A 72089-nucleotide genomic window follows, 5' to 3' on the forward strand; every position below is an offset into this window, starting at 1 on the left:
GAGCAATAGCATGATCTCATCGGGAAACCTGAGTCAATTTCTATCCTCTCTTGCTCCTCTAAGAGATCTCCTCAAAGCCCTCATGTTCTTTTCAAACTTGAACGGGTGCAATGCTTCCCCCTCTTCGCCAGTTCAAGGATTTGTAAAAAGGAAAAGTTCTTCCAAAGTGTGGAAGGAAGGCTCCAAGTGATTTAGTCACTTTTCTCTCTCTCTCTCTCTCTCTCTCTCTCTCTCTCTCTCTCTCTCTCTCTCTCTTTGTGTGTTTTGCTTTAATTTTTTGAGTCAATCTAGTTTTTATGCATTGCTTTGCTTAACATGTTTTTGTTTAAGTGTTTTCAATTTTTTTTTGTTTTTTTTAAAGTAAAAAAAAATTGACAAATCAGAAAAATACAAAAACAATGTGTGTTTGTGTACATTGGTACTTGTGTACATTAAATGGCCATTGAAACAAAGTTTTCTAAACTTTGTATCTCTTGTAACTTAGATGAGCATCTCTATACACAACTAAGCAAGTGAGCTTTCTAGCTTGTGTTTGTGATGAGTAAGATTAAGTAATCTCTTGTACTTAACACTTGTATCACTCTTTTTGACAGGAAGGACTAAAAAATCCTAAGAGAAAGGCATAAATAACCATCTCACCACCATTGCCCACCAATCATGAGATGACATCTGTGTGCTTCGGCATAGCAAAAGTGTAATGTCAAAAGCTTAACATAATTGAGTATTTCTTTTCTCTCTCTTATATTCCCATGCATGATATGCTTAAAAGAAAATATGCAAAGAAGAATTAAAGCAAAAAGAATCAAATGCTATAAAATATGATTGCAAGCGTGTATTCTACGAGATGTGGGAGTTATAGGATGTACCTCAAAGGTGATAGTCTCCATCAAGCAGTTACGATTGTGTGTGAGTTAAATTGATTTGCTCATATCTCAAATCGTTATAACATGTAGACACTTATGCAATCTTGAGATGTTTTTCACACACAACACGCAATATTCTTTGCTACTTTTGATACATGTGCAGGTACAATGTGATTTGGCCATCACAAGGAATAATTGTGTTAATGTATACCCATTAAAATGTCTTAACTTGTTTTTAAAAAATAAAATTGGTTAGACATGTTTAGTGTGTGTGTGTGTGTGTGTGTGTTTTGGATCTAAATGCATGAAAATTTTCTTGATTAAGAGATGTTTTGAAAGCTAAAATTGTTGTTTGAATCTTTGGTTGAGTAGCTTGTTTGATTGCATTCATATCTGTGTTTTTCTCTTCCTTGAAAAACTATTTTTAAGCAATCTCACAGCTTCTTGATACCTCTCGACAGCTAGGCTATCTATTGAGCTCTTCAACTTTTTTTTATTGCAATCTCAATAGCATCGCAATCTCAATAGCTCCTCGATCTATCGAGAAAGTTTCTGTCTCCTCGATAGATGCTCATTAGCTTCTCGATCCATCAAGCCTATTTGCTATGGAATCCTCTGGATAGATCCTCGATAGCTATATTTGGCTTTTTAATTCTTGACACCTCTTGATCCATCGAGAATTATGAACTTCTATATAAAGGGACAGCGTAATTTCAACTTCACTTTTCTCAATCTCTCTCAATCCTTTCTGACCTCTCACCTTCCCAAACACCTCTCTCTCACTCTAAACTTCATTCTGAGTTTATTTTCAGCCTAGATCAAGTGTTTCTTCACTGGTAAAGGTCCTAAATCCTTCATTCTTCATGCATTTCATGCATTAGACCTAGGTTTTTGGGTTTTTGAAAACTTTTTGGGGGTTTTCAAAATTGATGAAGTTTTTGCAAAATTTTGGGATGGGTTTTGTATAATTGATTCTATATGATCATGCATTACATCAAATTTACATTTTAACTATGTTTCATGCATTTTAGATGTGTGTTTACTTTGTTGCAATCTTGTGTGCTGGTAGGTTCGGATTGGCCTGAGCCCATGACGCTTTTAAGTTTGCATGTCACATGTTCATGCATTTTTCATGCATATGTACCTTCATTTCTTTATATCCTTATATTGAATTGTTTTGGTGATCTTTTTTTTGTCTCCCTCTCTAAGTCTACATCATGGCACCCAAGCTTAAATACACTCCGTCTCGAAACCCTCTTCATTTCAGGGCATCTTCCTTTGATCCTACCCCTTCTCATCTTCGGTTCTATGATGAGAAAGCACGTAAGGACTTCTCAGAGAACTTTTCTTGACAAGGCATTCATTCGAAATGCCAAGTCATTATATCAGACTTCTTCGATACTGACCTACCCACTATCATTCACAATAGGGGTTAGGAGTCATTGTGTGGTGTCTTGGTCACTTGTCCCTCCATGATCATACAGGAGTTTTACTCCAATATGCACGGGTTTGATCATTCAATACCTCATTTTTCTACTCACGTTCAAGGTACGCGCATTACAATCACCCCGGATATTGTATCCAAGGTGCTTTATGTCCTGAGGGTGTTGCATCCTGACTACCCCAGTTATGAGTGTCTTAAGACTGTGTCTAAAGTCGAGCTCATGTCTTTGTTCTATCAGACTCTTTCCTCTTGAGGTGATAGTCAGAACACCCATTACTCAGCTTTTGCTAAAAGTCCGAGATTTCTTAATATGGTGATGACTTTTGTTTTACATCCATTGTCTCACTATAACTCTATCATAGAGCCTCGTGCTAGATTTTTGCTTTCCCTCCTAGAGCATCTTACTATAGATTCCCTTCTCACTTCATCCTCTCCCTCATAGATGTCTATAGGGATACGACAACCCGTGATAAGCTCATCTTTCCTTTAGCTATCACGAGGATTCTACGCCATTTTTCTGTCTCATTTCCTGCTTCCGATCATTTCTTTGTCATGTGTGCCATTGATGCGGCGACTGTCGGACGGAGTGAGGCCTAACTTGATCGAAGTGGCCACGGACTGAGACAGCGACACCTCTAGCTTCTAAAGCTTTATCCACCTCCACTCCTTCTTCTTCTGTGGGTGGTGTTACTTTTGATGCGATCATGGCACAGCTTCAGCACATGGATGCTCGCCTTGACACTTTTACCGATGAGTTATGTCAGGTGAACACCCGTGTCGGTCATATTGCATGAAGACAGGCTCACCTCGGTGGCTTTATTGAGTCTCCTATTCCTTCTCTAGAGACTTCTGAGGATGAGGAAGACGATGGTGGCTTTGATGGTGGTGGTGATAAGGATGATGGTGCTAGCTCCTCCAGCGATGATGAGATGACTACTTGAGATACTTGCCATTTATCATTCGTGACAAAAAGGGGAAGTAGTTTTGGGTATGAGAGTAGTCATGTATTTAGGGGGAGAGTTAGTACTTAGGAGATTTTTGTTAGGGGGAGTGTCTATATTTTGAGGGATGTAGTGAGGACTTATGTATCATTTCTTTTCTTTCTATTTTAGATATTTTGTTCAGTACCTTTAGTTTTGTGACCACTTTGTGATAGCAAACCTTGTATTTATTTTTGATGATATATATATATATAATGAGGTTGCTATTGCAGTTCTTTCTCCTATCTCTTCATGTGTTGTTTCTTTTCTCCCTTTATGCACATGTTTCTTATATGTTTGTATGCAATCTTTTATTTTTGTTTCACACTAAGATGTCTTGATGAGTTTTGTTTAAAAAGTTTCTGAAATACAGGTTATCAAAGTCTTCCATGCCATGAACTCTCTTCTTGCAATATTTTTCAAGAGTTTGTGTTAGGATAGATTTTATTGTATTCAACAAGTGAGTATGAGTCGAGTGATTTATGACTTCTCTCATATGTTCATTTGTTTGTTGTGGTTTTGTCACGGATTGCCAAAGGGGGAGATTGTTTGGACATATGTGATTCATGTTAGAAACATATGTCATCATGTATTGACTAATCTTTTGACAGAACGCACTTTACTTGTAATTGGGAAGATCTAGGATATGTTTAATGCTTCAAGGAACATGGTTTCAAGTTTAAGTGTTAAAGCCATGCAAGTCTGTCCAAGAATCAAGTAATGAAGTGCTGGTTTTTAAAACTTGACAGCTAGTATCTATCGAGATTTAAAAAGTTGTCTAAGCTCGAATCTCGATAGCTACTCGACAGATAAGGTATCTATCGAGAATTATGAAAATCAAATTTTCAGTTCTGATTTCATTCCAATTCGTGAGTATGTGTTTGGGCTATCTTTTCTCACAACCTTAAACATATATAAGAATTGTTTTAAGGGCCATCACAGTTGATGTACATCAATGCAAAAGTTCTTTACAAGCATATTGTGAACTGAAGATATATGCCCTAGTTCATCTTTATCTTGAAGAAGCTGCTGTGTTTGTACACTATAGGATTTTGTGACCAAGCAACTTTGTGATCTTCATTGTGTGATGAACTGAAGAACTTTGCAGCCAACATCCTTCTCAAGTTAGTGATCAAGTCGCATACTGGGATCCGTGCATCTATTGGTTAGTCACATACTGGAAGTCGTGCATTAAAAGGAGAGATTGTCACTATAGAAAAAGTCCAATTGGGTATTAGGGTAAAGGTTCAATTGTAGGTTGGTATAAGGTACTGGGATTCCTTTACTTATAACCGCTTGTTGTGATAATAGTGAATTTTTTGGAGTGGTGACCTTAAAATCACCCGGTGGGATTTTTGCCTTTGAGGTTTTCCCCATTCGAAAAAAAAATCACCTTGTCAAATTTATTTTCCGTTGCATTTTATTTTAGTTGGTGATTTGTTTGTACTACCACATACATTGCATGTTAATTTGATTAATTAATAAACTTGACTAATTAATCAATTAATTCATCATAAGGGGTCAATACATTTTTGGCATATCAAAATTAGTTAAAAATTACCAAGAAAAATGGTCTAATATTGGGCCTGGGTCGGAGATTGAAAAAGATTGCACCCATGGTTGTACCCTAGCACCATCCTCAAGTTTTCAAGAAATAAAAACTTACCGACAACTATGTGGAACCGGAAGATGGAGGGAAACTATGGTCTAACAATAGTGAAGAGGCCTCCCTCAAATCTCTCTCCAACTCTCTCTGCATCATATCTGATTCTCTCTCTGTGACTCACAGATGCTCCCTAATCTCTATTGATATATGTTCGCTTATATTTGTTTCTCTAGCAGTTTTTTTTATTGTATATCATGTGCCAAAAGTTTAGTAGACAGTGAAACTCAAATGTTTGTCAATTATATCTCTTTCTTTGGCAGTTTTATTTTAGTATATATCCTGTGCCAAATGGTTAGCAGACAGTGAAACACAAACATTTGCATCACATTTTGTAAAGTTGTGATTTCCAACTATGTTGTATTGGCTTTAATTCCGTGCCAAATTTGATTGTAATTTCTTCAATCATTTTCCTTATATGTATATGGGATTAATTGTAAGGGGTGAGTGTGAGAGATCGATGAAGACTCAAGCTTCAAAGGATGAACAAGTGGATTTCGCGATTGGTTCGCGACTATCTCACGAGAAGCTTACCTTCAAAAAAAGCCACGTGTAGAGCACATGACTAGAAGATGAAGAGTCGTGCAAGGCTGTATTTTTCGTGAGTGTCTCGTGGGTAAGGCCAACCTGTAGAGGACCCGTGAAACTTTCTATTTGGAAGAAAGTTATGTTTTGCTTTATCATGTCTTTACCCACACTATATATACTCTCATTACCCACATATTGTAAGGAGTGCTTTTCAGAGAGAAAATCCTAGAAAATACACTTGAGAGTTAGAGATTGTTATACCCACAATCATCTACACATTTCCTTGTGGTTTTCCTCAACTTCTACCTCTGCATATCTATATCTTTGGAGCCATTCATTGGCAGATGCAATCAAACTGAATTGTGAGATCCGGAAAGCTAGAGAAGACAAGGCTCCAAGAAGTTAGTTGGTAGCAGGAGCTTGGAGGGCTCAAGTACATGGGGTAGACTAGACTTGGAGGGTCTTTTGTTATTCATTCTCTAGTGGATCGATTTCGACTTGGACGGTCACGAAGAGGTTTTTCGCCGAGTTCTTCAATTTTCGCTTCGATAACACGTCTCGATGTTATCTTGTGTTTGCATCTCTCTTCCCTTATCCTTGTGCTTTACTTTTATTTTTGTTGTTCATGTTTATGCACTAGAGTAGTATTGATTCATTACACACATTTACTCTTGTTTCACACTTTGATTAAGTTAGAGTTAAAGCAATCTAGCTGTAATTTTTAATTGGGGGTCTGAACAAGATCTTGTGTTTTAGCACAAATCCAAGCTTTCATATAAACTCTAAAATGTTTGGAAAGAAAAAATTGAACTCCTGTATGGTTATCAATTCAAGACTTGCCTAAAACATCAATTACGGGTAATCCGAGAAATGGAAAACATAAATAATCATTTGATACTATGCTCAACAAAATAATTTCAAAAAACGATCATGCACATGCAATAGCTATGATTCCCCACTAATCACAATAGCATAAAAACCTAAAAGACCTCATCTTCCAGTTTACAAAAAGCAGTTTACAGCTCATATTCATCCAACACTATTCAACTATAACTATATACTATTAAGAACAACCAAATTCCTTCTAAAAATGATTATAAAATAGTTCATATTAACCCAACACTATTTAGCTCACGTATGATGTTGAATTTATAGAATTCCTATTATGGCATAAAATCTAAAAGGAATAAAAACTCCATCAAACATAATTTTCCTGAATAATGGTTTATTTCTCAATTGCACATAACTAAGGTTTTAGTTACTATATTGATACAGAAAAAGCAGAGATTTCCATTTATGCTAATTAATATTCCCAGCTCAAGAAGATACAGTATTACTGCATAACACAAGGACAAACTGAACTAGCTTCACAATCAACAACAAACAACTAAAATGCTATGAGATAAACATAACTTGAAGAAATGAGGAATCCCACATTAAATGAAGGATTATTTTTCTCCTCCAATGATACATTGGTTTCTTTTATACAACATAATAAATGAACAAAGAGCGCAATCATAGCAAAGCAGAAAAGCGGAGCAAGAAAGCAACACTAAAATAAACACACTAATGCAAACAAACCACCCAACAAAATATCACAATGTAGAGTACCATCACCATACAAAAAATTCTTTACATCACTACACATAGACATCAGAGAAAATATTTAATGAGTCGGTGCAATCATATCCTTCAAGTTGTACAACTGACACCAACCCGTACCAGTAGTAGACCATGGATGATTTCACCTAAAAAAACGGAAGGAGAATGATCAGGCCCAAAACATCAAAAACAAATTAAAATGAAATATTCTATTATATGAACTCATTAAAATAACATTTAGAACTATATTTACACCATCAGCCAATATATTTATGAAGTAGGAATGAAAAGAAAGTAGAAGGACCCAAAAAACGGACAAGCAGCCACCAGTATAACCCCACTGAGCTAATCTTTCTCTAATTGTCAATTTGTATTTTATTCCTAATCAACCAATAAAGGCAACCAGGGGATAGCAAGTTTAAACCACCACAGTCTCCACCATCCCATCTCATTTGCCTTAGCTTTATATTCATTGCAAATGGCTGCACAAGAGTAGCCATCTTGATCTATTCACAGACCACCTAGCTTTATCTCCATCTTTAAGCTGAACCAAACACAACAGGCATTGTATGGTGATTAATTTTTTGGACCTTGCAAGTTTCCAAACCCTTATTTTGTTCTTCAAAACTAAATCAACCTTTGCCTCAGATTTTGTTGCTGCACCATGGATAATCCTAAAGCCATGCTTCATGAAAAGGATCTTAGTAGGATCCTAATTATCATGTCATAAGAAAACCTTCTACCATCCCCAACATCAAACCTTATGAACCTCCTAACCTCACTTCTAAATTTTAGGTTAGCTTTGCGGCCCCATGTACAATGGTGTGGGACCTTTACAGTCCAAAAATATTTTCCATGAAGTAAAATCTAGCACTCTTCTTAGTGCCAATGGAGGCATAGAAAGTTCAAAAATCCGTGAGGTTGAAGTGAAGTGAAACTATGCTGAGCTATCCAAGTTATAAATTCTAAAATGTTTGTAAAGAAATAAAACTCCCATGCAGTTGTTGTAAGGTTGTGATTTACAACTATGTTTTATGTTGGCTTTATTCCATGACAAAAAAGTGTTGTATTTGCTTTATTTTGTTCCTTGTATTTTGTGGGATTTTATTGTATTAGGTTTAGTATTAAGTTGGTGAAGAATCGAGCATAAAATGAAGAATTAGTGGATTTCATGAGTGTCTCTCTAGAAACTTACCCGAAAAAGAGCCACGTGAGAAACACATGCTGGAAGCTAAAGAGTCGTGCTAGCCTGGAGGATTTCGCGAGTGTCTCGCAGGTAAAGCCTTCTCGCGAGATACCCATAATACTCTCTGCCTGGAGGATTTTAAGTATGACTTTCTTACCCTTCACCCATACTATATATACCCTTACCCACAAAAGTATGAGAGGCTATTCAGAGAGAAAAATCTTAAATAGGATTTCTACAACACACACACATCCATCTTTTAGAGAGAGAGCTTCTCATCCTTAGTGAGAAATTATTGTAGCCTCTTCTCCTTCCCTCTCCCATTGTCATACCTTGAGATGAGATTTGTACCCAAACACAACCCACACATTTTCAGAGTGTAGAGAGTGTTTTGGTGCTTGAGAAACTTTGGAGATTTTCCCAAAAAAACTGGTAAGGCTTGGCGGATGCAATCGGGCGCATTGCGGGATTTGAAAAGCTAGACAAGACACGGTTCTGAGAAGCCTTGTTGGAGTAGGAGCTTGGAGGGCTTAGGTACATTGGGTAGATTAGGCTTGGAGGGTCTCTTGCTATGCATGTATCCCAACTTATTATCTAATGGATCAATTTATTGCTTGGAGGGCAGCGGAGAGATTTTTCACTGAGTTCTTCGGTTTCCTCTTCAATAACACGTCTCAGTGTTATCTTGTGGTTGCATCTCTATTGCTAGGATGTGTGCCCTTAAATCCTATTGTATGATGCTATGTATGACATTATGTATGACATTATGTATGACTTAATGTTGTGATTAATAAAGTTGTTTTATTATTATCTAAAAATAATGGTAACATGAATATTGGGATATTATCATATGGTCCACGAGAAGTATAGTATGTGATTTATGTGATTTAGTCACAGAAGATATAAATCACAAGTTCTTTGTAAATTTAGAATTTTAGTTCGTAGTCGATGATGAAATTGGGTATTTTATCTGCGAAGACTATAACATATCAACTTAGATAATTTGTCTTGATCATGGAAATGGAGATTTCTAGTCAGTATGTTGAAATATTTTAAGAGTTAAAACATATTGAACTGGACCGCAGTGAGATTTATTATTATCTTAACAACTATCAAATGAATAATAAACTCACGACTTCTATTTACATGAACTTTTAATCCTGAAAGGATAATGAACCTAATCATGAAGTGTAGGTTGCTTTGATATATCAGGAGCGAGGTCTAAAGTTACGATCAAAATCTCAGTATGTTAGGCAACCACATTTAGTTTTAATGGAACATATATTCTCAAGATGAAATTCATAGTTTCTTAACGGAGATACAAAATATTCCCTTAAGATAAGTTTAACGGGTTTGGTTATTCAGAGTGTTAGGCCTAACCACTTTAGTGAGGAGTTACTAAAGTATACATTTATGAAATTAGATTTCATAAATATATGATGAATAACTTAAAGGATTAAACTAGGTACTCAAGGAATTAAGATATAGTAATCTTCAAAGTGGCAGTCTATATTTATGACTTTGTATTACTACGAATATTTTATGAAGAGGTTGCATGTACAATAAAGTCTCGGGATATAATTTATAAATAAGGCCTAGACTGCAACTATATTTATATAGTGGTATTAAATATAGTTAATGGTAACTTTGGACTTGTCAAGAGTTGACAAAAAAACCCAAGGCCCATTGGAGCTAGTGTCTTATTGGTCCATTTTGGTCCCACTCCAAGCCACTCACTTAAGTCCAATTGGAAAGGCCAAAAGGCCAGCCCAATTAGATAATCCATTAGATACAAAGGGAGAAACGTATAGAATTTTTAGGAAGTTGATAACACTATTGTGAAGTGGTGTGTATGTGAGTGTTAGACACTTTGAAATTCTCCCTTAGAAACTGATTGAGAGGCAACACTTCTTGGGCCTTAGTAGAATTGGAGTGAAGATTAAAAGTGTTCCCAAGTGCTTCTAATCTTTGTTTTTGAAATTCACCGCACCAAGGTACACTCTCTTGTTCTTAAATTCTAAAACTTACATAGTACATGTTATCAATTGCGAATGAAGTAGACCCATTAATTTTCTACTGCGTATGTTTTGTATGCGATACAAACAAGTATTTTCCTACAATTGATATCAGAGCCAGGTTTTCATTTTTCTATCTATATAACATGCTTTCTGAGTTTCGGAATTAGAGATGATAGTTTCATGATGTTAGAAAGTTATGTAATTAATTTTCTGCATGGTTGTTGAAAATATTGTTTGATACAAACTGTTATTGATGTTATGATATTGTTTAAATTTGAGTTAAAGTATGTTAAATTGAACTTTAAGGTTATAGCATCAATGAAATTGAGTTTTGATATCAATCTCTGTCCATTATGTTCATATGATAATTGTTTGTTCATAAAAATACTTTAAAAAAATGTCTTAGAAAAATTCTGGAAAATTCAAAATTCGTGAAGCTCGATCAATCGAGAATCTATCGAGCATCGATCGAGCAGGCAGAATTTTTCTCGATCGATCGAGGTACATTCTCAATCGATCGAGGACTGAAGGTTCAGAATTTTCTCTAAGAGCTTTTTACATGTAAAAAGAGCAAGGCTATGTGTAATTAGTTTACGCATGTTTTAAAATTAAAAACCTTTATTTTAAAATATCTAGTGGAAGAGAGATACAAGGGTTGGATCTCACAGCCTTCATTATTAATTCATAGTAGTATAGGATAAGCACCTCATCTTGGCATATATACCTCGCGATCCCAAAGGAGGGTGTTTATTTCATAGTACTACGAGATTGAACTTACCTGTTTAAAGTAGTGTGGATAAGCACCTCATCTTGGCGTATATGCTTCGCGATCCTAAAGGAGGGTGTTTTTTTTCATGGTACTACAAGTTTAAACACTATAAAGAGAGATGAAATGTGGCTACACATGATTCTAGATAATGTTATACACTAGACTAAGTATAATGTTAACCTCCCAAAGAAGCTATGTCATTATTACTTAGAGGCTAAAGGTAATATAGCATATTATTAGTGTTTGATAAGAGTTGGCAAAACAACCTACACTTCATGATTAGGTCCATTATCCTCTCAGGATTAAGAGTTCATGTAAATAGAAGTCGTGAGTTTATTATTCATTTGACAGTTGTTAAGAGAATAATAAATCTCATTGCAGTCCAGTTCAATATGTTTTAACTCTTAAAACATATCAACATACCAACTAGAAATCTCCATTTCTATGATCAAGACAAATCATCTAAGTTGATATGTTATAGTCTTCGCAGATAAAATGTCCAATTTCATCATCGACTATGAACTAAAATTTTGAGTTTACAAAGAACTTGTGATTTATATCTTCTGTGACTAAATCACATAAATCACATACTATACTTCTCGTGGACTATATGATAATGTCCCAATATTCATATTACCATTATTTTTAGATAATAATAAAACAATTTTATTAATCACAACATTAAGTCATACATAGCATCATACAATAGGATTTAAGGGCACACATCCTAACAATAGAGATGCAACCACAAGATAACACCGAGACGTGTTATCGAAGAGGAATCTGAAGAACTCAGTGAAAAACCTCTCCGCCACCCTCCAAACGATAAATTGATCCGCTAGACCCCCACGTGCCCCCCCCCCCCACCCAACCCCACTCCCCACCACTCATTTTTTCACTTATCTCTTACTCTCTTTGACCGGCTCACTTCTCCTTCTCTTTTCTTTCTTTTCTTCTTTTCCATTTTCGGTAGAAAACTCCTCTTCACTCCCTTAAACTCTCTCGCTGGTACCTCCATATCACTACTTCTATCATCATTTTCAGGCAAGATCACCAGAAAATTCTTGTGAACCCATAAGCACCTTCACATCTTTTATTTGAGGTAAAAATTTCTAATCTTTTTGGTGAGTTTTACACTTTTGCTTGAGGTTATTTTTATCTAAGCTTTAATAATGATACCCATGTGATTTATGAGCATTAGAAGTGATATTTATGTATTTTTATGTATTGGTTTTGTATTGGTAGAATTATTTGATGAGTGGGTATATAATGTGTGCTAAAATGGCTACTTAAGGTTTATGTATGGTGGAAAATTTAGGGGTTTTAAGTTATGACATGTGATGGTTGGTAAATTTAATTTTCTATTGCCATTGGGTTTATTTGGAGTTAGTTAAAGTTCTAAATTTCTTGTCTTGGAGGATATTTTGATTTTTGCTTTCATGGGCCTCTTAATGATGTGGTGTAAATTTTATGGAAGCTAGTCGTAATGTTGGAGATGATATTAAATGGGTTAACTTTATAAATTGGAGTTGATGCCTTGTGAATCAATTTGTTGAGAAACTTTGGAAGTGGTATATAGTATTATTGATGAGGTTAAATACTAGGCTTACCTAATTAAGTGTTTATTTGGCAAATCCTAAATTGTAGCTAGATATAGTTTCAAACTCTATGCTTATTGTGATAGGTTTACTTGATATTGTTTAGGTTCTAGCTAATCTCCTTGAAGCTTGGAGAGTTAGGCTTTTGTGGTTGCAAGGTAAGTAGCTTTTTAATGGGATTTTTGGAAAATAATTATATTGCATAAATATTGTTTTTGGGTTAGACACACTTTTGGAAACTACCTATGGAAACTATATTTTCCTAAAAGCTATTGTGTTGTAACCTTAATATATATATATATATATATATATATATATATATATATATATATATATATATATGAAAATGCATCATATTTGGGAAAATGCATGAATTGTTGACATGGAAAATATGAGCATCTTTTATTTAATCTTTGATAAGGAAATTATGAACTTTATGGTTTATTAGAAAATTTAAAAATGCTTCTCTTGTCTTATTATGTGGGAAATTGATAGAAAATCTTTTGACAAGAATGAAATGAAAACTTTACAAACTTTGTGAAAGTTAGATTATTTAAGGTTTTCCTGAAATTACCTAGATATAAACTATGTACTTGAAAGTAATGTAACCTGTGAGCTTCATGTGGTTTTAACACCATGCCATGTGTGATTTCCCGGTGATCACCCAATTTAGTTTTCGTAGTATTTGTGACAACAGAATCAAATCCAGGTTAGTGCCATTTCACTTTGGATGACACGTTCTTCCTTGCTGCCCATGGGGGGAAGAGGTTCCTTGATTGTATGTGGGTAAGGCTGCTATCCATGGGCCAAGAGACCACATGCAAGAGAGGTTCTATTTGACACGCTCTCTCTGCTGCCCATGGGGAGAGAGAAAACCTTAAAGGTATGGGTGAGGCCGCTGTCCATGGGGCCAAGAGTCTGCATACTAGAGAGGACAATATCATGCCAATTGTGAATAGGTGGATCCCCTGACCGATCTATGTGGTAGTATAGTATATTTGTGATAAAATTATCGTATATTTGGCTTTGAAAAGTATATTGTTAGTGTTCACAGATTATTAAATATGGTATATAGTTTCAAGGTAGTTGCCTTGAGAAATTTTGTATTTCATTATTTAATCATTCTTGTCATATTATTATTATTGAAGATGAAATTTGCATTTCCCCCACCCCCATTAATTTTGCTACTTATTGGGCCCTTTCTCATTCCATTATTTTATAAACTTTTCAAAGTAGGCAAAAATCTTTTGAGAAAGCTTTTTTTTTTTGGGCTAACAGTAGTTAGACTAACTACTGATGGAGGCTGAACTTTTGCAATGAAGTTATTTGATGATGTACATCTTAGAATAGGCTTGACTCATTCTTTTGTATATTATAGTGGTTGTGACTGTATTATGGGATAAGCTGTTGATATGTAATTGTTTATTTAGACCTCTATTCTTTTGTGGCCAATGGTGATTGTAATTAATGCTTAGAGCTCTAACTTATTTTGAGAGTATATTCAATGGAATTATTATGGTAATTCTTGATGTTGGTTCTTGATAGGATTTATATGGATTGAATTGTCAAAAAAGGAAAAATTTACAAGTACTTGAGACTTCTTTCTCATGCTTTAGACCTTTTGGGGTTTGGGGCGTGACAAAAATGACAGATGGGTCTTCTTCAGATCTTCCACCGATTGTCTTTGGAACCAATCCTGATGATAATAACTGGAGCTCGTCAATGGAGATGTCCAAGCATCTCTTCGATGATTCAAATTCTCGGGTTGTGATCGCCGTAAATAATATTTCAAAGGTCTATTTGCATCGTAGGGAATCAAAATCGTACCTTAGAGGGAAGGGGAAGCTAAAGCAAGCCAACCAGGATGATGAAGGGGGACATCAATCCTCAGATGAATTAATATCAAATCAAGAGGAGTACAAGGATCGAGATAATAGTCCAAGGTTGATGGAGATCTCTAGCTTAAGGGAAGGTGCCTTTGGTAATGGCATTAAGGTAAATGAGATGCAATTTGATGAAGGGGAAAAATCTCCAACATCTTGTTAAGGTTTGAACTACTATTTCTACTATCATTTATAATGAATTTAGTTGCTTGGAATTGTCAGGGTGCTCAAAAACCCTCCTTTCAAAACTCTATTCATGATTTGGCTTAAGCTTCCTCCCCTGCCGTGATGATCATTTCAAAAACTAAGGTTGGAGGAGCTCGTGCCAAAAGTATTTCAGATCATCTCCCCTTTAATGGAGCTATTCATGCCAACACTATTGGCCTTACTGGTGGGTTTTGGGACTCGACTCAAGTAGAAATTTCAGAGCTTGCTTCCACGAAATAGGAAATAAATGTTCTAGTCAAGGTATTGTCCTTAAATATCTCTTGGCTATTGTCTGCTATCTATGCTAGTCTTAGGTATGCTGAAAGAAAACTCATTTGGGAAAACTTATCAACCATTGCTGCTTCACATTCTCTTCCGTGGATTTTAGTTGGGAACTTCAATGAGGTTCTGACTAGAGAAGATAAGCTTGGGGGTAGGGCCGTAAACATCCATAGAGCCCTAAAATTCAAGGAATGTCTTGACAAGTGTAGAATGATTGACCTTGGGTTCTCTAGCCCTAGGTACACTTGGTCAAACAGGAGACCTTTGACCCAACTCATACAAGAACGAATTGATAAGGTGTTTGTCACACCGGATTGGAATGAGATTTACCCAGATTCTAGTGTTCAACACTTGGAGAAAATTCAATCTTATCACTGTCCAATCCTTCTATCCCTACATAATCCCCCTGTGCTAAATCGCCCTCGACCCTTTAGATTTCAATCTATCTGGCAATCGCACCCAAATTTCTTGGAGGTAGTAGTTACAAATGCTTGGGGCACTGTGTGTGCCTTTCCCGGCTGCTGTGAACTCATTTACAACCTCAGCTAAGGTGTGGAATAAAACTCATTTTTGGAATATCTTCCATAGGAAAGATAAACTTCGTGCTAGATTAAAAGGCATTCAAGTGGCACTCTCACACCACCCCACTGATTTCCTTGTTGAGCTAGAGAAGACTCTGAGGCTTGAATTTGCTGAAGTTTCCAAACTTGAAAAGGAATTCTGGGCCATGAAGTCTCGTATTAACGGGTACATTCAGGGGGATAGAAACACTACCTTTTTCCATACTTCTGCTCTAGTCTGAAGAAAAAGGAATCGCATTCTGGGGATCAAGGATAGTGTTGGGAATTGGTTAAAGGAGGAATCAAATATTGCTCAGTACATCAGGCAAGGCTTTTATGCATCTTTTCTCTACTGGTTAGAGCTTCTCCACACTTGCAGATTGGCATCCTCCCTTTTGGAAGTGTGCTTTACTAGAAACTGAGAGGGATCGTCTTGCCCTTCCTATTACTGATGAAGAAATCTCTTCGACCCTTTGGTCTCTCAAGCCTTCAAAGGCTCCCGGTCCGAATGGCCTTCATGTAGGCTTCTTCCAAAGATATTGGCTTATTGTTGGTGAATTAGTCAAAACAGAAGTAAAAAACATCTTATCTTCAAGTATGGTGCCTAATTATCTTAACAAGACTCTGATTACATTAATTCCTAAGTCTCGTATCCCTGAGTCTCTCAATAATTATCGCCCGATTGGGTTATGCAATACTGTTTATAAATTGGTCACTAAGATTATTGTAGCCAGGATGAGACCTACTCTATCAGATCTTGTGTCTCCTCTTTGTGCCGGGAAGAAAAGGGGTGGATAATGCCATCATAGTGTAAGAGCTAATCCATACCATGTCTCAGAAAAAAGGAAAAGAGGGGTTCATGGCAATCAAGATTGATTTAGAAAAAGCTTATGACCGTTTAGAGTGGAAATTCATCAAAGATACTCTCTTTCTATTTAAGTTTCCCACCAATCTTATTGCCTTGATTATGAGCTGCGTTACATCTTCATCTATTTCAGTCTTATTTAATAGAGGTACACTTGACCCTTTCCTTCCATCAAGCGGCATTCGGCAAGAAGACCCCCTATCCCTATATCTCTTTATCCTCTGTGAAAGTTCAAATAGCGTGTTAAACACTATGAATGTTTAAACCCCCAAATTACAAATTACCAATTCAAGCTTAATATCAAACAATTAATGTGCGGAATATGAACTTAAGCTTAAACTCAGAATTGATAAACAATCTAAACCAAATAAAATCACATCCACAGCAGAAATTAAATGGCAAAGATTAAGGGAAGAGAGATGCAAACTCAAGGACAACACAACGATGTGTTATCGAAGAGGAAACTGAAATCCTCGATGTAAAACCTCTCCGCCACCCTCCAAGCAGCCAATAATCCACTAAAGAATGTAGTTGGGATACATGAACAACAGAAGACCCTCCAAGCCTAATCTACCCAATGTACCTAAGCCCTTCAAGCTCCTACTCTAACGAGATTATGCCAAACCTATTTCTTCTTTAGCTTACCAGATTCTACTACAGCCCATAGCATCAACCAATGTGAAATTGGTCCCTTCTTAACTGTTTCCCAAAGCACCAAACAACCTTCTCACAAATATGGGTATGGTGAGAAAAGGTTTTGGTAATGTACCTCTCAAGGATGTAACAATGGAGAGGAAGAGAGTGGAGGAATTTGAAGAGTCTCTATGTAAAGATTGTGGATGAGTCAATCTTGTTTTTCTCTAGGGTTTTTCTTTCAAAATTCTCTCTAGAAGCTCTCTACATTTCGTGGTTATAAGGGGTATTTATACTGGGGTGAGAAAGGAATGCGAAGAGTCAGATTTTCCCAAACAGGGTTGGCTATAGAATGACCAAACTGGACTTTTTGTCCTGTGGTGCTCTAGTTGGCATGACTGTTCAACTTCTCAGCATGCTTCACTCGTGTGCATCATCTGGCGGCTTACAAGCCGCGAGTTACCCGCGAGATCCAGTCGTGAGTCCCTGTTTTACTGCACATTCTTGAGCATTTCTTTACACTCTCTTACACACTAACCTTACATGAATTTCACCTAAATACAGGGTTTCTAAGTGCTGAATTACAAGCAAATTAGCACGGAATAAAGCCAACAAAATGGTTGATAAATTTCAACCTTACACTTTGCATGGAGATTCTTGGAGCTTTTATCACAGAAAAGTGTGACGCTAAACTTTAGGACCCTATTAAAGCTTCCCAAGGAGGGATTGCCTTCTCACACCTATTTTTTGCCGATGATTTGGTCCTTTTTGCTAAAGTTGACCAAAAGAATTGCCCTGTCGTCCGGGATGCCCTCGACTCCTTCTACGACCTCTCTAGCCAAAAAATCAGCAATGAGAAGTCTCAATTTTTCTTTTCTCCCAATGTCAGCCCGCTAGAAAGAGAAAGATTTTTTGATATTTTGGGATTCAGTTCTGCCCCTTACTTGGGAAAGTACCTTGGATTCCCTATTAAGCACACATCAATACCCATGATTTCAGTTTTGTTCTTAAGAGAGTTCAAAATAAACTAGCTGGTTGGAAGGCTCACCTGCTTTCCTTTGCTGTGAGATTGGTGCTCACACAATCTGTGACATCAACGATACCGAATTATGTCATGCAATGTTCAACATTAGCATCCCTTCTTTAATGGCATTGCAGAGCTACCACTTTTTAATGCCGATTATATGTCACGTCATCTAATGCCATTGCAGCTACCACTTTTTAATGCCGGCCAAGTCATTGATTGAGTTGAGCGCGGACCCAACTGGTAACAACATGAAGCATACCCTTTCAACTGAAGCATGAGCAGCACCCCAAATTAAGAGAGAACAGAAGAGAAGACAACGCGTGTGTCCAAAGAAATATTAATGTCATCTAATGAATGCCATTGCAGCAGCTACCGTTTTTATTTCTCTCACACCATTTTGGAGGTCCACCCCACCATTAATCTCTCTCTTCTCTTCTTTTCCTTTCACCTGTATCTTCCTTCCTTGCCATCACTTTCTCAGTTTCTCTGTAACTCTTTATTTTTACTTTTCATTAGTTCTCCACCTACCGTGAACCGTCTCAGTCCTCTGTCCATATTTAATGCCTTATAAATTTCTTCACCAACCACATTGTACAATGAATGGAGTCCAAATCTTCTGTCCCACTTTTCCTACTCCACTCTATACTCCACCAATAAAAATTTGTCACATGTTCACCTAATTAATTAAATAATACTATTAATTAATAACCGTAGCATTAATAAGTCAATAATGATAGTATTTAATTAATTAGATGAACCGTGACAAGTTTTTATTGGTGGAGTATAGATTGGAGCAGGAAAAGTGGAACAGAAGATTTGGACTCCAATGAATGTGCATGGTACTGGTAGGCACAGAAATATGACTCACTAGCCATCAAAGTCTCGGTCCTTTGTCCATATACCCTTATAAATTTCTTCACCAACCACTTTTTACAATGAATGTGCATGGTACTGGTAGGCACAGAAATACGACTCACTAACCATCAAAGCCTCGAGCTCTATTTTTGTAAGTTTTCAGAGATGATAACAACGACATCGTATTGAGAGAAGAGATGTCTAACTAGCTGAAACGAGGTCGCATTACAAAAGCGGCAAAGTGTACCGTTTTATTTAAATGGAACGGTGTCGTATTGGAGATAATCTTCAGATTCCCAGTGTGCTAAATTACCGGCGTGTTTAGCACGTGATTTTCTGTAAAAACGTGTACGGCTTTGATTTGTTGTAGAGTTAGTTAGGTTTGTTATTCAGTATAGGAATTGTAACGGCTAGTAAGTTAATTAATAAGGCTATTTTCAAAGACCCTTGAACAAATTCATTAGTGTCAACAGAATCAGATTTTTTCTCATTTCTCTTTTATGATCCGTTTTGATTGAGGGGAGGAAAGGGGAACAGAGTAGAGTAGAATAGAATAGATTTAACATAAAATTAGTTTATTTTTAGCCAACTCTATTTTACTCCCATTCACTCCCCCTCCTTCCCCCTCCATCCAAATAGACCATTAAGTTCTTAGTGATTTTTGTTGTTAGGATTTGTAATATGATATTAATCTTTTATCTATACTTTGCATCAAGTTTTACCTTACGATAAAATATGACAAGACTAAAATTTTTTAAAAGAATTTTTGGCTAGTGTAGTTTACAAAGTCCTCTTGCCTTTTATATTAAGTTATGAAAAGAGATTTAAATTTTATACAACTGTCATGAGAGTAACTTATGTAGCACTCCTATTAACATAAAGAGCATTGGAGTAAAACTACTACAGAGCTCTCCTAGTATCAAGCACTTTTAAACAATGTTTCTGTATGTTAAATTTTTGGAAAGAAAATGAAACTTTCCCATAGTTTTTAACTCGATTCTTTTTTTTTTTTTTTAGAAAGTTTTAACTCGATGCTTTTAGTAATGTCAACTATAGGTATATTTAAAGATCAGAGGGGTGGGGGTGGGGGTGGGGGGGGGTGGCGGGTGTGATATCTTTAGCTCTAGTAACTATCATTAATCACTGATGCTAATAAAAAAGGTGAATTATAATTTGATACTAATCTCACTAAATATTTTGTGTTTTTGTCATTCATATGTAATGGCTAACAAGCCCCTAATAATTTCAATAGTATCAGGGCCTCATTTTTTGTCATGCTTGAAATTCTCTCACTTCACAAGCCAAATGTATTTTCAAACTCATCCAGTTCATCTTTGTCACAACAACAACGTGAGCAAGATAAACTAAAAAAGGATTTCCTGTCAATCCTATCCAAAAAAAAATAATTGATTTCCTGTCAATATGAAGCTGAAGCTAGTAATCAATTATTTGCATGTGGTTTCTCAAAAAATAAAAAATAATTGCATGTGAAGTTGAAGCATTTCAATTGAACTAAGATATTTTTCAGTAAATAGAAAATGCAATCGTGTCTTAGCAGAAAACATTTTAGAGGGAACCTATTTGGTGGACGCAAGGCAAATGGAAGATGTTCCAGGATGCAACAAATAATTAAAAGCACAAGCCCTGCATTTATCTCAACTGTAGACACAAAATTGAATTATATGATTCCAGGCATAATTTTGACAGCATTTACACAGATGTGAATTATAGTCATATATTTTAGAAGAGGTTCATAGATGAGTAAAAGAACCATAGGCGAGTAAAAGAACCATTTCAATGGATACTATCCAAGCTAATTGATATTCCATCCAAGGATATAGTCTGCTTGCACTCATAGGTGAGTAAAAGAACCATTTCAATGGATACTTAGTATGATGGTGAAAGCAACGCACATTTAGATATTAATATTAAGACCATATTTCATCATCCATTGTTGTAATTGTTATTGGTGATATTAGTGACGATATTCCCAATTCAATAAGATCAACTACAACTGCTTAGCACACAGACTAACTGAACTAGCTTCACTATAAACTATATACATCTAAAGCGATGTGAGATAAACATAACTTAAAGAAATATGAAAATCCCACATTATATGAAGAATTATTTTTCTCCTCAAATAATACATTGGTTTCTTTTATTCAAAAGAATACATGATTAAAGAGTGGAATCATAGTAAAGCATCAAAGAGGAACAAAAAAAGCAGCACTAAAACAAACAATGCAACAAAATAGTACACCATAGAGTACCATCACCAAATAAAAACTTTCAATACTACTACACATAGGCATCAAAGAATATGTTTAATGAGTATCTGGAATCAAATTCTTTAAATTGCATAACTAACACCAACTCATACAAGTTGCAGACCAATGAAAATATTTTGTTGATTTTTTTTTCAAAGCAGGTAGAAACTTCTGCACCATGGATGATTTTCACCTGCAAAGAATGAAGAGGGAGACAAGCAACTAAAACAATTCAGGCCAAAACATTTAAAACAAATTAAAATGAAATATGCTATAGACATGACCTCGTCAAAGTAAATTAAAAGGTGGGAGGGGTGGAAGAGTGGATACGACCTTCATTCTAATCAAAAGAAGTACTCTTAAATTAACAGACACAAGAAGAAAGCAATTAGATTTGGTAAAGATTATTACAGGAATTTTTTTTTTTTTTTAATTGGAGAGGAAGAGATTTGAAAGAAAAGAAGCGTTTGAGTTGCCAAAAATGCAAGTTCAAGTATTCACGGCTACACCTTGTTAGCTAATGTTGGTTATAAGATACACCATTGAAATACTAGGGAAGGCACGTGCTGGACTTTGTAAAAATCGGTTCCTCCTTTGATAAGCCTATCTTTGAATGACTTTGGCATCCATATGATCTCCAATTCCCGGAGGTTTTTGATGAATCCTAGTGCATCTGGAATCGTGTTTAAACACATGCATGCTACAATTTCCAAACGGCAGAGACCGGGCACGGCTCCTTTCTCCACCCTCCACTCCTTTAATTTGTCTAAACGACAAATGACAAGAGATTGAAGCAGAGGAAATCCTCCTTTAGAACAAACCATAGTGTCCCCTGAGAAGGTCTTATGTAAAAGGCGGAGGATTTTTAAGTTGGGCAAATTCTCAAATGTTGCCATTGGGTCAACGTTAAGCCGAGTGTTGCGCAAGGTTAACTTGGCAAGATTTGGAGAGAATTGGTGAACTTCTGGGAGCTTATTTAGCTTATGTATATGAGGACAACTTGACACTATTTGTATTGCATCTTGGGCTGGTTCCTTATAATAGCGCCACACGCCTAGAACCCGAAGACGGTTTAATCTGAAACTTGTGGCCGTTTGGATGGTTTTGGGCTGAACATTCTCCAATGTCTGCAAATAACAAAGATCAGCCAGTTCCAACTTCTCACTTACTTTGTATTTACTGGGTAAGTATAGATGCCTCAATTGTTCCATCTTCTTAAACACATTTGGCACACTCATTGCATGAGACCTCAAATCTAGTGTCTGCAAGCACCTCAAATTGCCCAAGGATGATGGCAAGCTTGTCATAGTGCTATTTTTGATAGATAAAAATTTCAAGTGGATGAGCAATCCAATGTCTTCGGGTAAGTTTCTGGTGTAATTTTCTAGATTCAAGACTCTAAGCAACTTGAAATTCTTGAAACAAAGTTCTTTTACATACACATGATTAAGATGAAGCATAGAGTAGAGAAGAGACCTAAGGTAAGGATATTTTTTTAATTTGATTCCCCGAAGGCATTCATCACTTGATTTCCAGTTGATAGCAAGTCTTCGAATTTTTCCAATATGCTCTTCACTTAGTCCCAATGAACAAATATTGGACATTAGGAGAAAATTTTCCCTTTGGGCTTTTGCTAAGCAAAAATCATGCATAAGATCATGAATTCGACAAGTTTTGATCCTTCCAAGTGAGCCAATTTTCCCCACATGAACCATACACCTCTGCACTAGCTCCTGTAAATATCGCTCTCCCTCATCCTCCATTGTATCCTCTCCATCTTCTCCATGCTGAATTTGGGGTATAAAACCTTCTGCCATCCACATTCGTATCAATTCTTTTGACCGTATCTCAAAACCCTTCAAGAAAATGCCTAAATATAGAAAACATGGTTTTAAGTTACAAGGTAAATCATTATAACTTAAAGCGAACACCTTATTAACTCCAAAGTTTTCTTTATGTGATTTAACATATCTAAGCACATTCTCCCAGTCTTCCTGTGTTTGTTTTGCAGCTAATAAGCCTCCAAGTATAGTGATGGCCAATGGTAAACCTCCACAATATCCAATCATTTCCTTCCCCAACTTCTCCATCCTAGTTTTGCTTATAGTCTGGATCTGGAAAGCCACCAACAAACAAATTAATATCATTTTTTTTTTCTACTGAGCAAGGACAAAAAGAATAATAACATCAAATTATATTTTAAAATTTAGAAAACTAACAAATAACTTCAAATTTAAATAAACCATTGAATGGTACATCCATTTGGAGAAATTTGCTCCAAGCATATGGAATATACTAATATATGGCTTTTAGCCCATATACAGGCTCTCGGCCAGTATCAATTTTCATTAAATTATTTATAGTGCAATTAAACTTAAATAAGAAGTTGTAATCTCATTTTATGTGCGGTAATATTTTATCAAATAATTTGGAAACTTTCAAAGGTTAGGCCCTTTTGTAAGTGCTAGTGTTGTTTCCCATTCTCACCTCCTTTCCCATTCCCTGTGTATTCTGTGTTACTAATAAAAAAATAAAATAAAATAAAATAAATAAAATAAAAATGATAAGTCAACCTACAAGTTTGTTTTTCTATTTTTTTTTTTTTTTTTTATGGCTCAATCACAATGTTTTTTATTTTTTTCATCATTTGACCATATTTAAAGGGTAACTTATACATACCTCTCCTAACGCTTTGAGAAATGACACTCCATCCTAAACTTTAATTGAAATAACACTATTTTCCCTTGAGGTTTAAGAAAATTAACAATCTTTCTGTTAATAACACTAACCGAAATTTCAAATTTTAAAAAGATTCCTTTGACCAAACCACTTCTATTAAAGTAACCTACCAAAAGTGCTTTTGCTTCTTTTCAAGAGACGAGAGGGCATGGATGCTTGACTGCAAAATGAGGACTATTGAAAGAGGAAATGTGTTGGGTACTCAAGTGAGAGAGAAAGGACATTGGTTTCTAACGGGAAGTGTTTTAAATTAATGTCGTTTACTAATTTCATTAAATAGCCACATAGTTGAATTTTGAGAGGGAATCCTATTGGGTACAAGATAAGGTACTATATCTAAGTATAAGTACAAGTAACATTGGGCTTTCACTCAAACACCAATTGAAAGTCACAATTGAGTGGATATATTATTATACATAATATATTCAAATTAAAGTTTGTACAATGGGTTTTAATTGGTTTATATTCATTAATTCAATTACTGTTCAAAATAATTTTTGGACCAAATGATTTTAAATTGTTAAAGTTGTTAAATGATTGATTGTTTGAAAGCAACAAAAGAGTAAAATGGAAGCAAGATTTTTTACCGCGGCAGAAAGCTCTTGATGGCCACATTTTCACTGTATGATTATAAACCCAATGTAGTTTTATATGGTAGAGAACCCTAAGTTAATCCTAGACGAACCTTGGGCCAACTAAATATATTTGGAAGCTTAAGGTGATAAATTAAGTGGAGTTTTTTATATTGAAATATCAATTAAATAAATTTATTAAAAATTAACATAACCAAGATTAATTTGATGAATTAATACTAACCGACTAAAGTTAATTTCAAATAACGATCAAATATCATGGTTCAAGCATAAAATTTAACAAAAAGAAATGAAAATTTAAAATTCTTTCATAAAGGAATTTATCTTAGACAAGGTGATGCATCGTTATAAATTTTGATTTTGGTGTTAAGAATGAGATAGAGATTGTTTGTAGTGTGATTATGTGGGAGATTATGTGGCTAATGTTGCCAATCTCTATAAAATATTGGTTTACAAAAATTAAGGCCTCAAAAAAAAAAAAAAAAAAAAAAAAAAAACTTTCCCCAAAAATTTTATAGTTTTCAATTAGGTTAAGTTTCTATTGGTCTAATATTTTGGAGACCTTTTTGAAGGTGAGAAAAACATTGTGCGGCCTTTTTTTTTTTTTAACCACTTAATACAATTTTGGAAATTGCTAAAAGTACTACAAATTTCACTACACAAATCATACAACCTAATATGACAACAAATGTAATTGGTGGGTTTCAACCAAATAATAAATGAATGATTAAATTTTTTTTTTTTTTTGATGATTGATAACACATCACTTTTTAAGCTCCATATTGTAAAATTTGTGATATTCCTAATATCACTCTACAATTTTAGCTCTTTTTATTATGCAATGGGGCCTTGAATTGCCCCTAGACTAAATTATGATTATTATGCTTGCTTTACAAGTACATGGGTCTACAATATTTTTAAGCTTCTTATACCATAATATATATCTAAGGTGTATTATGAGATTTTGAATGTCATGATCAATTTGGAAATGCGGAAGAAAATTGTCATTGGTAGTGCATGAACACATATGATGATGATGATGATGGATAACAACAATTCTTGGACAAACGGAAGCATCATGTGTGGATAGCGTTGTGAGTCCTTGCTTGACATGTGGTTTGTGAGTCGTGTCTATCCTTAAAAAAAAATGTTATATCCATAACATTTTCAAAACAAATCATAAGTGGCAGGTTTTTATTGATTGTTACTGGTGAGTAAAAAAGTAATTTCAATGGTGGGTTCAAATTAGAACCAATAACAAATTACTACCTATGAATTATTGTAAAAATGTTGTGGACGTAGAATGCTTAGAAAAGAAAAATGCTCAAAGTTTGTTTCTACCTATCACCATTGTGGTATTGCTAGACTAATTTGTCCAAATTATTTCAAATTAAAATCTAAGAATGGTGTGTCTCAATCTAGGACAAGAGATCATGTATCCCAAGTCACAAGTCCAGAAAAATTGTGTAGTCAACTTCTAAAAAATTTCAGATTGTACCCCAAGTCATTCTCAAATGAATTTTGATTTTCCCCCGAATACACTCTGTTTTTCATGATTTTGCGCCTACAATACAAAGCCAAAATTTTGTGTTGTGTAGGTGAAATAAGATTTTTCTAAGTGAGTGTGATTTAAATAGTCGGTGGATTAATTCTGTCAAATTATTGAGGATATATATATATTTTTTATTTCCTTTTTATTGTTTTATTTTTATTTTTTATACTTTTTGCTCAATTTCTGGAGAAGAATATAGAGGTTATACTCCACACCTAAAAAGGTGCTCCACATAGTTCTTCCCTAAAGCCCCTATTAACTAAGGTAAACAACATAAAATAAAATAGGTCAAAATGCAAAACACACCCTTTAAATTTTACCACTTTTTATTTTAGTCCTCTAAATTTGCATTTGGTCATTTTAGCCCTCTAAATTTCAAAACTCCTCAATTCAATCATCCGTTAAACAACAATCCATTTCTACCATTAATTATGTTAGTCATTTCACACTAAATATGTTTTATGCGTGTAACATTTTCATCTACTCTTCCTTATTCAATTTAATTACAAAAAAAAATACGAAAATTGTCTTCAAATTAACTACCAAAAAGGAAAAATTAATAAAGTAAGACTAAATATTAATTGTACCTTTTCTATGAGATATTATCTTATCAAGTAATTCCAAACTCCATTTATCATTTAAATGCTGCAATTCATAAAGGAACCCTCTAGGATCTGCATGCAAAGACACATCTTTGTTACGAGAGGTAAGCAATATTTTGCTGCCCGTATTCTTCTTTGGGAAGGCTTCACATAAACTATTCCAAGCCTCAATTGTCCAAATATCATCTAAAATCACCAAACACTTTTGCTTTTGTTGAACTTGACGGAGTTTCTCAACGAGTTCTGCATCACTCATTTTTTTAATTTCATCCCGTTGATCTTTAGATTGAAGACTAATAAGAATTTCTTCCCAAACATGTCTTCTTTGACATTGTTGAGAAACATATACCCAAGCGCGGCAATCAAAGTGCTGCTTGACTATGTGGTGACTGTAAACCATCTTGGCAAGAGTGGTCTTTCCTAGACCACCCATACCACATATGGAAGCAATTCTATTGCCTTCTTCTTCTTTCAGTATAAACTCCACCAATTTTTTTACATCATTGTCAAACCCAACAACGTCATCTTCAAGATAAGAGTAAGTTTCCCTTTGCTGTCGTTGCCTCTCATTCAAAGAACCGGACCCGCCTCCTTGTATTATAGATTCTCTTATGCCATAGTCTCGGAAACTAGTTTTCAAAATAGAAATTTTCGCCTTGATATTTACAGTCTTTGACCCAACCTTGTGCATTGTAATTCCTTCATACAAGATGCAAGCACACCTCTTGAGGACGCCTCCTTCCTCGCTGGATGCAACTTTGAGGGCATATGTCACAATGGTATCTTCTGCATCATAAGCAAGATCTCTTGTTTCAGTAACCCACTGCCTTAGAATATCTGATTCATCCTGCCTCGCATCTGCATCCTTTAATAAGCTTTGCATCAATTTGAGCTCAGTTTGTAGCAGCTCAACTTGATCACTCACCCCGTACAAGAAGTTTGATTCTTGTATGAGCAAGTCACCAATTCTTGTCAAGACATCGGAAACAATAGGCTCAGCCATTTCTTTTTTACGAAATGAGGACAAGTGAGAGATGATCTGAAAGCAGCAGATGGCTATGAAGGAGAAGATGGAGACAGAGGAAATTGTGGAGCTTATAAATTGAATATTGAAAACAACGTGAAGAAAGAAAGCAGATGGTTGTGATGGGGAGTTGGGAACGGAAGGAATAAGCGATCTCTTTCTCTCTCGCTTGAGCATCTCCCTACAAATTGTTTTCTAAACTTTACTCCTCTTTCTCCATTTTTACATTTCTTGTCTTGTTTGTTTAACGGTTGTGATACCTTACTTTGATACTCCATTATCGTGCATCTCTTTTCTTTTGCGAGTCCTTGGAGGAGAACAAATTCAAGAAATATCTAATTCTGAAATATTTCTTATTTATCATATTAATTTTTTTTAACCTTACTTTTATTTGTGGTTTTAGTCTTCTTTCTATTAACATTCAAATTTATAAATTTAATTTATGAGTCATTTATCATTAGAATTCATAATTTTTAACATATAATTCAAAAAATAATTAATTATTCTTTGTACCCATATTATTGTTAATTGTTAAATTGGGTTAAGACTTATGGTCTGTTTGGAAGTTAAAAAAAGGAGGGGAAGTAGAGTAAAGGAAGGGAGAGTAATTCAATTACATTGTTTGGAAGTTTTTTAAGAGATGAGGGAGAGGAGTTTGGAGGGGTTTCAATTACCTACAACCCCTCATTTTTAATTCCCCCAAATTGGAGAGATTTGAAGGGTGAGTAGAGTAGATAAATTATTGACCAAATAAATTCTCCAATTTACCCTTTCTAAATTAACAAAATTACAAAACAATTATATAAATAATCTTTGTTTGTTTCCTGAGAAAATTTAACACTATAAATAACAAATCTTCCCAGTACTTTCTTACAAACCAAATACAATTTCTACTAAATTTAGTATCTTTACAGTGTCTATCCAATATTTTCCTAGCACTAAACAAAAAAGAGAAACCCAAAACCGAATACTACACAAAGTCTCTAATTGCATAGATCCAACAATCCAATACCCAAATCCAAAACTAACTCTTTCTCTCTCTTCCTGACACGCACATATACCTTATCACCATCATTTCTTCAAGATTTGAGCCCCGATTCTTGGGTTTCCGATTGAGATTTAATCCGAACTTTTTGGGAAAATCTATATTTTTTTCTCAGAGATTTGCTATGGCTAACTAGAAGATCGACGGTCAAGATCGCGCGAACCAATACGACGGCGAGGAATACGAAGACTCGTCGTCGTCGTCGTCGATGTCGATGTCAATGGAGGACTCGATTTTGTTGTGCAGTGTTGGATCTGGAGCGAGTTCGAGCGGTTCGCGGGAGAACAATGAGTCAAGGAGCGAGATTGGGCTAACGGAGCTTTCACGGATATTCTCGTGGACAGAGATCTGTTGCTTCAGTAGAGCTAAAAAACTGTTGGGTTGCTCAGAAAATTATAATTTTACTTTTGGATGCCATATGATAGACTGAGGTGGAGTTGGCTTTTTGTTTGGTTGGTGAGAAATGCAAGGAAATTGTAGAAATTTATGAAGGATTTTTATTTTTATTATTTTTAGGTAATAAAAATTATTTTAGAATAATTAATAGTAGTATTTGATGGAATGAAAATGTTAATTAAATAATTATTTAATCTAACAAATTAATTATAGACCAATGTTGCAAGTTCATTTTCAAATAGGGGTAAATTTGTCTATTCAAATTATTTCCTCTCCTTTCCATTCTAATTTTTAAAACATCCAAACAAGAGATAGGGCTAATTACTCCCTTCCCCTTACTAATTTTAAAAACATCCAAATAAGGTGGAGGAAAACCACTCACCTCTACTCTCCTCCCTATCTAAACTTCCAAATAGGCCATTAAGAATGTCTATTTTTCATTCTTTGGCCTTATGCCCATTTTATATATGCGGCAACTGTGTATACTTGTTCCTTATACATCAATTTTTTGTTTACTAAAGTTTTTTTTTTACATGCATTAGTACTGTAATTATAATGTAGTAGTAAGAGTTAAGGCTTTGTTGTGTTAGGAAAGCTTTATCTGTTTAGACAATGTGCTGAGATTATTTGCAACTAAATTTAGAGTAATAACGAGTCTCCTCTTAAAAAAAAATTAAAAAAAAAAAGAAAAAAAAAAGAAAAGAAAAGTAGTAACTGAAAGAGGAAATTTGTTTCATTGAACATATCAGTCCATGGCCCATTTGATCTTTTATTAACATATTGCTTCAAATTTTACCTTATTATTATAAAATTTGTTAGAATTATGAGGTTAAATAATTAAATCTACTATTTCCTGTAAATTTAATATTTTGGGAGAATTATAATTTAACATGATATTAAGGCAACGTTTGCGTTTGGCATTAGCTTAAAAAGCCAGTTTTTTTTACTATTCAATTTATTTTTACTACTATTCATGGGTCTCATTGCACTTTTTGATACTATTTGTGAGTCTCATTCAGTGGCAGCTCTAGAAATTTTGTTCAAAGTGTCTCTTAGGAAACATAAATTACATAATCTTATTTCTTTTTAGCCTTTAGGTAATTAGGTTTGATTCAATGTTAGTAATTCCATTCTGTTCCGGTCATAACAACTAGAAAATATCGTGCCAGTAAACAAACCGAAACAGTAACCCACCCTATTCCACTTTGGAAAAAAATTTGGGTCATTCCGGTCTATTTCGGATGTTTCGGTAAATACCAGTCGAAATTCAAGATTCGGCCAGCATGAAGTTTGTACTTAAAAAAAAAATGTTCTTAAAACCAAAACAAATTTGCATTCTATAAACCAAAAAATAAATAAATAAATAAATTAAATGAACAAAGATACCTGTATAGCTAAAAAAATCGTATTGAGAAATTTGAGACTCAAAACTTGAGAAGAGGCACTACCGCACTAGTATTGGTAGAAGACACAAAAGTTACAAACAAGGAGGAAGGTAAAACATAGCTGTAAAAGTGTAGATAAAGATGTGATAAAATTTAAAAGTATGAAGTGTAAAAATCGATGAGACAAAGATGTGTCTAGTTAAGAATAAACAAGAAAAAATAATTAAAAATGAGAAGTAAGTAATATATATCTGGTGAGGAAAAATAATATTGTACTAAAAAATAATAAAAGGTTGAAAATTGTGTTGTATTGGGCAGTGTGCTTAGTTGAAAGAATCAAGCCACTGCCTACCATGTAGTAGTTTTATTATAATTTTTTTTTTTTTAAGATTTTAGTTCAATTTTTTCTGAGTTTTTTCTTTTTGCTTGAAAGACCCCAATATAATGTTAAGTTGCTCAAATTATAGACTAAAGTTTAATTTTATTAGCATAAAAAAAATTCAGGGTGGCCCCAAAAATTTTTTAAAGGTAAATAAATATAAAATTTTAAATTATTATATATAATTTTTTATTTCAACCTGACCATAAGGTAGCGCCACCACTAGTCTCACTGTACTATTTTAGCTATCTGTTAGTTTTATTTATAGTACTTTTAGCAAAAAAAATTTCAGTTTCAACTAAATAAGTCGTTGCCAAACAAAAATAGACAACTTAAACTTTTGAAAAAGTTGGTAATTTAACAAAGACTCCCTACTTTAACAAGGCTCAAATTTATATACTGAAGATTAATTGCATTTTATCAAAATGTTCTAAATAAAATGGTTTTTCTCATCTATATATATATATATATATATATATATATATATAACTGAAACTTTTGAAGCTCCCACAAATTTTCATTAGCACAATATTAAAAAAAAAGTAATAAAAGTTTTCTAAAACCCGATGCTCTGCCTTTCCCTTTCGCGATGCTCTGCCATCTCTTCCCTGCCTTCCTCTACCAACTCCTCCTCGATCAGACCCACGACAAACCAGCAGCAAAGCATCGCATCGCATCTAATGACCCACAGACACAAAAGCTTTGAAAAACCAGTGGCGGCGCCACATATAGGTCAGGGTCGTCCCAGGACCACCCTGACCTGAATTCTTTTTTTTTTAATTTTATATATATATAATAAAAAAAATTTATTTATCTACCTTTAAAAAAAATTAGGAACACCCTCAAAAAAAATTAGGAACACTCAAAAAAATTTTATGCCAATAAAATTAAATTTTGGTAGATTATTTGTTACATTTTGGCTGGTACCAGTTTTTAGAAGAAAAAATGAAAAACTCTTAAACTGACAAACTTGTCAGCATAGCATGTCATTACTTGCGTCGAATGCCTAAAAAACAAATCCAGTTATCGCAAAGGTCGCCCTTTATTCTTCTTCCTTTTCGTCTTCTTTGCTTCGTCTCAGACGTTCTGCTAGTTTACCTCTTCTTTCTTTTTTTACTCTAGTTTTTGCTTTGTCAATTTTTTTCTTTAGTTTGTTTTTTAGACTTTTAGCTTGCTAACCCCACTCACGTGACAAAACTCAAAAAGCTAACAAAATATTTTGATTTCAAACTTATTTATTGAGTCTTGCCTCTTTCCAATATGATATACATCTATACACTCTTATTGTACTATTTTTTGTTGTTGTTTTTCATTATTTAATTACATATTTATGTTTTAATATTCTAAAACAGTAATTGTTATGTAATAACTAAATGATTTGAGTGTCAAAAAAGAAAAACTAAATGATTTGTTTTATTTGAGGTTTACTTATTTGGATCAATAATTTTATGTTGTATAAGAAAATATAAATATATATTATTTTTAATTTTTTTTAGAAACTCCGAAATACCTTGAAACGGTACGTCGAAATAGATCTATACCGAAATATTCCGTTCCACTAAACAAACCGAAACATGGTCCAAAAAGGTATTCATAACATTACTTACAAGCAAAAAGAAAAAGCTAAAAAAAATTCGAACTTAAATCTAAAAAAGAAAAAATTATAACAGAGAGTTTGAAGAAAAAAAAAATTGTAACAGAACAAATCCACCGAGGAACACCCTGAGAAACAATCCTGGAGCCGCCACTGTGAAAAACCCCACTTTGAAAAACCCCACTTTTTTCTGTCCAACGTCTCTTATGCTCTTTGATAACTTCTTAACTCTTCGACAACTTCAGAAGCCAGAAATACTTCCTTAGAATTATCCCAAATCTGCCAATCTGATGCTTCTCTTTTTGTATCTTGGTCTCTTCTCTTCTTCTCCGTTGTTTCTTGTGAGCTTTGCAATACAATTTTTTCATCGTGGTCTCTGCTTGTTCCTCACTCTCGGTCTTCTTCGTTTTTTCTATCAGATCTTTCTCTGTTGGTTACCGCTTCTCTCTATTGGTTTTTGAGTTTTGCTTTGGGTTATCAAGTTATGAACGATGAAAGGTAAAAAGAGCCAACAGCCAAGACTTTTATTTTGTAAATTTTGAAATGTAAGTACATATTGGAAGAGAACATGTGGAGGAGATAATATGAAGATTATGAAAATAAATAAAACCTAAAAGCAACAGAGCATGAGTGGAGGTGAAAAAACGTTAGTTATAAAAAATGAAAAAAAATATTGTTGTCAAATGTTACGTACTTGAGTACTTGAGATGAGATGTGTAACAAAAATATTGTTAAAGATATTACAAATTGACATGATGTTAAAGTATGCTATTAGGGTATATATTAGTAAATTATTTATAAAAAAAATTGGTCAAAAATTAAGTAGCTTGAAGAAGTTGAGAAAAGAGAAGAGCCTAAGAAATGGAGGAAATACATTCTTGAAAAGCATTAGATAAAGCTTGAAGATGTATGAACAATTGTTTATTAATTCTATTTACTGGGTCTTTTGTAATACTTAATTATTAAACCAAATGTAACAGCACATTATGATTATAGAAATATATTACTTTGTAATATTTGTATTTAATTATCTCATTTTTAATATTACTTCATAATATTACATGTTCTATCTTATATTAAAGCCAATTTAGATTCCAATAATCGAAATTTGGGAAATATTTAAACTTGAACATGTTAACATTTGATTTAATTTAAAACAATTTTATACATCGCATGGGTTAGCGAGTAATTGATAAAAAATAGAAAGCATAATTACAACAAACCCATTAATCATCAATTACAATCAATCAAGATAAAACATGTGTCTAAACTAATCCTTCAATTAATTGAAGCATGTGACGAACACATGATTGACTTAACTCTTTTTTTTTTTTTAGGTAGGCGTGATCGACTTAACTTTATTACTGATCAGTTCACTACTGTTTTCAGTGGGCTCTTTAGTGTGACTACATCATTTAGTCTTAGGCATTTGGTCATTTGCAAAATACGACACCATTGTACAATAGAGATGCCCAAGCGAGAAGCGTCTTTCACCTTTTTAACATTTCTTTTCTTGTTTGTTTAACGGTTGTGATACCTTGCTTGGATACTCCATTCTTGTTCATCTCTTTTCTTTTGCGTCTGTCCTTGGATGATGAATAAATTCAAGAATTATCTTATTCTGCAATCTTTCTCATTTATCACACTAATTTAATTTTTTTTTTTTAACTTTACTTTTATTTGTGCTTTTAATCTTTGTATTTTACATTCAAATTTATAAATTTAATTTTTTATGAGTTGTTTATCATTAGAATTCACAATTTCAACATATAATTCAAAAATAATAATTAATTATTCTTCCTTTTTGTTTTATTTTTAATTGTTAAATTGGACTAAGAATATTTATTCCTCATTCTTTGCATCATGCTCATTTATGTGGAAACTGTGAGTACTTGTTCCTTATAAATCAATGTTTTGTTTAGGAAAGATTATTTAAATGCAGTAGTATGGAATCAAAGTAGCAGTAAGACCACCGCGTACTCTTGATGCAGTGGTCACTCTACAAGTATAAGTGCTTGTGGGTATGGGGGGCAAGGGCCGGGGCTCAAGTCTCCAAGAGGGAGCATCACACACATATACACTTAGATTAGGTTAAAGTAAAATTTATATCTTATATAAAAATAAATAAATAAATAAAGGAGTTAGGGCTTTTTTGTTTTGGGAAAACTTTATATTTTTAGAAAATGTGCTGAGACTATTTACAATTAAATTTTAGAGTAATATTTGTTTCATTCAACTTCAGTGCTGTCCATAGCCCATTTTGATTTTTTATTTATTTATTTATTAATACTGTGCATCAATTTTTACCTTATGATTGAATATGATAAGATTGATTTATCTAAAAAGCTCTAAATAAAATGGTTTTTCTCATATTGATAAAAAATAGAGAGCATAATTACAAATTTACCATCTGTGCTGCTCACTGCTTTGTTACAATTAACTCATTAATTAGTTAAAACCAATTAAGATAAACCATATGTCTAAACTACTCCTTACATTAACTGAAGCATGTGACAAATACGTGACTGACTGATGATTATTCCTGAATCAATATTAAAGGGTTGAGTAATATCCTTTTTGTGTCCAAAATCCAAATGGAGCCAAGCGAGCCACACCAATTGCTAAAAGCCAGTGAAAGGATATATATACAGGGGTGGAGCTACACGTATAATATTTTTTAATACTATATAGAAATATTTAACATTTTTAATTATTTGCCTACAAAACTGGGACTCAGTTCTCCCAAATATTTGAGCTAGTCAAATTATGCTCTTAAAAAAATTGTCCAATTGATCTAGTAGTTATAGAGAATTTTTTTTTTTTTCTCATATTCTTTTTTATTGTAAAATGTGTTCTTGTATATGTTAAAGTTTTAGATCATTTATGTCTTTGAATACTTCATTGGTTCAATTGAAATTCTTTACTCACTTTGGTAGACAATTTAATAATTTATATTAAAAATGAAAGCTTTAAGGATATTCACTATGAAGGATACCAAGTTATATGTGTGTATAGATTCATGTGTTTGTGCATATTTATGAAAGTTTGTATAAGCTAATAAATTAGTACCATAAGTTGGCCCCTTTGCTACGCCCTTGTGTGTGTGTGTGTATATATATATATATATATATATATATATTATCTTACCATTATGAATTAATATAATGCAACACACAAAATCCATTGAGAAATTATCATAACCGGCAATGAGGAAATTGACTCACTATTGGGGGGGAGTGTGTGATAGCGCATATAACCGGCTAGCTAGCAAGGGTACTATCATATAATATGGTCAATATTAAGATGAAATTAAGTATGGAGAGATAAATGAAAGTATTCAAGTAAATTTTGCTGTAAGGAAAGTGAGATACTTTGGAACCCATACTACTATTATCGTAAACTTTTAAAAACAGAGAGAAAGAGAGTTTTTTTAATACAAAAGGTGAGGAAAGGAGAAATGGACAGTATCAATGAATCAATCATGTGACTACACTCCGTTTGTTTCGGTATAAAATATTTTCATGAAAATATTTTTAAATTTTACGATATTTATTTTATAGTAAAATATTTTCAGTCAACCAAATCAACCTAAGCAAATTTATGTAAAATATTTTACACTTCAAACTTTGGTAAAACATTTTAGATTTCCTCACTCCCTTGCACTTGATACTTATCTCTCCTTCCCTCCCATAGTCACTTTCATGCTCAAAATCTCCCTCTCAAATTTCTCTCCAAAAAACCCAGCCACCACCAATCACCGGCTCCAAGGTCTGAGGCACCATTGGCAAGAACGAGGCACCGTTGTGTCTTAGCATTTTGCGCTTTAGCTCATTCTAGTGACATTCAATATGCCCGTGTGCTTTTTTCTCAGATTGAAAGGCCCAATACTTCTCCATAGTTGTCTTTTTCCTAAGGGTTGTATCTTGGCCGCCTAAATTCCCAAAAGGCAGTAGCCAAAATTTTCTCCAGTCTTATGGATCAGGCTATTCTCCATAGCCTCCAGAACTTGCAGCTCACTAAAGAAGAAGAGGAAGACATCCTCATTACAGTTACAAACAGTCCTGACCTTCTTAAAGAATGCTCCTTAAGTCTCTTTGGGCGTCTTCTCTCAGATCAGCAACAGAACCAGCGAGTTTTGAAGAACACACTTAGATCAGCATGGAAAATGGGTTCAGATATGAGGATAGTTGATGTTGGAAATAACATTTTTCAATTTAAGTTTAGTTCTCAGTATCAACTAGAATGGGTTGAGAAGAGTGGGCCTTGGTGTTTTGATAATAATCTCTTGTTGCTTTGCAGATGGAAAAAGGAGCTTTCATCTACAAATATCACTTTCACCCACTCGCCCTTCTGGGTCCAAATTTGGGGACTTCCATTTGAGCACATGTCACAAGAAACAGGGAAGGATATTGGAAGTAAAATAGGAAGATTTATTGAAGTTGATAAGCGCTCATGGCAATTTGATCAGGCCAAATTTATGAGAGTTAGAGTAGATTTGGAGATTGACAAGCCGCTACGAAGGGGAGGATATATTACAAGCACTGAAGGTTAACGTATCTGGCTTTCCTTCAAGTACAAAAGGCTTCCTACAGTCTATTTCATTTGTGGGAAGCTTGGGCATGATGATAAACACTGCCCAACATCCACTAACTGGCAAAATGTTGTTCGTCAGTATAGAGACTGGTTAAAAGCAGGATGGACAGTGAAAGAAGTCACTAGGGACAAGGCTGCTAGCAATGGAAGCCGAGAAGCCTCTGAAGCTTCCGAGGAACGGGAAACAGGTGGAAAATTCCGTCAGGTGATCGATGAGACGGGTGTTCATACTTCGGAAAGCAGTTGGGGTTTTGAAAACGCAGGCGGGAATCCAAGAGTTGGTAAAGGTGAAGTCTGTGGAATTGGTAACAGTACACGTGTGACAAGACTGCCATTAGCGAAAAATCGGGCAAAAGGTGACAGCTCCGAACAGGTAATGAGCACTCTAGAACCTAGTGCAAAGTCTAGTACTCAGCTGAGTGCGCCAAATGCTGATATTACAAAAGGGCCTAAAGGCTTCCTATCACAAATGGGCCCAATTAAACAAGTCAGTGTTGATATGGAAGAAGTCACCAGCCTAATGAAACAAGGAGCGGCCCATATGGCCACTGATGGAGTTGATTTGCCAGCCTAGGTCCAAGATGAAGATAAGCAAATTAAGAGCAAGGGCAGCTGGAAGAAATTAGCCCGTGGAAAAGGAAAAAATAAAGAAGAAGAAATGTCAGCCCATAAAACTGAAGTAGGAGTTAAACGTTTGATAAAGTTTGAAGCCACTAAGGAAACTGAAGTCAGGCCTCAAAAGCGAGTCTGTGTAGTACAGCCCCCAGGTAACGCTATCTCCCTCAATGAAACGGCAGCGATTGCTGGGCAGCGCCGCCGAGAGCAATGATTTGCCTAGGATGGAACTACCGGGGGCTTGGGAACCCCCGGACAGTTAATGTGGTGTGTGGTTTCGTGCAACGGTGGGATCCCAAGATCGTCTTCTTGTCGGAGACGAAACTAAAAAGAGCTGGTGTGGAAAGAATAAAAAGAAAGGTTCAGATTTTTGATGGTATGATTGTTCCAAGTGATGGGAAAAGTGGTGGGCTTGCTATGTTATGGAAGAAGGATGTAAAATTAGAGATCATGGGTTACTCAAAAAATCACATTGATGCCATAATTACAGAATCGTCGTCTGGTTTTAAGTGGAGAATTACTGGTTTTTATGGTCACCCGGAAGCTCATCTAAAACACGAATCATGGAAGCTATTGGAAAATCTCAATGGTCGATATAATTTGTCATGGATATGTTTTGGAGATTTTAATGAGGTTGTCTCCATGGATGAAAAACTTGGGGGAGTGATAAGATCCCAACAACAGATGGATGGCTTTCGTAATGCCATAAATAGTTGTGGTTTTAAGGATTTAGGCTATAGTGGCCCAGATTTTACATGGTGTAATAATAGAGAAGGAAGCCACAGAATCTACTTGAGGCTCGATCGTGCTCTGGCTACAACTGGTTGGTGTGACCATTTTCCTGAGGTAAGAGTCCATCATTTATTTGACTCCACATCAGATCATTGTGTGCTTTTAATCTCGGATTCTCTTATTGCCAGACCTCTTCAAAAACGTCGCTTTCATTTTGAAGCAATGTGGACGAAGAGGGATGATTGCAGGGAGGTTATTAAAGATGTTTGGGAAAGCAGCATTAATATGAATAGCCCCGATGGCTTGGCTGAAGGACTTAAAAGGTGTGCAGCTGATTTATCACATTGGAACAGAAATGTTTTTGGTCATGTGTCGAGACAAATCCAAGCCAAAAGGAAAGTTTTTAATTCTCTAATTCTCCGAGATAGGGATGGCTATTATGGGGCAGAAATAAACAGGTTTAGAAAGGAGATAAGTGATCTTCTGGATAGTGAGGAAATCATGTGGAGTCAACGTTCAAAGGCTCTTTGGCTAAAGGAGGGTGATCGGAACACAAAATTTTTCCACCATCGTGCCTCTAAAAGACGAAGGAAAAACACCATTAATGGAATCTGGGATGCTAATGGAATCTAGTGTGAGACAGATGAGAGTATAGCTTCAGCTGCCTTATCATATTTTGAAAACCTCTTCACCACCTCCTGTCCTAGCAGAATCCGAGAGGTAATAAGCTCTATACCCACACGAGTCACCTGGGAAATGAATCAACAGCTTATTAAGGAGTTTTCAAGGAAGGAAGTCCTAATAGCTCTTCGACAAATGAACCCCACCAAGGCCCCGGGACTAGATGGTATGCCAGCTATATTTTATCAAAAATATTGGAGTATTGTAGGAAATAATGTTACAAACATGGTTCTTAATGTTCTTAATTCAAACATGTCTATAGCTGAAATTAATAGAACCAATATCACTCTTGTGCCAAAGGTTAAGAATCCATCAAAGATGTCCATATTTAGGCCAATCAATCTTAGTAATGTGGCCTATAAGCTTGCTGCAAAAGTCTTAGCTAATAGACTAAAAACTGTCTTGCCTTGTATTATATCTGAAAATCAGAGCGCATTCCTCTCTGAAAGGCTGATTACAGACAATGTTTTGGTTGCTTTTGAAATTATGCATTATCTGAATAATAAGAGAGATGGCAAGGATAGTTTTATGTCTATAAAGCTTGATATGAGTAAAGCTTTTGATAGGATTGAGTGGCGCTTTGTTGAAGCTGTCATGGAAAAATTAGGATTTCATGAAAAATGGATTGGGCTTATTATGCATTGTATCACTACTGTTTCTTATTCTATGCTCATTAATGGTGTTGCTCATGGTTGTATTATGCCTACTAGAGGTTTGCGTCAAGGTGACCCTCTGTCCCCATATCTTTTTATCTTATGTGCAAAAGGTCTTTCAGCGCTTATTAATGAAGTTGCTAGGGATCAAGCTCTCCATGGAATCTCAATATGTCGTGGATGCCCAAGAGTAACTCATTTGCTGTTTACTGATGACAGCCTCCTATTTTGCCAAGCCAAGGAGCAAGAGTGTAGAAAACTTATTGAAATTCTTGACTTGTATGGTGCTGCTTCTGGGCAAATGATAAATACAAATAAATCTTCAGTCTTTTTTAGCAAAAACACCACTCAAGCAACTAAGGATGAGGTGATGAACATTCTTGGTCCAATGCAAGACACTAGGCACTCCAAGTATCTTGGTCTCCCCTCTCTTATTGGGAAATCAAAATCTCAAATCTTTGCAGAAATCAAGGAAAGGGTTGGAAGAAAGCTCTCGGGGTGGAAGGAAAAAATCCTCTCTATGGGGGGCAAAGAAATTCTTATCAAAGCTGTAGTCCAGGCAATTTCCATATATTCAATGAGTTGTTTCCAACTCCCCAAGGGACTTTGTGAAGAGCTAGAGGGTATCACTAGAAGATTTTGGTGGGGCCAAAAGCTGCAAGAATCTAAAATTGCTTGGATTGGATGGAGAAAATTATGTCACTCAAAGCTCAAAGGGGGCATGGGGTTTAGAAACCTCCAAGCCTTTAACTTAGCCATGCTAGCTAAGCAAGGATGGAGGCTCCTCACCAACCAAAATTCCTTAGTGGCAAAAATCTTCAAGGCTAAATATTTCCCTAATGGAGATGTTCTCAAAACCAAGCTTGGTAGCAACCCCTCCTATGCATGGAGAAGCATTTATAATAGCTTGGAGGTAATTCGAAGAGGCACGAGATGGAGAGTGGGAAATGGTAAAATGATACACATTTGGGATGACAAGTGGTTGCCTACTCCAACTACATACAAGGTAATCTCTCGCCCAAGGGACTTTGATGACTACCCTATGGTATCTTCACTCATTGATGAAGGCTCTAAGAGTTGGAAGATTAATTTGGTTAGAGAGCTTTTCCTGCCTTTTGAAGCCGAGACTATCCTAAGAATCCCATTGAGCTTCTCTCTCCCTGAGGACAAATTTATTTGGGTGGGAAACAAAAGGGGGGACTTCTCTGTAAAAAGTGCTTATCACATTGCAGCTAATATTGTTGATGCACATGAGGGTGGAAAATGATCTTTAGGTGATGTAAGAGCCCCACTTTGGAAAAAAGTTTGGCATCTAAACCTCCCTGCCAAAATCAGAATTTTTGCTTGGAGGGCTTGCAAGAATGCCCTTCCAACTATGGAAAATCTTCGCTCAAGAGGAATTTCTGTGGAAGATCTTTGCCCTCTTTGCAATCAAAGCAGCGAAAGCACTTCTCATGCCTTGATTCATTGTGTTTCCGCTGCTAAAGTTTGGAGTAATTGGACCGATTGCCCCATTAAGTTGCAAGACACTATGTATGACATCTCTGATATTGCTCTTGAACTGCTTAACATTGGTTTTGCTCAAGATCTTGAAGTGCTATTTTCTACAGTCTGGTTTATTTGGTATAACAGAAACCAAGTCATTCATGAGGCATGCTTTAGACCCCCCCTTCATATTTGGGCGTCGGCTCAAAGGCTATATCAGGACTATAATGCTGCAAATTCCAGTCGGCCTCAACTTGTTTTTCCTAGCAACCTGGGTGGACAACTCCCCCTTATGGTTTTTATAAAATCAACGTGGATGGTGCAACCTCTCAAGACCATAGACTCTCGAGTATTGGGGCACTCATAAGAAGCTCTGATGGCTCGGTCATAGCTGCCATTAGCAAGGTTCTCCCTGTGCACTACACAGTGGAAGAAGTTGAAGCAATTGCTTTGGAATGTGGAGTGCTCTTGGCTCAGGAGTTAAACCTCACGGACATCATAGTTGAGTCAGACGCTTTATCTATGCAATTTGTCCAAAAGAAGGAGCTAAATGGCAATATTGGTCATATTCTTCAGGGAGTTCTTTCTGCTCTTTCTGACTTTCGCTCTTGGAAAATTCAGCACTTGAAAAGGGAGTCCAATAGGGCAGCTCATGAGCTTGCTCAGCTGGCTAGAGCTAGTGGGGAATCTCAGATTTGGAAAGGGATGAATCCTCCATGTATTCAAAATCTACTTAGGCAGGAATGTATTTAAGTCTCTTTTCCCTTGTTTTAGCTCCCTGTTGTACTTCTTTTTCTCAGTAAATGAAATTGCAGATTTCCCATAAAAAAAAAAAAAAAAAAAAAGGCCCAATACTTATATGTGGAACACTATGATCAAGGGCTACTATAAAGCCAAAATTCCCACCATGGGGTTTTCATTTTTTCGTCAAATGGCTCAAGAATGCGTTGAAATGGACCGTCGGAGCTTCGTTTTTGAGCTCAAGGCGTGCAAGCAATTTTGTACAGTTTTAGAGGGCATATCGGTTCATTGCTGGGTTTGGAAGATGGGTTTTGAATCTTTTGATTCGGATTTGGTAGTGTGAAATGGGTTGGTCCATTTTTATGGTGAACGTGGGTGTTTGGATTTGTTTGATCAAAGTTTTGTGAGAGATGTGGTAACTTGGACCTCAATGATTGATGGATATGTGGTGCATAATTGTGCGGAGTAGGCATTGGAATTTTTTAATTTGATGCTAGTGAGTGATGTTGAGCCAGATGAGGTTATCATGATGGCTATATTATTATGGAGCAACAGTCATTGATTTATCATCTCAACTTGGTCTATAAAATAAAGCCAATTTTGGAATTTTTGAGCATCTTATTGTATGCGGGATGGTGGACGAACGTATACTTATTCTTGTGTTACAGAGTAAAGTACTTGCCCAGCTTTCTGAAGACAATCTAATTTAATATTGCTACTTGCCCAACGTTTTGAATAAGAAATTAACGTCAGCTTCACTTTAGAAAGTAAATGAATTTGTTTGTTGTAAAGTGAGCAAAAACTTTTATAGATCTTGGCAGAAAGTTTGTTCAAAATTAAGTAAAAACCCGTATTTTTTACTAGCTCTAGTGATCCCTTGTCCGTCTCTTTGTATTTTTTGGAAGTTAATAAAAACAATGTTCTAATTTTTTATTAGTTTTTTTTTTTTTTTTTTTTTTCATTTTACTTTGTGCTAACCACTAGAAAATATTTTACACAGTATTTTCATGTACATTGTCAAACACCGTAAAATGAAAATATTTTCTTGCAAATATTTTACATGTAAATAATAAAATGTGTGTATATTGTGCGTAACAAGCCGTGGGAAATTGACACTGCTAATCATAATAAGCATGTGACTAAGTGACTTTGTCGAATTTGTAGTTTTTTAAAGCATTTTTGGCCAGTGCACAACAATATCAGATTGAGTCCTAGAGAGTTCCACCATAAGTTTCTGATGCCTCAATACTTACCAAAGATCTTCTGCAGGTGAGTTTACTAGTTCTCAAGACTTACTCTTTTCGAGAGCTCTCATGTTCCAAGTTCTAACGCATGGCTACCAAATGTGTAGGTGAGACAGAACATTGGATACAATTAGCTTCCTACAATTTGGGTGAGAACAAATATTTTGGCTATTTGGCAAGATGAAGATAAACAATGACTTGAACATTTAGGCCTGAAGGTGATAAAAATTAATAAGTGGCTTACTTAGGGGTGTTTGGGAGAGTAGTTTGAGTTATGTTGTTTGGATATATTTGATATACATGTGGGTGAAAAAAATGTATTGAAATGTGTGTAATATAGTTTAAAATGTGAAAAAAGTTGCTAAAACTTATCTCCCAAACAGGGCCTAGTGACTCATATAATTCCTTCTCAGTGGATACCACCATTCAGTATAAATGAACAAACCTTAATCAGTTGATTGTTGTGGGAGGCAATCTTAAGTCTTTACTCGCTTGATCTCTCCTTGTAGACCAAATTAAGGAGGAGACATCCAAGGAGACAAAATTCTAACAAATAAATTTCAACTTATACACATAAGCAAAACCAAGTTAACACAATCTGACAAAGGGAAAGATGCAAATGAATATGGCAGACCCCAATAAGTTCACAGGACAATGATTTTAAACATAACCTGTCTTGTAATGTCAACAATTTGAGAATGTAAGCTTATAATGCAGAAATATTTAAGAATGATCAGATAATGCTGTTAATCTAAGATAAAAGAAAATGCATACCTGGATTATTTAGAAATATGAGAAACTATTAGAAGCAGAAAAGAGATTTAAATTCTATGCAACTACTGCCCTGAGAATAAAAATGTAGCACTCCTTTTAACATGAGATTCAAAAGAATTTCTACAACCTTTGGATGAAGAAGTGATGCACAGGTTGAAATACAACTACTGTAGAGTCTCCTAGTATCAAACACTGTTAAATAGTGTTTGTATGTCATATTTTTTGAAAGAAATTAAACTTCCTCATAGTTATTAATTCAATATTTCAATGCTTAAAGTAATGTCAACCATAGGTGTATATATCTAAAGATGAAAGGGGGAAGGTTGTGTGAAAGATCTTTAGTTCTAGTAACACACTCATTAATCACTGCCACTAACAGAAAAGATGAATTATCATTCGATACAATTCTCACAAAATAAATTTTTTTACATCTATCTTTCATATGTAATGGCTAATAAACCCTTACTAATTATAATGGTATCAGGGCCTCATTTTTTTGTTGCACTTGAAATTCTCTTACTTCACAGCCCAAATGTATTTTCAAACTCATCCAGTTCATCTTTATCGTTTGATACTACGCTCAAATTTTTGTTACATTCTGTAATTTGAACTAGTCCATGGTCTTTAGATTTAATAGTGTAAAGGTCCATACAAACTACCTATATTGGAGCATCTTTTCTCACTGCAAACCTTAACATTTATTCACCAGTAAACATAACAGAAGGAAGCATGGCAGCCCACTATAATCACCTTCTTTATAACCTCTCTAGGATGCAAACTTTTTCAAATTTCTCTTTTGCTGGAGTATTTTTCCTTTTTAATTGCAGATTTTTATTAATCGAATGTTGAATACAAGTGCGCCTTTGTTCCTAATTTATCAAGTATCTATGAGGGTACAAAATGTGTTATTGTCGATGTGGACTTCATGACCCATGAATCTTATGCTTAGTGGTTTATGGAAATATGAAAAGGAGATAGAAGAAAACACACATCTGTCAGGGCTGCAAAGGCAACCAAGAGAAGTCTGGGAGCAAGAAGGTTGGTTACTCAATAAGATAGAAGCAAAAGAAGATAGAAGACCCCAATAGTTCACGTCTTTAAAAGGAAGCATATGACTGCTCCAGTAATTTCAAGATGACAATATAAATTTATAATGCAAAATTTTATATTAAGAACAACTACGTAACACAGTTAATCTGAGGGTTTTTTTTTTTTTTTTTTTTTTTTGATGAGATATTAAAGAAATTATTTTCAGCAAAAAAAATTAAAGAATTTATTAAAGGAGAACAGAGAATACAAAACAAGGCCAACTACAGAAATACAGGACAGTGAAGCCCAGGCTAAAGCATACAACAGAGGCAATTTAAGCCCAAAACTCATCACAAGAGACTACATTTTCACAAATTAAAACGAGAGACATTTAAGAACAATTTACAGAAACTTTTACACCAAAATAGTACACCTCTTAATGATATTTAGAATCTTTCCCCCCAGTTATAGGCTTATAGTAGAGAATATTGTTCAATTATTACATTTGGAATTTGGTTTAGGACTCTAATCTACCTCTTAATATTCTTCTTAATTCTTCTCAAAATCTGCTCTTCACAACACAATGACCAATTATGTATAATGGCATTTCTCTGGGACTAAACATAAGACACAGTGGCCCAATGAGCAAGCCAATAAAAAAATGATCTCAGGATTTTCCCTATCAAGTTGGTAATACCCTAGCTCATTAGATCATGCCAGTTGCACTAAGCCTCTGAAACTAAGCAATACCCAATGACAGTTTCCCAGATTCTCTTGGCAAAAGAACATTCTAAGAAAATATGATCTCTGCTCTCAATGCAGTCTCTACAAAACACACACAAGCAGCCACTAGTATAGGCTGTATAGCCCCACTGAGCTAATCTTTCTCTAGTTGTCAGTTTATTTTTTTATTGCCAACCAACCTGTAAAGGTAGACAAGGGATAGCAAATTTGAACAACAACATTCTCCACCATTCCACCTCATCTGCCTCAGCTCCAAGTTCATTGCCGGTGGCTGCACAAGAGTAGCAGCCTGATCTAGTAGCAGACCACCTAGCTTTATCTTCATCTTTAATCTCTAAGCTCAACCAAACACAATACTGGCTTTGTATGATGACTGTCTTCAGACCTTGCAGGTTTCCAAACCCATGTTTTATTCTTCAAACAGAATTCACGTTAGCCTTAGGTTTACATGCTACATCATGGATAACCCTAAAGCCATATTTGCATGAAAGGATCCTAATAGGATCTCAATTATCATGTCATAAGAAAATCCTTCTACGATCCCCTCACATCAAACTTTATGGACTTCCTAGCCTCACTTCTTAGTTTTAGGATTGCTCACCAGCCCCATGTACAATCTTATGGGACCTTTATAGTCCAAAACACCTGCCTTTATACTTGGTTTTATTTATAAATATGACAAACTAAGCTGAAAAGATAACTAATGCCATGAGGTAAAATCTAGAACTCCTCCATTGCCATGGGAGGCAGAAAGTTCTACAATCCTTCAGGTTGAAGTACAACTACAGCAGAACTGCCCAAGTTATAAACTCTAAAATGTTTGGAAAGAAAAAATTGAACTCCTGTATGGTTATCAATTCAAGACTTGCCCAAAACATCAATTGCGGGTAATCTAAGAAATGGAAAACATAAATAATCATTTGATACTATGCTCAACAAAATAATTTCAAAAAACTGTCATACATATGCAATAGCTATGATTCCCCACTAATCACAATAGCATAAAAACCTAAAGACCTCATCTTCCAGTTCACAAGAAGCACTTTACAGCTCATATTCACCCAACACTATTCAACTAGAACTATTTAAATTTTTATTAAGAACAACCAAATTCCTTCTAAAAATTATTATAGAACAGCTCATATTAACCCATCACTATTCCACTCATATATGATCGATGTTGAATTTCTAGAATTCCTATTATGGCATAAAATCTAAAAGGATAAAAACTCCATCAAACATAATTTTCCTGAATAATGGTTTATTTCTCAATTGCACATAACTAACGTTTTAGTTACTATATTGATACGAAAACAGAAGTGATTTCCATCCATGCTAATTGATATTTCTAGCTCAATAAGATATAGTGCTACTGCTTAACACAAGGACAGACTGAACTAACTTCACTATAAACAAAATACATCTAAAATTCAGTGAAATAAACATAACTAAAAGAAATATGAGGAATCCCAAATTAAATGAAGAATAATTTTTCTCCTCTGATGATATATTGGTTTTGTTTATTCAACAGAATACATGAACAAAGAGCGCAATCATAGCAACGCCAGCAAAGCAGAACAAGAAAGCAACACTAAAACAAACACACAAATGCAAACAAACCACCCAACAAAATATCACAACATAGAGTACCATCACCAAACAAACCACCCAACAAAATATCACAATGCAGAGTACCATCACCAAACAAACAATTCTTTACATCACTACACATAGGCATCAAAGAATATGTTTAATGAGTAGGTGTAATCATATCCTTCAAATTGTATAACTGACACCAATCCATACCAGTAGCAAACCATGGATGATTTCACCTGCAAGAAATCCGAAGGAGAATGATTAAGCCCAAAACATCAAAAACGAATTAAAATGAAATATTTTGTAACATGAACTCATTAAAATAACATTTAGAACTATATTTACACCATCAACCAACATATTTATGCAGTAGGAATGAAAAGAAAATAGGACCCAAAAAACAGACAAGCAGCCATAGTATAACCCCACTGAGCTAATCTTTCTCTAATTGTCAGTTTGTTTTTTTATTCCTAATCAACCAACAAAGGCAACCAGGGGATAGCAAGGTTAAACCACCAGAGTCTCCACCATCCCACCTCATCTGCTTTAGCTTTATGTTCATTGCAGATGGCTGCACAAGGGCAGCCATCCTGATCTAGTCACAGACCACCTAGCTTTATCTCCATCTTTAAGCTCAACCAAACACACAGGCATTGTGTATTGATTAATTTTTGGACCTTGCAGGTTTTCAAACCCTTATTTTGTTCATCAAAACTGAATCAACCTTTGCCTCAGATTTAGTTGCTGCACCATGGACAATCCTAAAGCTATACTTCATGAAAAGGATCCTAGTAGGATCCCAATTATCATGTCATAAGAAAGCCTTCTACCATCCCCAACATCAAACACTATGAATCTCCTAACCTCACTTCTAAATTTTAGGATAGCTCTGCAGCCCCATGCACAATGTTGTGGGACCTTTACAGTCCAAAAATATTTGCCATGAGGTAAAATCTAGCACTCTTCTCAGTGCCAATGGAGGCATAGAAAGTTCAAAAATCCTTGAGGTTGAAGAGAAGTGAAACTATGTTGAGCTGTCCAAGTTATAAATTCAAAAATATTTGCAAAGAAATAAAACTCCCATACAGTTATCAACCCAAGGCTCACAAAAATATTAATTATGGGTATACTGAGAATCAAAAACATAATTAATCATTTGATACTACACTCAATAGAAAATTTTCCAAAAAATATGTCCTACATAGGCAATGGCTATGATTCCCAGTAATCACAATAGTTTAACTTCATAAGAACCTCATCTTCTAGTTTACAATAAGAATTTTACAATTCATATTTACCCAACACACTATTCAACTAGATCTATTTAAATTACCATTAAGAACAACCAATACTCTGATTATGTATGATGTTGAATTTATAGAGTTCCAACTATGGCATAAAATCTAAAAGGAATAGAAGTTCCATCTAACACTGTCTGCATAATTTTTTCTTTCTCAATTGCACATAACTAGTGTTTTAGTTAATATATTGATACGGAAAAGGATGCGATTTTTGTCCATGCTAATTGCTATTCCCAGATCAATAAGATACTGTGCTATTGCTTAACACAATGACAGACTGAACTAGCTTCGCAATAAATAATATGCATCTAAAATGCTGTGAGATAAACATAACTTAAAGAAATATGAGGAATCCCACATTAAATGAAGAATTATTTTACTCCTCCAATGATATATTGATTTCCTTTTATTCAAAAGAATGCATCAACAAAGAGTGCAATCATAGCAAAGCCAGCAAAGTGGAACAAGAAAGGAACACTAATGCAAAAACAAACTAGCCAACAAAATATCACAAGGCAAAGTACCATCACCAAACAAACAATTCTACATATGCAATGGCTATGATTCCCCACTAATCACAATAGTATAAGGACCTCATCTTCTAGTTTACAAGAAGTATTTTACAGCTCATATTCAACTAAGAATCTATTCAACTAGAACTAGATAAATTATTATCAAGAACAACCAAATTCCTGTTTAATGATTACTTTGATTATGTATGATGTTGAATTTATAGCGTTCTGATTATCTATCAACAATTTCTATCCATGCTAATTGATATTCCTAGCTCAATAAGATACAGTGCCACTCCTTAACACAAGGACAAACTGAACTAGCTTCACTATAAACTACACACATCTAAAATGCTGTAAGATAAACAATACACATCAGAGAATATGTTTAATGAGCCTGTGCAATCATATCCTTCAAATGATCTCACCTGTACTAGTTGCAGACCAGAAATGATCTCACCTGCCAAAAAACAGAAGGAGAATGATTAAGCCCAAAACATAAAAAAAGAAATAAAATGAAATACACTGTAGACATCAAATCATTAACCAATACTTATTTATGCTGTAGGAATGGAAAGAAAGTAGAAGGACCAGGAAAAAAAAAATAGAAAGACCCCAAAAAAGAGGAGAAAAGGAAAGAAGAAACTGTTAATAAAAGCAGCAAAAATTAAGATACCACCACAAGATAAAGTGGAAAAGAACTTTCTTGTAATATAATGGAGAGGTAAGTTGTGGGTTCAGAACCTAATAAATAAGTGTATAAATTGCAATTCAATTTTTACCCCTTGTAAATGATAGCGGTGAAGTTCTTTTTTCATCTATATTTTTTTAAAAATAAAAAACTGAATTTCAATCAACTTTGAGTCTTATGTCTAGAGGTTTACGGAAATATAAAAAAGATAGATGAACAAACACAAACAACCATTATGGCCATAGAGGCAACCAATAGAAGTCTAGAAGCAAGGAGTGATGACAGGTTTTTTTTGTTGCTCAATAAGATAGATGTAGAAGAAGATAGAAGAACACAATAGTTCACAGGACATTAACAGCAAACATGACTCCTACAATTTCAACAATCTGAGAATGTAAATTTATAATAATAAAAAAAATTTATATTAAGAATGACTAAATAATTTAGCTAATCTTAGTTTAATTTTTATTTTCTCGGATGAATTAGTAAAGGATACTATTAATAGAGAACAAATTAGACAAAAACTAGGCAAACTACAGGAACTGGGGACAGTGAACCCAAGGCTAAAGAATACAATAGAGGCAATTAAATCCCAAACCTTATCCCAAGAGACTAGATTCTTACAAATTAACACAACAGAAACTCGAGTAAGAACAGATTACAGAAACTTTCACGCCAAAACAAAACACCTCCTAAACATCAGTAATACACACAAATACATGGAATAACAAAACAATTTATAGCAGAGTATTGTTCAAAAATGATATTTGGTTCAAGATTCCTGTCAACCTCTAACATCCTTCTAAGTTCCTCTCAAAATCTGCTCTTCAGGCCACACTAACCCATTAAGTATAATGGCATTTCTCCGAGACCAAACCTAATACAGATTGGCCCAATTGGCAAGCTTACAAATAGATAATCTCAGGCTTCTCCCTTGGTAATGCCCTAGCTCATTAGATCATGCCAGTTGCACTTAGCCTCTGAAACAAAGCAGTGCATAATGACAGCGTCTCAGATTCTCTTGGCAAAAGAACATTCTAAGAAAAGATGATCTCTACTCTCAAAACACACACATGCAGCTACCAGTATAACCCCACTAAGCAAATCTTTCTCTAGCTGTCAATTTGTTTTTGACTCCTAATCAACTAATAAACAGAACCAGGGGATAGCAAGGTTAAACCACCAGAGTCTCCACCACACCACCTAATCTGCCTTAGCATTATGTTCATTGCAGATGGCTGCACAAGAGCAACCAACCTGATCTAGTCACAGACCACCTAGCTTTATCTTCATCTTTAATCTCAACCAAACACAACTGGCATTGTATGGTGATTAATTCTTTGGAGCTTGCAGGTTTCCAAACCCTTATTTTGTTCTTCAGAAGAGAATCCACCTTTGCCTCATATTTAGTTGCTGCACCATGGATAATCCTAAAGCAATACTTCATGAAAAGGATCCTAGCAGGATCCTAATTATCATATCATAAGAAAACCTCCTACCATCCCCAACTTCAAACATTATGAAACTCCTAACCTCACTTCTCAGTTTTAGGACAGCTTTGCAGCCCCATGTACAATCTTGTGGGATCTTTATACTCCAAAAATACCTGCCATCAGGTAAAATCTCACATTTTTCTCATTGCCAATGGAGGCAAAGAAAGTTCTACAATCCTTGAGGTTAGAGTGAAACTAAGCTGAGCTGTCCAAGTTAAAAACACTAGAATGCTTGCAAAAAAATTAAACTCCAATATTGTTATCAACTCAAGGCTCGCCTAAAACATTAATTATGGGTATACTGAGAAATGGAGAACATAAATAACATTTGATACTACTCTTGATAGAAAATTTTCAAAAACAAATATCCTACAAAATCAAAGGCTATGATTCCCCACTAATCACAATAGTATAACTATATAAGAACCTCATCTTCTAGTATACAATAAGCATTTTACAACTCATATTTACCCAACACTATTCAACTAGAACTATTTAAATTACTGTTAAGAACAACCAAATTGCTTCTTAATTACTACTCTGATTATGTAATGTTGAATTTATAGAGTTCCAATTATGGCAAAAAATCTAAAAGGAATAGAAGTTCCATCTAGCATAACTAGTGTTTTAGTTACTATATTGATACGGAGAAAGCATTGATTTTTTGTCCATGCTAATTGATATTCCCATATCAATAAGATACTGTGCTATTGCTTAACACAATGACAGACTGAACTTGCTTCATAATAAACAATATACATTTAAAATGCTGTGAGATAAACATAACTTAAAGAAATATGAGGAATCCCACATTAAATGAAGAATTATTTTACTCCTCCAATGATACATTGGTTTTCTTTATTCAACAGAATACATCAACAAAGAGTGCAATCATAGCAAAGCCAGCAAAGCGAAACAGGAAAGCAACACTGATGCAAAAACAAACCAGCCAACAAAATACCACAAGGCAGAGTACCATCACCAAACAAACAATTCTTTACATCACTACACATAGGCATCAGAGAATATGTTTAATGAGTTTGTGCAGCCATATTCTTCAAATTGTATAACTGATACCAACCAATATATATTTATGCTGTAGGAATGAAAAGAAAGTTGAAAGACCCCAAAAAAATGGGAGAAAAGAAAGAACAAACTGTTAATAACAGTGGCAAAAATCAAGAGACCACCACAAGATGAAACAGAAAAGAATTTGCTTGTAATATAATGGAGAGATTGGTTGTGGGTTCAGAAGCTAATGAATAAGTGTGTAAATTGCGGAAAATAATAGATAAGAGCTTCATTCTAATCAAAACAAGAAATACCCTTACATTACGGAAATATTTTGCTTAATATTATCGGGGAAATTTTGAATTGATTGGAGAGAGATATTTAGAAGAAAAGAAGCGCCCTAAAATTTATCAAATATGTAAGAATTCATTACTATACCTTGATTATCATTCCCTGTCACAGTTTTGAAATACAAGGGAAGGCACATGTTTGACTTTGTCAAAATCCAGTCCTCCTTCGTCAAGCCTATCTTTGAATGGCTTCGGCATGTATCTGATCTCCAATTCCCGGAGGCTTGTGACGAACCTTAATCCATCTGGAATAGTCTTCAATTCCTTGCAGTGTACAATTGTCAAATGGCAGAGACTGGGCATGGCTCCTTCCTCCACCCTCCACTCCTCTAAGAACAAGTAATCAAGGAGAAGATACTGAAGCAAAGGAAATCCTCCTTCAGAACAAACCATATCCTTCCCTATGAAACACCAACTTTCAAGGCAGAGGATTTTTAAATTGGGCAACTTCTCTAAGGTTGGCATTGGGTCTTCTCCAAGACGAGTATTCGATAAGGTCAACTTGGCAAGATTTGGAGGGAATTGGTGAGCTTCTGGAAGCTTCTCTATACGGTGAAATGGCTTCGCTATAGGGTCATATAGCTTTAGCTTTTCTACAAGTGGACATTTTGATATTAGCATTTGCATTGCATCTTGGGTATTATTCCCCACTTTAAGAACCCGCAGACGGTTGAATTCAAACCATGTGGGAATTTGAATGGTTTTGGGCTGAACATTGACTAATGTCTGCAAATAAGAAAGATTAGCCAGTTCCAACTTACCACGTACTCTATATACATGGGGTAAATAAAGATGCTTCAACTGTTTCATATACTTAAACACATTTGGCACTCTCGGGAAGGAAATGGAGTACAAACTAGTCTTTCTGACAATGAGTACTACAAAAATTAAAATGCAACATGATACTTCGAAGTCGATCCGCAAATCTAGTGTCTCCAAGCACCTCAAATTGCCAATAAATGATGGCACCTCATTTATTCTACTTCCTTTCAGAGATAAATATCTCAAGTGGATGAGACTTCCAGTGTCTTTAGGTAATTTTCTTATGTGATTATTAAAATTTTCTAAATGTAAGACTCTAACCAACTTGAATTTCTTGAAACGGGACTCTTTAAAATAAGATTCTTGATTCCAAGGCAAAAGGTGGAGAAGAGACCTAAGGTAAGGATATTCATTAAATTTAATTCCCTCGATAAAATTATCACCTGATTTTGATATTATAGCAAGTCTTCGAACTTTACCAATTTGTGCTTCATGCTGTTTCATGGAAAGAGCATTGGTGAAATGGAGAAAATTTTCGTCTTGGGCTTTTGATACGCAAAAGTCTCTCATAAGATCATGCATTCGGCAAGTTTTGATCCTTCCCAATGAGCCCTCTTTCCCCACTAAAACCATGCACCTCTGCACTAGCTCCCTTAAATATCGATCTCCAACATCATCCATTGTATCCTCTCTTCCTCCTCTGTGCTGAACTTGTGATATAAAACCTTCACCCATCCACATTCGAATCAATTCTTTTGTTGTTATCTCAAAATCCTCAGGGAAATGACCTAAATATAGAAAGCATGGTTTCAAGTGGAAAGGTAAATCATTATAACTTAAAGCTAACACCTTGTTGACTTGAAAGTTTTGTTGTTCATGAAGGTATGATTTGACATGTTTATGCACATCCTCCCATTCTTCCCTTGTTTGCTTTGTTGCTAAAAGACCTCCAAGTACAGTGATTGCCAATGGTAAACCTCCACAATATTCAATCATTTCCTTCCCTAACCTCTTCATATAAGTTTTGGCCTCAGAGTCTGGAAAGCCAACAACAAACAAAAAATTTTGTTATTCTTGAACAACGATTACCACAACATCAATAACTAAAATAATAATAAAAAAACTATATTTTAAGACTTGACAGCCTTGAGATGAACCACTTGGGGAACTTTCCTTGCATATAGACTATACTATGGCTTTTTGCTCATCAAAAACTCTTGGTCAGAATCAAATTTCATTTATTTATACAATTTTTTTTTTTTTTTTGGGAGGACTATACCATTTACATGTGATTAGAAAGTGAGAGAATGCATTTTTTTTTAAGTGAGAGGAAATGCAAATCGTTAGAATTTATATAATTAAGAATATGAATCTATTTTTTGAGTGAATTGACAAATAGTTAATTGTTTCCACTAATGCAAGCATGCAATTATTTTTGATATTCTTGATTGTGGGTTGTTAAAAACTTCTTTTTAATAATTTCTTAGATTTTGTTTCACTTATTGCGAAAGCGACTCAATTTGAGCAAGAATTTCATCATCTAAATTAATTGCTTCTGATGTAAAATCTTATAAAACTAATCATAAAAGATTAATGCTACAATCACAAACTATTTTACAACATTGTTTTTTAGATTGTAAACGTCCCACAATCTTGTGACTCGTACTTTAGTCTCCAATCTTCATTATCAATTTTGAGCTCACGAAATAGGTTACATCTAACTTTCATTTATTCCATGTTGGTAGAACATTTAATTAAAATATTTATAATGATTTGTTCAAAGAAGAAAATAACTTCACAAAGGAAACTAAGTTTGGAAAAATACTGATAAGAAATCATTCAAAGGAAAGGGGGAGGAAAAAAAAAAGTTGTCAAACATTTGCTGCAAATCAAATCGATCATGTAATTTGCTAATATATAGGCTTTGAAGTGCAACTATTATTTATAAATGAATATATATATATATATATATATAGTCTTTCTCCAAAAAAAAAAAAAGCCATGGTCTTATTATAGTTCTTATTTTCTTAAAGATTTAAAATTGATGCCAAGTGTTTTCAAACAATTATTTGATTTAACATTCAGTACTTTTTTTCCTCTTTGTGAGTTATCACTTGCAATTAATACCAAAGTAAATGAACAATTGGAAAACAAAATTTTGACATAAGACAAATTTTCATTTTATGCTCCATACATATTTCAAAGTTCATTACCTTTTCTTTTTTTTTTAAGAAAATGCACATTGTTGTTTTCCTAATCAGTCTCAATTACTATACATATATGTCCACATGTAATGTAAATGTGAGTGTCAAATGTAATTTTTGTCCCCTCTAAAATCAAATCTCAAAAAACCTCCAAATATAATCCATATACTCTTTATAATTATTTTATTTAACAATTCAACTCAACTTTAGCAACTATTGGTCTTTATAATTGTATTAAGAAAATTTTTGTTGTGTTAACATTTGTTTTTTACTTCACTCAATCACTACCCTATCTCATGTCTCTTATCTAATTTGTTTTATTTATTTTAGAATCACTCATTTTATAATAGTTTAATTGTCTTTTAGTGTGAACATTTTATTATCCATTGACTGACTAATTGGCCCACGCCCTGATCCACACTTAACAAATAACAATTAAAAGCACATCAAAATTAGCCACTCCACTCATCGTCACCGATTTGGTCAAAAGTATAAATTAATTGTAACTTCATTAGCAAAAATAAATTGTTAAATGGATCATATTCAAGGTGATCAAATTTTTATTTTGGGAGGTCAAAAAAATTGTTTCATTTTTTTTTGCCAACTTAGGGGTTCATTTGAACCCCCAAACTAAAGTTTGTGCCACCTCTTACAAGCTGGTAATAGCAGGAAGACAAGTGATATCAATAGTGGATTAAGATGAAAACTAGTAACAACTTTTCTGGACTTTTATGTGAAATTGTTGTAAAACTATTGTGTCAATAGTACTTACTTTATAGGGTATACTAATATATGGTAGCCCATCTAGAGGCGCTTGGCCATTCCAATTTCACAAATTAATTTGAAATCCACTTAAACTTAATTCAGATTTTTTTTTTTTAATTTCATTTTATGTGCATTAGTATTCAGTTTCTGGAATTATCATTAGTTGGTTTGCATCTAATTTAAATATGAACTTAATTTAAGCTTGACCATTTGTCAATTTTATGTCTAGAGTGACAAAAATTATTTACACAATTTAGCTAGAATTAAAGTTTGTCAAATGGGTTTTAACGAGTTTATATGCATTAATTTATCTATTATTAAAATTATATAACCAGCATTTACATTTACTTGTTCAAATATTTTAAAGAAATATTTCTCTATCTTTTATTCGTCATATTGAAATTTTATGTTTTGATGTCATCAAATGCAAGTTAGCCATACCAAATCAAATTAAAATAAGACCTCTTTGTTTTTCCTTGAGGCGACCTTTTGTTCATAATTTTGGGATTAAGTTTCTACTTTCTACATTTACGGGTAATTATTGAGTGCTTTCGAAGTATCGTAAATGTGTACTTACCTCTCTCGTATAACTGTAGATTTCATTAATTAAATTTATAATAAAACTCAAAATTCATATGAGAGGAAGAAATATGTATTTATGGTACGCCCGAAGAATTCAATAATTTTCCCTACATTCACAAGTTCCAAATAAATATTGATATTAAAGGGAAAAAACACGCATGCACACTTATATGTTTTCCTCTAGATCTAGCAAAATTTAATATTAAAAAGTTATTGTTTATTTTGTCTTTTAATTTCTTTTATATTAACTAATTGTGTTTGTCTAATATAGTCTACAAACATTCCCTAAGTCTTATGCGCTTACCACCTTCCACTACTCTTCTTTTATGTCAAATTAATTTGAAAAGCGAAAAGAAAATTTTCTTCAAATTAATATTTCCAAAAAAAGAAAATTTAATAAAGTAGTGCTAGATATTTCTTATACCTGATCTCCAAGATATTGCCTTCTTTTCAAGCAATTCCAAACTATCTGCATGATTTAGACACTCCAATTTATGCACACCTCTAGGATTCGCATGCGAAGCCACATCATTCTTACGAGAGGTAAGCAATATCTTACTTCTAGTATCATTCACTGGGAAGGCTTCATATAAAATCCTCCAATCCTCAATTTCCCAAATATCATCTAGAACTACCAAACACTTTTGCGTTTGCTGAACTTGACGAAGTTCATTGACAAGATCTGCATTACTCAACTCTTTAATTTTATTCCTTTGATATTTAGAGGGAAGGCTAATCAGAATTTCTTCCCAAACAGGTCTTTTTTGACATTGTTGTGTGATACATACCCAAGCAAAGCAGTCAAAGTGCTGCTTGACTCTGGTGTCATTATAAACCATTTTGGCAAGAGTGGTCTTTCCCAGACCACCCATCCCACATATGGAAGCAACTTCTTTGCCTTTCTCTTCTTTCAGCAAAAACTCCACCAATTTTTTTAGAATATCGTCAAACCCAACAAGGTCATCTTCAAGATGAGAAAATGTTTCCCTTTCCTCTCGCCCCTTCTCATTCGAAGAACTGGACCCGCCTTCTTGTATTATAGATTCTTTTATGCCAAAGCCTTCAAAACTTGTTTTCAAACTATAAATTTTCTCCTTGATATCTTCAATCTTTGACCCAACCCGGTGCACTGTAATTCCTTCATCAAATATGCAACTACACCTCTTAAGGACCTTTTGTACACCTCCTCCCTTTCTGGATCCAACTGTGAGAGCATAAGTCGCAATAATATCATCTGCATCATAAGCAAGATCTCTTATTTCAGCAACCCACTGTCTTACAGTCTCTGATTCATCCTGCCTCGCATCTGCATCCTTTAATAAGCCTTGCATCAGATTGAGTTCAGTTTGTAGCATCTCAACTTGGTTACTCACCCCGGACAAGAATTTTCCTTCTTGTACGAGCAAGTCACCAATTCTTGTCACGACACCGTAAACAACAGCCTCAGCCATTTCGCTTCACCGAAAAGAAGAAGAATGGATCGAATGTGAGCCTTGAATGTTAGTTTGCTTACATTTTGAAAGAATTTGCACTCTCTTCGTATAATTTCACTCAAACCTGCCCTTTGCGCACATACTCCACTTAAATTTTGTCAACCGTGTCCAAATTTTCCACACTGACACTGACTGTTGCTCTGCTTTACTTTTCGTCGGGCCCCTCCCAAAAAAAAAAGTTGCTTCCATATATGGTACGGGTGGGGTAAGGAAATTATGAGATACAGCTAACTTCATATATGCCTTGCTGTTGTTCTGCTAGCCTCAATTATTCATCTTATCACAGTGGGATACAGCTAACTTCATTATTATTATTTTTTTTTAAATATTTGGCTGGATGCTAACTTAATTATCCTGTCGAAAGAACATAAACTCCTTTAGAATTCACTTATTTAGTTAAGATTAAAAAAAATTTGTTAAAAGTATTGTAAATAAAAATAAAAATTAACTAAATAGTATAATAAAATCTATAAATAATACTAAAAAATACATTAAAATTTTTAAATATTAATAAAAATAAATTAAATAGAAAAATAAACTGAATTTATTTGAATTTTTGTACCGCTATCCCATTACAATTGGAATGAAAGTTCTCTTTTGACGTCCAAAAACAAAAAATATGTAAAATACTTTATCATTTCATTCAAATTTGAATATTTTATGTCCAGATGTACTTATTGTTTTTAACCTTTCAAATTGAAAATTTTTAATAAGAAAAAACTATTTGCATCTATAATCAACTCAATAAGTTAATATATAATTTCTATGGTTTTTTAGTGGAGTTTGTGATATGTTTTTATGTTATAACTTTTTTCTCTCTTCCTTGGATGCATTGACGGAGTTACTCTTGAACAATGGGAGACATACCCATCAAAAAATTAAATATTTTTCCTTTTTGTTTTGGTTTTTTTTTTTTTTTTAATTTGAATCTCAACATAAGGATTTGATTTTTTACTTTGCATTTGTTGTTGTTGTTGTAATAAGTCCATATGGGTGTATGATGATTCTTGTAAGTCAAAAGCAACGTAAATGTATGGTTGTAAAGAGGACAGAGGGGATAAGGAAACTGTGGAGGTTACCTTACCTCTCTCCATGTCTCTCTTTCATTTTCAAGCGTGAAAATTCTTCACAAATTGGTCCCCATAAAACAATATAAAAGGTAGTTTATTAAGGTATTTATTAATAAGTCAATTTTTTTTTTAAAAATGATATCACTTTTATATTAAAACTCGTCAAAATATCAGTATTTTTTTCACATAAAAACTTTTTAAAAGTAGTTTACTAGCAAATGCCAGGATATTCATTAAAATTTTCGCTTTATTAATAATATGGTTGTGATTTGTGAAGGGGATAGAGGGTGGGGTAAGGAAATTGTGGAGGTTACTTCCCTACTTGTCTCTCTCTACTCTTTACTCTCTTGCTGAACTGAATATATCTGAACTTGATAAAATGTTTTCTTTTTATTCATTTAAATGTGACTCAACGATTTTTATTTATTTTTGGGAGAAAAAAAAGTAAATTAGAAAGACAGACTTGATTAAAAGAAGTTAAAAACAGGGTAGTTGATTAAAAGAGTGATGCTAACATAATTTCAAAATCGCTATAATTTCTCTTTTTCAAAATCGCTATAATGCTAACAGGGTAGTTCTGCTTTACTTTAATTCGGACTCCTCCATTTCTTTATCCAAAAAAGTCGTTGTTCAATACCTTTTGGAATTTGTGTTTTCTTCATCTTTCTATCTGACAATTTTGTGTCAAATCAAACGCCAGTGCCGAAGAAAAAGTGCTTTGGATTTTTGTGACGTGGTAGCAAAAGTTTCAACAAAGTAGAAAACGTGAACCATGCTACCCTCAATTATTCATCTTTATCATAGTGAGATACAGCTAACTTCATTATTGTAGTTTTGGCTGGGTGCTAAATTATTGTGTCGAAAGAAAAAGGTCTGCATCTAATCTGATACGGGGTGAACCAATTATCAAAAATAATGTGCAAAGCTTGGGTTTGGTGTGCTCAGTTTTTGATGACCATCATTTATTATTCGGTTGGTTGAAATGTAAAATTCCCATGTCATTGTTTTTTCCTTCAGTTTGAAAAGGAAGAAAAAAAAAATTCAAATTTTTAATTTTTAATTTTTTTTTTTTCAGATTTTTGTTAATGTTTTAATTTTTTGAAAATGCCGTCATAAAAATGCAACTATAAACTTGTTTTTTTTGGATGAATATGGACCTCTTTTTTTAGTAACTAGTCGGAAAATCCTATGATGCATGAGAAAATTTTGCCTAAAAGTATGTTGATCTTAAGCTTTGTATAAAAAGTATAATTAAATTATGTTGGTCTCAAACTGAAATAATAAATACAACAGGAAAACTTAAAAAAAAATTGGAGTGCATCTAACTAAAAGTTTTCGTAGTTCTCTCTAGTTTCTATTATGGGATACCAAAATTATTTTTGCATCATAGATTTTATGCCGAATATTTGTGGCTAGAATCCTATAAACTGTTTAGATTTTCATAAATGACAAATGCTATTAGAATCTACTAACTGGACAAATGCTCTTAGAATCTATTATCATAGTATCTCAATTGTTTGTCAATATATGAACTTATGATCATCTTTATGCTTATGATGGACTTACCACTTTCATGCATTTGTGTAAAAAAAAAAACTGCAATTTGAAGGCACACAAACAATTTGATCCAACTTGTTGTGAATTTCTTAATCAGTTGTAGGAGCATATCAAAAGTCGTTAACAAATTTGTTTTCATACCTAGTACCATAGCATCATTGACGACTCAAAATTTAATATGAATATAATTGAATGCAATATGACTATTGGTGATTATGCCATATCACATAGCATTCGACTTTTTCTTTAACATGAAAAATTTGTAGATACTCTTGGATTATTGTAAAATAGTGATCTCTCCTCTCACATTCATGATAGACTCCACCATGAATTTAACATACCATAAATGTGAGATAAATAAGCATTATTCACCGTAGCACAATGGTAAGATTGGATATTATCTTCAAATTGGGGAATCCTAATATAGCACTCAAAATGAGAGAGAGAGAGAGAGAGAGAGAGAGAGAGAGAGAGAGAAGTATTGGAAGAGGAAGAGAAAATAGAGTGGTGAGACTGTACATTTCCTTTTCATTTTTATTTTTTGAAGTGATTATATATATTCTTTCACCATGCATCTTTATTTGTTTAAATAGAAAAGCTGAATTAAGACTTGAAAAATGAGTAGGAGCGTTGGTTTAGTCAGATAGAATCAGTGAATCTAAACTATAAATCATTGTATGTAAAGAAATTGAAGAGTATGTGTAATCTAAAGGGAAGCTTGTTTCATTGGATCAGTGATAACAGTTACATAACATGAATATGGTTATATACAGCTTGCTATGTGCAAGTAGTTGGAGAGAGAGAGAGATGGAAATGCTTCAAGCCTTACAGCATAATTATAAACAAGTTGTGTACAACTACAAAGTAATTTATTTTATAATTATATTTTATATTGTTATAATTTCATTCCACTTAAATTCGGTATTCTTTTTTTTCGTCACTTCGGGCCTTTCCTTTTCTTTATTTTAATGAAAATTTTCCATTGTACCTAACCCCAAAAAAAAAAAAAAATGTAGTTTTGCTCTACGTTTTGGAATTTGTGTTTTCTTCATCTTTCTATCTTGATAATTTTGTGTCAAATGACTCAAATCAAATGCCAGTGCCAAAGAAAAAGTGCTTTGGATTTTTGTGACGTGTTAGCAAAAGTTTCAACAAAGTAGAAAATGTGAACCATGCTAGCCTCAATTATTCATATTATCATAGTGAGATACAGCTAACATCATTATTGTAGTTTTGGCTGGGTGCTAAATTATTGTGTCGAAAGAAAAGGGTCTGCATCTAATCTGATACAGGGTGAACCAATTATAAAAAATAACGTGCAAAGCTTGGGTTTGGTGTGCTCAGTTTTCGATGACAATCATTTTATACTTCGGTTTGTTGAAATGTAAAATTCCCATATCATTGTTTTTTCCTTCAGTTTGAAAAGGAAAATAAAAATTCAAATTTTTAATTTGTTTCCCATATTTTTGTTAATGTTTAAATTTTTTGAAAATACCACCACAAAAATGCAACTATAAACTTTTTTTTTTTTTTTTTAATGAATATGGACCTATTTTTTTTACTAACTAACCAGAAACTTATACAATGCATAGGAAAACTTTGCCCAAAAGTATGTTGGTGTGCATCTAACTAAAACACCAACATACTTTGCATAAAAAGTATAGTTAAATTATATTGGTTTCAAACTGAAAGAATAAATATAACAGGAAGACTTAAAAAAAATTTTGGTGTGCATCTAACTAAAAGTTTTTATAGTTTTCTCTAGTTTCTACTATGGGATACCAAAATTATTTTTGCATCATAGATTTTATGCAAATATTTGTGGCTAGAATCCTATATATTGTTTAGATTTTCAAAAATGACAAATGCTATTAGAATCTACTAAATGGACAAATGCTATTAGAATCTATTACCACATTATCTCAATTGTTTGTTAATATCTAAACTTATGATCATCTTTATGCTTATGATGGACTTACCACTTTCATGCATTTGTGTAAAAAAAAAAAACCTGCAATTCGAAGGCACACAAACAATTTGATCCAACTTCTTGTGAATTTCTTAATCGGTTGCAGGAGCATATCAAAAGTTGTTAAAAAATTGGTTTTCATACCTAATACCATGGCATCACATATAACTCAAAATTTAATATGAATATAATTGAATGCAATATGACTATTGGTGACTATGCCATATCACATAACATTTGACTTTTCCTTTAACACGGAAAATTCTTAAGTACACTTGGAGTATAGTAAAATGGTGCTCCTTCCTCTCACATTCATGATGAACTCACCATGAATTTAATGAGTGGACCCTACCATAAATGTGAGATAAGAGAGCACTATTTACCGTGCTCCAAAAGTACCTACGAATTACTCTTATAACACAGCAAGAGAACCACTCATTATCTTAGTAGATAATCCTTCCAATGTGTAGCCCATTCGTAAGATTGAATATTATCTTCAATTTGGGGAATCCTAATATAGCACACAAAATGAGAGAGAGAGAGAGAGAGGTTTTGAAAGAGGAAGAGAAAATAGAGCGGTGAGACTGCACATTTCCTTTTTATTTTTATTTTTTTGAGTGATTATATATATTCTTTGACCATACATCTCTATTTTTTAAAACAGAAGGGCCGAATTAAGGCTTGAAAAATGAGTAGAAATATTGGTTTGGTTAGATAGGATCAGTGAATGTAAACTACAAACTGTTGTTTGTAAAGAAGTTGAAGAGTATATGTAGTCTGAAGGGAAGCTTGTTCAGGTCTGGGCTTTCATCTACAGATGGGAAGGATCATGCTTAAGTCATAATATGTAAGGAAATAAGTGGGCTTGGGCTTTTCATAATGTTTGATTTTATTTTCAACAACATCCCATTTTTTAGATAATAGTAAAAAGAAGTTAACGTGATTTTTTTGGTAACAGTAAAAATAACTTAATGAGAAGAGGTTCAAAAAGGTTAAATTCAATATTAGAGCGCTACATGGCAGGAGCTCATGTACTCCCACATGAGGTCTCTGCTTTTGTATATATACTAATTGCAGACCTACGCAATACGCAGGATAATTCTGGCGTCACAATTTTTTTTGTTAAGTAAAGAATGAAAATAATAGTTGAGACTTATAAGCAATAGTACCAAACTCATTTCACAATAATGTGATTACACTATAATATGTATAATGTATATGAAAGTAAAAAAGTATATATCTTGATTTGTGTGTGTGTATATATTTTGGCAAAAAATCACGTTGCATTTTACTTTCAATTATTATATATGACAAAATATTTTGTAATACATTATAATAAAGTGAGATATACATCATAACACAACACAATTGAAAAATGGAAAATGTATCTTTTTATTAGAACATGAAAATGAATCTTGATGGTTTCATATGAAAGCTAACATTTTTTTTCATTTTTGGAGTAGTTAATAAGCAATTTATCCAAACTTTGTTTCCATTTTATCACATAAGAACTATTAAACAAAGTTTCTATTTTGATAATCACTAAACTCATATATGAGAATCAACTATTACAAAAAATGTTCTCCCCAAAACATATAATGATTTCTATTTTTCCATTCCATACAATTTAAAAAATGTGAAAACTAAGGAAGCTAAATGTGTAGTTGATCTCAGTCAATCAATAAATAACATAAAAGGGGTAGGGGAAAGCAAACATATTCGCAGTATAATTGTTTATATATGTCCATATTTGTTTTTTGTATATATTAATACTCTTATTTTCTAAAATATTCATGTAGCAACGATATCTTGTTTGATCTCTCCCAGGTCTTCGGCTTTAATCCAACTCATAGCATATAAACCAATGATCATTGAAAAAAGAACCTAGCAAGATGAAGCCAAACACAATTTCTAAATTTTAACAAATAGAACATCAAGATTATAGAGAAATCGAAATGAGAGAGAGAGAGAGAGAGAGAGAGAGAGAGAGAGAGAGGTACCTTTGATAGTAGATATCAAAAACAAACATGTAGTGATAATTAAAAAAACTTCATCACAAATACGATGCTTATTGGTTTTAAGAGAGATTAAAAGAGAACATATATAAATATATTAAAAAAAATGTAGGGGAAGGGGGAAAAAAAAAAAAATATATATATATATATATATATTTATATGATCCATAAGTGTAGAGGGAGGGGAAATGTTGGAGAAGAGGAAGAGACTTTGTATGTTTTGGTAATTAAAAAATGTGTTTATAACTGGCAAATTGCATAGTTAATGTGATAATGATGATGATGATGGGGTGTGTGTGTGTGTGTGTGTGTATATTCTTTAAAAAGAAAAAACTCATCAAATCCAATGTGGTAACATAATAGTAAGTCTGAATTGATGACTTTTGGGCTATCATATGGGATTATGAAAATTTTAATACTTTCTATATTCTTTTTTTTTTCCCAAAACTTTTTATCGGAAAAAATAATTTCCTTCATAAATGAGAATTTTATGATTTTTTTTTTCAATTATATAGAAGAAATATATAGGTAGGGAACAACTTTTTTTCCTCTAACTATACCTGTGGAGGGACAAACCTCTCCCATAGAAGGTATTGTCCGCTTTGGGAATAGGCCGAGGAGGCCAATGCCACCCGCACGGATTTGCTCAATCCCACATCGGGGAGAGATGCATCCCACTCGTAGCTTATAAGCATGAGCTCACGAGTGAGCAAGTCTAAAAAACTGCGCTTGGTGCTCACTTGATGGCACTCCTCTACTTTGGCCCAGCGCCAAAAGAAGAGGGGGAAGGTGGGGGTTTCCCCTTAAACCCCAAAAGGTGCCTTTTTATGGAGGGACGAACCTCTCCCTTAGAAGGTATTATCCGCTTTGGGAATGAGCCGAGGAGGCCAATGCCACCTGCACGGATTTGCTCAATCCCACATCAGGGAGAGACATCTCCCACCCGCAGCTTATAAGCATGAGCTCACAAGTGGGGTGTACCCATCAAGTAGTACTACTTGATGGGTAAGTCTAAAATACTACGCTTGGTGCTCACTTGATGGCACTCCTCTACTTCGGCCCAACACCAAAGGAAGAGGGAAAAGGTGGGGGTTTCCCCTTAAACCCCAAAAGGCGCCTTTTTGTGGAAGGACAAACCTCTCCCTTAGAAGATATTTTCCACTTTGGGAATGGGCCAAGGAGGCCGATGCCACCCGCACAAATTTACTCAATCCCACATTGGGAAGAGACGCCTCCCTCCCGCAGCTTATAAGCATGAGCTCACAAGTGGGGTGTACCCATCAAGTAGTACTACAAGTGAGCAAGTCTAAAAAATTGCGCTTAGTGCTCACTTGATGGCACTCCTCTACTTCGGCCAAGCGCCAAAGGAAGAGGAGGAAGGTGGGGGTTTCCCCTTAAACCCCAAAAGGCGCCTTTTTGTGGAGGGACAAACCTCTATCTTAGAAGGTATTGTCCACTTTGGGAATGGGCCAAGGAGGCCGATGCCACCCGCCCGGATTTGCTCAATCCCACATCGGGGAGAGACGTCTCCCACCCGCAGCTTATAAGCATGAGCTCACAAGTGGGGTGTACCCATCAAGTAGTCGTAAAGTGAAGTCCCAGATCCGAACAGTAAGGCTCGTGAAGCCAGGAGAGCGTAAGGGCATGAGAGGAATAGGGTTGGTTACAGTATGTGTTACGAAATGCAACGGTTGTGAGAAAAACATGATAATTGAGTGTTATAACTAAGATAAGTATGGATAGGATGTGGAGATCCAACTCCTCTATTAGCTCCAGGACTGGTTGTCCTCCTGATATTGTAAAGGAAGAAGATCACGCTATAGAAGATATGAGTACCCTGATTTCCAAAAATGGAATATCCTTAAGATTTCTACTAAAACTGTTTATGAACTTAACTGGTCTAAAAAAAGTGTTTTCTCTGAATATAGAGTTAGAATTGTTGAACAAACTTTTTCTATCTCTAGAACTCATGAAAAATGTTGTTTATTTTCTAGAAAAAATTTTAATGATTTTATGACCAAGAAGAATCTCAAATATTTACATATTGGTCTTGTTCAAGTTGTTGTTAAACCCTTGACTAGAAAAGGTATTAATGCTTTTGTGCTTATGTGTTTACGTGATGCTAGATTTAAAAGATTTAATGATTTAATGATAGCATTCTTGGTATGATCACTGCTTCTTTATATGATGGTCCTGTTTACTTTGATTGTTATCCTGATCCTGATCTTGCTCTTGCTTTGGATGATCCTAATATTGTTAAAGCTTTAACTATGAATATATTGACATCTGGTTATGATATGGATGATGGCAGTAAGCCTTTTACTCTTATTTACCGAATTTATTATAGACTACTTGATTCTCAATTAACTCCTCGTGCTAGAGGTAGAGATCCTGCTGGTAAAACCATGTTAATTCAATGTTCCACCCCTGATACTAAGATCCAAGTCCCCAAAATGATTCAATGACAAGATATTACTCTTCCCAAAGAATGGACTTTGGAGCGTGAAACTCCACCTGTTAAACCTGTTTTTGATGAACTTGATCTTACTCATATTTTGCAATATGATGATGGTACTATTAAAATACGTTTTGGTGAAAACAAACCCTTGAGGATCAACGAAGGAAGACATTCCTTTGCTGGATCTGAAAGTTTTGCTAAAAGAGATCATGAAATTGATGAGTTTTTGAAAAAGAATTTTGAAAAACTTGATCTAAGGCTAAAAGGAGTTGCAAGCAACAACTCTCAAGTTAGCACTCTTTTTTATTCAACTAAGGCTGAATCTCCCTCTAATGTTAACAAAAATATTTCTGAAGAAGAAGAAGATGATGCAAAATCTGATGCTTCTTCTGGATCTGATTTTCCACCTATTGAAACCCTTATTTTTCATAGTCAATTACGAGTGATAAATCTTATGGATATGGATTTTGAAATTAATTTTGAAATTGATATGGTTGCTTTATACAATTAATTCATGTCTAAAGCAAATAGAAGTAAAAGAAAGTATTACCAAAGTACTTTTGCTCAGTCCGAAAAAAATAGAGTTAAAAGGAAATGGAAAGAAAAAATGACTTTGTTAAAACAACATATTTTGTTTTTTGATTACCTTGAAAATTACTATGTTTCAAAAAATGAAGTTCATACTAATCATTTGAACGTAATGAGAAAATCTGCTTTTAAAAAGGAAGACAAAACCATTGTTCGGTTTAGTCATCCACCACTTGAAACTGTTTTGATCACTTGCAAAAATGATAAAGAAACTACTGAGGTAAAAGCCTCTCCTTTCAAAATTGCTGATGATAAAACCCCTATTTATGCCATTATTGAACAAAACAATTTTGCTAATGAATCTTTGCATGTTATTGGTCAACAGCTTGACCGTATTGAAGAAAAAATTGTTGAGAAAACTATTGTCTCAAAACCTGAGAAACCTTTGATTGATTTACCCAGTCAAAAGGGAAAAATTAACTTCAAAACTTCTCAGAGTAGAACTCTTGATAAAGTTGAAGCTCAAAGTTCAACTCTTGAAAAGGTTGAAAAAATGCTAGCTGATTTAAATGTTAAAACTGAAGAAACTTCCACTTCTAAAAATACTGCTTGTGCATATTTCAAGAAATGAGAAAGAAATTGTTTCTGAAGAAAACACTAATTCTGACTCATTATCTTCTGTTTCTTACAAAAATGTTTTTGATAATGGTATACCAGAAGTTAAAAGATTTGTTGGAAAACCTAATCCCATGTCTTTTACAAAAAACTGGTATTCAAACCTACTCCTCCTAATATGCAGTTTGAAGAAAGATCTTTTCAAACTCAATTTTCTGTTTCTGCTGAAAAACTCTATGAATGGAATATTGATGGTTTGTCTGAACAAGAAATTATTAACAAATTGGCTCACATGTCTATGGTTGCTATTGCATACATTAATAACCATCCTGATCTTGATCACCCTGATATTGTTGACTTGCTTGTTACTGGTTTTTCTAGTACTCTTCGAAGATGGTGCGATAAACATCTCACAAAAGATTCCAGAGAATCTATTAAACATTCTGTTAAAATAGATAATGAAGGTATGCCGATTTTTGATGAAAGTATTGGACGAGGTATTCCTGATGGTGTCAATACCTTGGTCTATACTATTCTCAAACATTTTGTTGGTACTCCATCTAATATTTCATCTTGAATTTCTGATTATTTGAATAATTTGAGATGTCCTACTATGTCTGATTATAGATGGTATCAAGATGTGTTTATCTCCAAAGTAATGCTTCGGAATGATTCCACGAAGCCTTATTGGAAAGAGAGGTTTATTGATGGTCTGCCTCCTATCTTTGCTCATAAGGTAAAACAAGAATTAATTGGTAAAAATGATTCTATTGACGATGATAATCTAACTTATGGTGATATTTTTAGTACTATTAAAAAACTTGGAATCAACATGTGTAATGATGAAAAATTGTTAAAACAACAATTAAAAAATAAAAAGAAAACTAAATATGAAATGAGTAATTTCTGTGAACAATATGGTTTACCTCCTATTACCCCTTCCAAGCAAAAAGGAAACAGTAAACATGATAAAGTTTACAAAAGTTATTCCCATAAAAAGCATAAAAGTTATAGAACCAATTTTGTTAAACTCAATGATTATTATGCTAAAAAGAAGTCTGCTTTTAGAAAACATGATAAACAAAGGTTAGGAAAAGGTAAATGCTTTAACTGTAGCAAATTTGGCCATTTCAATTAAAGATTGTAACCAAAAGCCTGGTAAATTGAAAAATAAATTGAATCTGTTAAACATTAATGATGATGATCTAAATGAATTGTTTCAAATACTTGAAATTACTGCTTTGTTTGATTCATTTGAAGAGGACTTCTCCTCCTCATCTGATTCTGAATACCACTCTTGTAGTGATACTTCTGATTCTCCTAATGTTAAACTTGGTTGCAGAGATTCATGTTGTAATGTTGTCAAATCTGTTAATGTGCTAACCAAAAGTGAAGAACAAGATAATTTACTGTTAACCATAATAAGTAAGATTGAATATGTTGAACTTCAAAAAGAGTATCTTGATAAGTTTTAACAAAAGATGAAAAGCCTAAAAAACTTAAATCTAAAATAAGTTTTGAAGAAACTTTAGAAAGATTTAATAAAAACAAATGTAAAGAATTAACTGTTAATGATCTTCAACGAGAAATTACTGTTATTAAACAAGAAATAATTCAGTTAAAAAATTATGTTAAAACCGTTAAAAATGACACTGTTAATTTCAAACAAGAATTGTTAATTCTCAAAATTGATAAAAATATGGATAAGAATCAATCTAATAATGATGAGCAAGAAGATGGAGAAGGATCCACTCAACAAGCTCCTCCCTCTAGTAATGTTTCTAATAATGATATAATTAATAATCAACTTGCTCTTGTTAAACATGTGATGCCTCCAAAATGGTTTACTAAAGTCAAAATTATTGTTTCACATGATTATGCTTTTGATACTATTGCCATGATTGATTCTGGTGTTGATGTTAACTGTATTCAAGAAGGATTGATCCCTTCTAAATATTTCGAAAAATCAACCGAAAGATTGGTTTTTGCTAATGGTTCTAAAATGAAAATTAAATATGAATTGAGTAATGCCCATATTTACCATGCTGATGTTTGCTTCAAAATACCGTCTGTGCTTGTTAAGAATATGACTGATAAAGTGATTCTTGGTCTGGCTTTTATTAATTCGTTGTATCCTTTTCTTACTGAACATGATGGAATTACTACTGATTCTTTTGGATAGAAAGTAAAATTCAAATTTGTTTCAAAATGTGAAATACATGCTAATAATGTTTCCGATCTGATTCATGCTAAAATTAAACATTTTAACTTCCTTAGACAAGAAGTTAGATACAAAAGAATTGTTGAACAACTTCTTGATAAAATGTCCCAATCAAAAATTGATGATTTCCAAAGAATATTGATGAGTAATGTTTGGAGTAATGTTTGCTCTGATGTTCCCTACTCTAGTATACTTAATAGCTTTTGGCATAAGAGAGAATACGTTGATGAAATCTCACCTTTTACAAAACCCCAAAGTCATACTCTACTCTGGCCCATTACTCATATCATGTTCCTACATTATCCTGACAATTCTACCATAAATGCTTTTTGCTCCTCCCATTCTAAAACTTGTCATCCTGCATAACTGATATATATTATTACTATATTATGGTTCTTGAAAAAGAATTTTCAAAATCACAACTACTTTAATTATTTCTCCCTTGATTGGCAGGTAAGAGAAAATATTACTACCACTAATAAGTGGAATATGACTTCTTCGGCAGAGAAAAGGAATAAGGGGAAAGCTCCTGCACAAGACTATCCTCAAGACGAAAGGCTCCCAGCGGGACAACCTTTTGTAATGCATGAAGGCACATCTTCTGGAATGAAATCTAGTAATGCAACATCCCTTCAGGAATTTGTCCCGGCAGAGGTGACATATTCCAGTGGTGATATAATTATTGCTTTGTAGGAAGTTCTGTCCAGAAACCTACAATTCCATAATGGAGCTTTCACAGATCTACCTGATTCTATTAAAATAATTCTTGATAACCTCCAAGCTGCTTTTAAAATGAACCAAAAAACACTCTTCAAGAAAACCCTCCAAGCATTGGAAATCCATCTTGTTAACCTTACTGCTCAAAATGAGGTCTATTCAAACTATTTTGCCAATCCTGTTTCAGAAGACGAGTCTCATAGGAGTCATCTTGATAATCCAACTCCCACAACCCTTATTAGTCAACTCTTTGGCAAAGTAGAAATCCATTCAATGGATAAAAAGACTATAATGGAAACTGATTATGCTTGATTGAGTCTTAAGACCCAATCTTTGCTAAGAAGTG

The 72089-nt window shown here is 34.2% G+C and overlaps 4 protein-coding genes across 5 annotated transcripts; 2 read left to right on the plus strand and 2 right to left on the minus strand.

Moving 5' to 3' along the window:
• Positions 1-6891: 6891 nt before the first annotated feature.
• LOC142644726 (putative disease resistance protein At1g50180) lies at positions 6892-58749 on the minus strand. Of its 2 annotated transcripts, XR_012845980.1 has the most exons (5): positions 57525-58749; positions 52876-54586; positions 49671-49702; positions 47440-47665; positions 6892-7044 (listed from the first exon to the last, which is right to left on the minus strand). XR_012845980.1 is itself a non-coding variant. In XM_075819305.1 (4 exons), the coding sequence occupies exons 1-2, from the start codon at positions 58549-58551 to the stop codon at positions 52884-52886; spliced, it is 2730 nt and encodes a 909-aa protein (XP_075675420.1). In that variant the 5' UTR covers positions 58552-58749; the 3' UTR covers positions 47292-47665; positions 49671-49702; positions 52876-52883. The 2 variants fall into 2 exon arrangements, 1 of the variants encoding a protein (XP_075675420.1); XM_075819305.1 differs by lacking the exon at positions 6892-7044 and having other exon boundaries at positions 47292-47665.
• LOC142644439 (putative disease resistance protein At1g50180) lies at positions 21761-27722 on the minus strand. Its single transcript, XM_075819055.1, has 3 exons — positions 26705-27722; positions 26420-26424; positions 21761-23347 (listed from the first exon to the last, which is right to left on the minus strand). Exons 1-3 carry the CDS (start codon positions 27720-27722, stop codon positions 21761-21763), a joined length of 2610 nt encoding a protein of 869 aa, XP_075675170.1.
• LOC142644440 (uncharacterized) lies at positions 37961-39115 on the plus strand. Its single transcript, XM_075819056.1, has one exon. It carries the CDS (start codon positions 37961-37963, stop codon positions 39113-39115), a length of 1155 nt encoding a protein of 384 aa, XP_075675171.1.
• LOC142644441 (uncharacterized) lies at positions 41192-42054 on the plus strand. The gene is made up of 2 exons (XM_075819058.1): positions 41192-41467; positions 41569-42054. The coding sequence occupies exons 1-2, from the start codon at positions 41192-41194 to the stop codon at positions 42052-42054; spliced, it is 762 nt and encodes a 253-aa protein (XP_075675173.1).
• Positions 58750-72089: the final 13340 nt, after the last annotated feature.

Source organism: Castanea sativa, chromosome 7 (genome assembly GCF_040712315.1).
Source record: "Castanea sativa cultivar Marrone di Chiusa Pesio chromosome 7, ASM4071231v1".
In the NCBI taxonomy this organism is placed as follows: Eukaryota; Viridiplantae; Streptophyta; class Magnoliopsida; order Fagales; family Fagaceae; genus Castanea; species Castanea sativa.

Excerpts from the sequence above, each read along its gene's own strand:
- LOC142644439 (XM_075819055.1), bottom strand. The coding sequence starts at position 27,722 with ATGGCTGAGCCTATTGTTTCCGATGTCTTGACAAGAATTGGTGACTTG.
- LOC142644440 (XM_075819056.1), top strand. The coding sequence starts at position 37,961 with ATGATTTGCCTAGGATGGAACTACCGGGGGCTTGGGAACCCCCGGACA.
- LOC142644441 (XM_075819058.1), top strand. The coding sequence starts at position 41,192 with ATGGAAAATCTTCGCTCAAGAGGAATTTCTGTGGAAGATCTTTGCCCT. Across the intron at positions 41,468-41,568 it reads GAAACCAAGTCATTCATGAG|CAACCTGGGTGGACAACTCC; the intron begins GCATGCTTTAGA and ends TGTTTTTCCTAG.
- LOC142644726 (XM_075819305.1), bottom strand. The coding sequence starts at position 58,551 with ATGGCTGAGGCTGTTGTTTACGGTGTCGTGACAAGAATTGGTGACTTG. Across the intron at positions 54,587-57,524 it reads GGCAATATCTTGGAGATCAG|ACTCTGAGGCCAAAACTTAT; the intron begins GTATAAGAAATA and ends TTGGCTTTCCAG.